The sequence below is a fragment of the Aedes albopictus genome, chromosome 2, assembly GCF_035046485.1.
Source record: "Aedes albopictus strain Foshan chromosome 2, AalbF5, whole genome shotgun sequence".
NCBI lineage: Eukaryota > Metazoa > Arthropoda > Insecta > Diptera > Culicidae > Aedes > Aedes albopictus.
In genome coordinates this window covers 428,273,719-428,345,807 of record NC_085137.1, presented here as the reverse complement: position 1 = coordinate 428,345,807, position 72,089 = coordinate 428,273,719, and the positions used below count along the sequence as shown (strand labels likewise).

General features: G+C 40.9%; 3 protein-coding genes and 1 long non-coding RNA gene across 8 annotated transcripts; 3 read left to right on the top strand and 1 right to left on the bottom strand.

Moving 5' to 3' along the window:
* Positions 1–1,813: 1,813 nt before the first annotated feature.
* Positions 1,814–3,260, top strand: LOC134287358 (nuclear migration protein nudC-like). The gene is made up of 4 exons (XM_062849088.1): positions 1,814–2,032; positions 2,104–2,396; positions 2,467–3,021; positions 3,086–3,260. Exons 1-4 carry the CDS (start codon positions 1,958–1,960, stop codon positions 3,135–3,137), a joined length of 975 nt encoding a protein of 324 aa, XP_062705072.1. The 5' UTR covers positions 1,814–1,957; the 3' UTR covers positions 3,138–3,260.
* An 11,832-nt stretch (positions 3,261–15,092) lies between these two features.
* On the bottom strand, positions 15,093–27,368 carry LOC134288523 (uncharacterized). The gene is made up of 3 exons (XM_062853612.1): positions 26,522–27,368; positions 18,499–19,060; positions 15,093–15,600 (listed from the first exon to the last, which is right to left on the bottom strand). Exons 1-3 carry the CDS (start codon positions 27,335–27,337, stop codon positions 15,575–15,577), a joined length of 1,404 nt encoding a protein of 467 aa, XP_062709596.1. The 5' UTR covers positions 27,338–27,368; the 3' UTR covers positions 15,093–15,574.
* A 4,963-nt stretch (positions 27,369–32,331) lies between these two features.
* On the top strand, positions 32,332–36,067 carry LOC115259199 (uncharacterized). 4 transcript variants are annotated; one of them, XM_062853610.1, is made up of 2 exons: positions 32,332–32,899; positions 32,988–36,067. In XM_062853610.1, the coding sequence occupies exon 2, from the start codon at positions 34,042–34,044 to the stop codon at positions 36,064–36,066; it is 2,025 nt and encodes a 674-aa protein (XP_062709594.1). In that variant the 5' UTR covers positions 32,332–32,899; positions 32,988–34,041; the 3' UTR covers position 36,067. The 4 variants fall into 4 exon arrangements, with proteins under 4 accessions (XP_062709594.1, XP_062709591.1, XP_062709593.1 ...); XM_062853607.1 differs by having other exon boundaries at positions 32,963–36,067; XM_062853609.1 differs by having other exon boundaries at positions 32,945–36,067.
* A 5,610-nt stretch (positions 36,068–41,677) lies between these two features.
* On the top strand, positions 41,678–42,094 carry LOC109401946 (uncharacterized). Of its 2 annotated transcripts, none has more exons than XR_009997994.1 (2): positions 41,678–41,707; positions 41,771–42,094. It is a non-coding gene; the product is annotated as an uncharacterized LOC109401946 (long non-coding RNA). The 2 variants fall into 2 exon arrangements; XR_009997995.1 differs by having other exon boundaries at positions 41,753–42,094.
* The last annotated feature ends 29,995 nt before the right edge of the window (positions 42,095–72,089 follow it).

The window sequence follows — 72,089 nt, the reverse complement described above, 5'->3', positions numbered from 1 at the left end:
ATTGTTAGTGTGTGTTGGCTAGCTTGAGAAATAAAACCGTTTCTATCCGCAGCACCTAGGTAGATATGTGTTTTTCCTATAATGGGGTACGTTCGGTGTAGTACTAGAATTGAAGTAATGAGCTGAATTTTTGTATGGTGAGAAGGTCAATTCTCTGTTTCTGCAAAGAAATGGTTCAAAAAGCGTGGGTATTGTGATTCTTTGTCTAATTTAATGCTGTTTGAGCAAAACTTTGGATAACTATGTTGTTTATGTTGCAAGAAATGGAGAAAACAACAACACGGTTACTCAAAGTTTTTCTCAAACAGCATTAAATTAGGCAAGAAATCATAATACCCACGCTTTTTGAACCATTTCATTGCAGAAACGGAGAATTGGCCTTCTCACCATACTAAAATTCAGCTCATTACTACAAATCTAGTACTTCACCGATCTGTCCTATTATCACCAAGGACGCCATATTCTAACTTTTATATTTACGGCGTAAAAGTGTTTTTTGATCGTTTAGTATGAGTAGGTGGTACTAGCTCTCTCACGCCGCATATATGAGATTTAGGATATGGTGTCCTTGGTGATAATTGTAGGAAAACCACTTATCTACAAGTTTGTCGAACATCTCATTTCAATATTATGCTTCTGAACTGAGTTATGGATAAATGAGTCAAATGATTGCCAGGTGATCGAAAGCATCCTTGGTTATTGACTCAAAATTGATGTTTCAACTTATTCACTTTTTTCTCTTTCCTTTCCTTTGCAGCAAAAAAGTCACAAACATTAACAAAACAAAGCACGGAAAAAATCTTAAACGAATATTAATAATTAAAAATTCACGGAAAAATAATGTTTCGGAAAAGTGAATGGTTCAAACGTAAGAAAAACAGTATGATATATTGTTACATAAAAATCCAATGTAAATGTATAGTATAGCGAACCATTTCATTACAATACTCTTTATTGTAGCTGGTACACTGTATGGTGCAGAAATGGTTTTCACCAAACACTCTATGGTTAGTTTTCATCCGGGTTTGCACGCAATTCTTACCAACTAACACCCTCGAAGCCATTGCAAATTGTCCGTTTTCTCGACGAAGTTTGTTTTACTGCACTGCCATAGTGCCGCCTGAAAGTGAGAGTGGGAGCATAGACTAATTTCAAGACCTCGATGTACCAAAGAAAACGATCAAAATTTCGGTGACCAGTCCGGTACCCAATAAATATTCATAACCGTGTATTTTTTTCCGTGTAAATTGCCTTTTGTGTAAATTTTATTTAGCGTGTTACACTGATCTGACAGCTCTGACAGTAAGGGACTAAACATAAATTACGTAAAGTGAGTACCGAGGATTGTTCACAATCTGCGAACTTGACTGCGGAAAAAATTGCGACCATGACGCCGCTGGTGGGAGTGTATGGTGTATGGTGAGAGTGCGCGTCCAAAGGATTTGTGTGGATTTGCTGTTGTTGATATTCTTCTTTACGACTTCGCACACGCGCACTCCCACTCTCACGCTTAACTATAACGGCGCCCTTAGACGAACTAAATATCTGACTACCGAGCGTGCCATGAGCAGCCAAATTTTGACCAATATTTGCTAAAATGGTGCCGTTATGCTCAAGTTTCTATAGCTTAAAATTGCCACGTGGGCATGGACTTTCCATATTCTGGCCGATGAGGCTGTACGGTACTAGAAACATATTTTGGCCGAACAGGTCACCGTGCCGCTTATGAGAAATAGTCGATACTTTTGACGGTTCTCGTTTGTTTTGGTTTTAAGTCGCGCAAGCCCAAGGAGAATACATTTGTATTCTCCTTGGCGCAAGCCGACGAAATCTCGAAGCATCTGGCAGAATCCAAACAACAATCACCGTGGTGATTTGATTTTCTCGTTTTTTGGTGCAAAAACTGTGAATAAAGTTCAAGTTTAGTGTAAATTTCAACCAACATCCGCTCCTCAACATGTCCACAGACGAAGGAAAGTTCGATCAGGTGTTGTTTACCCTGGCAGAGCAACATCCGGGCGGTGTTCCAGACGTAAGTACTTATCGATTGGTTAACCTCAATTACGCCTAGACGATTTGCTGAATCACAAAAATTGGTTCCAGCTTCTCGCAACAATCGCCGGGTTCCTGAACCGGAAGACAGACTTCTTTACCGGAGGGGACAAGGGCGACTGGGAAAAGCTAGTGCTGAAGATTTTCCGAAAGGAAGCGGAGATTGCCCAGGATGTGGCCCGTAAGAAGCGCGAAGAACGGGAAGCGGCCGAACGCCGACGGGCGGAGGCTCGCAGGAAGAAGGAAGAGGAAGAACGGCTTCAGCAGGAACAACAGTCGGCAGCCATCACGGAGCTCACCGATGCCGAGGCAGAGAAAATGCAGCAGGAAATCGCTGCCGAAAAGTAAGGGGGTGTTTGGTTTTGCGGTTTCCTTGGTAACAAAGCATATAACGGTTATTAATTTTGTATCTAGGAGCAACGAATCTAAACCGGAAACGGCGGCCACACCAGACGCAGAGGAGAAAAAGGACGATGATGAGGAACCAGAAGACAAGGGGAAATTGAAACCCAATCATGGAAACGGGTGCGATCTGGAAAAGTACTCCTGGACTCAGACGCTTCAGGAGCTGGAACTCCGCGTGCCGTTCGATGTCAAGTTCACTCTTAAAGCCAAGGACGTCGTCGTAAATATCCAACGGAAGTCGCTCAAGGTTGGCCTGAAGGGCCACCCGCCGGTCATCGACGGTGAACTGCATGCAGAAGTTAAAATGGAAGAATCCCTGTGGCATCTGGATAAAAACACCGTTGTGGTCACACTGGACAAGATCAATCAGATGAACTGGTGGAACAGGCTGGTGGAGACCGATCCCCAGATCAACACGCGTAAGATCAATCCGGAATCATCCAAGCTGTCCGATTTGGATGGACAGACGCGGGGCATGGTCGAGAAGATGATGTTCGATCAACGGCAGAAGGAGATGGGACTGCCAACCAGTGATGAACAGAAGAAGCAGGATGTGCTGAAAAAGTGAGTCAAACGATGTGAATAACCCACTAAAGGGCTGTATTTAATTTTCCAATTTTTTTTCCAGGTTCATGGAACAGCATCCGGAAATGGACTTCTCCAAATGTAAGTTTACTTAGGCTTAATTCTACGGATTCAGATTTGTACAGAAACAAACGTGTTCGATGTTAAGTTAGACTTTATTTCACTTGAAGTGGGAGAATTTGTACGCTTCGTCGCTTCAAATGATTTTCATTAAGGTATTTTATTCAATAATTCTTATTTGAATACATATTGCATTCTAACGATTTGAGAATAAAATACAATTTCAACATCATATATACAACATGCATTATTTATTGCTATTTTTTTTATCCGAAACAATCCAAATCATGAAATTGTTAGAAACTGAAATAGGTATTCTTAGTACAATCATATGGTGGTAAAATTTTTATAAATACCATTTTTTTGTTGGCCACCGGATGAGTACAAATCGTAGCAATATACCTACGAATGGAAAATGGTCAATTGGAAAATAAGCAATTAGTTGATAACTGTGGAGATGCTCATATAAAACAAGCTGACGCCAACATGAATATGAATTGTGTTACAATTGAACCGCATGTCAGTACCGTCTGTAGTTTCGACGATTTTTAATAAGTCTTTTTAGGGTAACTGGTTATTATCGGCAGTGTTGTTCTCTTCGTTATGCGGTGTTTTTCATCGGTCAAATTGTCTGAAACTTGGTCGTATAGCTCAGCTTGGTTGGGAAAGATTTGAGGCCAACGTTGAATTCAACAGGTTTCAAAAAGCCTTCCATAACGAAGAGAATAAAACTGCGTAGAGTACAAAAGTTCCCCTATATTAGTTATTCAGTGTTTCTCAAACTATGGGTCGCGACCCACTGGTGGGTCGCGGGCTGAGTTTTGGTGGGTCGCGAATGCTTCGGCGATAACTCTTAGTTAACTTATATTAAATAATATTATAAGCCATTTGTTAATTTACAAATACTCTCTTGGAGAACGGACTGAGTTATGTTTAGAAATCAGGATTCTCCTTAATTAACTTATACCAAGATTTACATTACAATTAACAGACTAACTGGAGTATATTCAATATTGAAACTGCTTTCTGAAATCGATTCTGAAATTATGAGATTTCAATAAGAAGGTGTAAGATTCAGGTAAGGTTTTTCTAGTGGTCTGGAAAATAATGAGTTTAAGTATTTGCTCGCAGTTTTTAATTTAAGAAAATCAGCAAAAAAATATCAATTACAGTGGCGTTTCGGTTTTATCACTAGTCGTTTTAATCACTACTCGCTCAAATTCACGGTTTTCTGTTCGATTTTATCACGATTTTCATTTCGTTTTTATCACACTTGTTTTAAAACATTCCGAAATCAATATAAAATCAATACTGCATTGTCGAGTCCACCAAAACAGTCAGAGCCGTAGCGTGGTCCCATGGCGCCTTTGGCAAGCATCCAGGTTGGCGCCCCGCGACATTATTAATTTGCTAAGTTTGTAGTTATTCTTTCTTTTTTTTTCAAAGTTTCTTTGAAAGTAACACTTAGTGTTTCTTAGGGTTTTCAGGAATCCTCAAATGATGTGATTTATAAATTTTGGGCGATTAGTTCAATAGGCTCCACCTAAATTTTCCAATAACTTTACCAAAAATGTGTTCTGAGGTTTTTTTTTCTCAAAAGATCTGTAAAAAAAGTTCAGTAATCATTAGACAAACCATGGACATGGTTGAATACCGGGTGGAATTTCTACATCAGTTTTGTTGAAATCTCCGGTAGAATTCCCGCTAGAATCACAGGAATAAATTATGCTAGAATCTCTGGAGGGATTCTTGCAGAAATTTCCGGAGGAATACTTGATAAAAATCCGGGAGAATTTTAGCAAGAATTTCAAATGGAATTCATGGACTAACTCTTGAAGGAATTGCAGGAGCTTGATGGAGTGTTTGAATTGGTAGAGAATCACTTTTGGATGAATTTCTGAAAGAAAACTTGGAAGGAATCCCTGAAAAGGTTTCTTGAGGAATCTTTGGGGAATTAAAAAAAAAACTAGAATATTTTATAAAGAAATTTCAGGAAGAAGCTCTGAAAAAATCCACGGAAGCCTTCTAAAATAAACCCTAAGAAAAATTTTGGATGGAATTAATGGCAGATTTTCCAACGAAATACCTGGAGAAATTCCTGAATGAATTCCAAATTTATGATTTCCTGGAATAGTTAATAAGGAAATTCATGGGAGGTTTTCTACCGGAATTCTACCAGAAATATATGGAGCAATCCCTAATGAGCATGGAATAATTTCGGAAGGTATCAATGGAGGTTTTTCTGATCGATTTTTTTTACAAAGGAATCTATAAATGACTTTCTGAAGGAAGCTTTGGTCGAATTTCTAAAGAATTTCATAGAAAACTGGAAGAATTTTCATTAAAAAAATCCTTATCCTAAATCCTTAAAGATATTTTTGCAGGAATCACTATACGAATACCAAAGAAAATTTTGGAACTCTGAAGAAACTATGGAAGATAATTCAATAAAATCCTTGGAAACATATCGGGAAGAATCCTTTGACTAATTCCTGAATAAAATTCTTGATAACTTCCTGAAAGACTCCCTGGAGGAATTTCTAAAGGATTTTAAAAACTTCTTAGAGATATTTCAAGGAAAATCTTCAGAAGACTTTATGATTTGAAATTTGTTTTATAGAATCCCTGAAGAAGTTTTTTAAAGAATTTCTAGATAAATTACTGATATGTTTTTTGAAAGATTTTCTGAAGAAAGAAATCCAAACAAATACCTGGTGGAATTTATGAAGGAATTCCTAGAATATTAAATTTGTCTTGGGGAATTGAAAACTAAAAAAAAATACTCACTGGTAGTTTTTTGGGTAAAAACAGCTTGAAAATATTCTGCTAGCTTTGCTAGTTTAAAAGTTTAAGCCCAAAGAAACATTTACTGGAAATAAAAATTGGATGAACTTGAAGAGCATTAGAAATTTTCAGAAAGAAACTAATGGATTTTGCTTTGCTCTTCAAAATACTAAAATAGCTTCTCAAAACAAAACAGCACATTCTTAAAATCGTCTAAAGAAATCTAAATTTTTGAGAATACGAAAGGACGTAAAACACATTGTACGAAGTAGTACAACCGTACGAATAAAACACGGAATTTAGCGGTTACACGAAGTAATTTATTTGTACAACCTTCTTGGCTTACTGCCTAGCACGAACTAACTAAAGCTCCAGAAGGGAGACTTCACCAGATGTGACAATGTTGCCAGTTATTCAATCTCGTTACACACATAATCAATCTTAGATATTGTAAATGATTAAATCTAATTGATAACATTCAAGAAAACAACAGCATCATCCTGTTTCCTTCTAGCCTTAGGCCTTTTCGGCGCCCCTCTGAAGATGACGCCCTTGGCGGGGGCCAACCTGGCCAACCGCACGCTACGGCTCTGAAAACAGTTCAAAACTATAAGCTACGACTTATATATTTTGCAGCTGAACGATTTTGGATAAAAAAAATATATTTATTTCTCGTTTCGCAAAATTCACGGTTTCGTTTATATCACGGTAAAATCACGAAAAACCACTGTATGGACAAAAACCAACGAACGTTTGATTATATTCATCTAACTATCCGTTTATTTCAACCGCATAAAGCACAATTTCGGTAAAATTCTGCCAGATTTCGTAAATCTGACCTTTACGGAATTTTGAAACCTTATCCGATTCATCTGACCATTAAATATACTTTTGACTTATCTTAATGGTCAGATAATAATTTAGAAAACTCCTCTCGCCGTAAATATAGAACAACATTTTCAACTCAAAAAGTTCTGCAAAAGCATACAATTAAAACTATTTTTACAAAGACTTTGTTTAAGATCTATGTTCTCTTTATTTCTAAAATGTGTGATAGAATACTCAAAATGTGTGGAGTTTAATAGTGTTACATGAAGCTAGACTGAATAAATTTCAATAAGAAACTTGCAAACATCTCTAAAAGACAAAGAGTTAACTAGAATCGATCACTAAGGCACCTGTTTTTGACCAAAAAAATGAATAAATACATAAATAAATACATAATACTTGAAAGAAAAACCCTTAAAATTGGCAAGATTAATTGCTACCGGAACGTCACCTCACGATCAATCACGATCACGATCAAGTCTGACTATACATGTCAATGGTTGCTACTCCGTGATTGATCTGAGCTGGTACCAATTGCACTGAGATCCAAATGAATAAGGGCTGGGACACTCCACTTATTCTCAAAGTGCAATTCTAGCAGCTCATACATTTTGAATCAATAAAGGCGCCGGCCACGTCCTTATAGTCAGTTGGGAAGGGAGAGGAATGTTAGAGTGTGCTGGTTGTTGCTACTAAAGACCGAGATCACCTCTGCATCCCCACAACCAGCACGGACTGGGGTATTTGTTAGACGGAAAGGATGGGAGATCTGGGAGTCACCGTTGGGTCGGTGATGCGATCCATGGATAGGGGGTTATTTATAGTGTTCGTAAGGTGATAAGATTGTGTGGTGAATGAGGTGAATAAGGTCAAGAGACACAGCACGCTTTGGTTGCATAACTTGTAGGCGTTATATACACTGTGCTGTGAGTGGAAATTGGAAGGGAGGGAAACGACTTTTTTTCCAATTCGTTTCTGGTCCAAGCGATGGCTATGAACATATGAATATACATGAGTTGTATATGTAGAGAAGAGAGAAAGAGAGAGGAAGTGGATAGAAAGATACAAATAGGATGAAAGGGACGGGCCAGGGATTGAACCCATGACCTTCTGCATACGAATCAGAAGCGGTAGCCACTGGCTTGGTGGTCACGTCACCTAATAAAAACCAACGTGGGCGATAAATTGTATTAAGAAAGTCAGTTCACATTTTCTAAAATGCTGTATGCTATTAAAAAACGTGCTGTTGGGTCGCCAAATTCTATAACAATCAATAGTGGGTCGCAAGCTGAAAAAGTTTGAGAACCCCTGATCTAGTTTACAGAGCCCCATTTTTTAACTTTTACAAAAAACATCAACAAAATTGTTATTATTTGCTTCATTAGAAAGTATACTATAAGAGCTAGAAGAAACTTTTTTGGATATTGTACTGAAATTGAAATGGCATCCAATCGTTAGTGTATTTATAATTTCTGAAACAGTCTATACTCAAAATTTTCTCACACTTCAGGTCCTTTGGCATAAAGTCATTTGGCATAATAGTCATTTGGCATTATAGCCAATTGGCATATTGTTCATTTGGCATAATTCTAAAGAAATGAAAGACTTAAAGACAAATGAAGTTGGATATGGCCAACCGAAGTAATTCGCGGTCATTCTACTGTCGAAGGTCACATATTTTATCTTCATAATTTTTTTTCGCGTGAAAAAGGATTCATTGTAGCTCAGTACCAAAATTCTGAATCCCGACATGTTTAATACAGTTTTGAAAATAACACAGATACATGTTTATCATACATGAAAATGATGAATGCCGTTTCATTTATTGTTATGCCAAACGGCCATTTTGTCAAACGAATGTTCTGCCAGATTATGAAATTTGATCATTATGCCAAAAGACTATGCCAAACCCGATAGAATTAATGTTGTAAATATTTTTCCAATCGAATGCCTTATTTTTTCAATGTCATCATTTTTTCTCGGGTAACGAGGGAAAGAGCTGAGAAGCCGAATGCGACTCAATTCGTTGCTCGATGTCATTTAATTTGAGTCCCGATGCCTTTGGCTCTGGGATGTAGTGAACATCTCCCACATTTGTTTTACTGCAGTGCATATAATCAGAAGGAAAAGCTGAAATGTAATTATACAAAAATATATTCCTTTAAGAGTTCATAGAAATTGCACTGGAAATACCAGAAGTTTCCTCCGATAATTCCTCTAGGAGTTCTTTCGGGAATTCTTCTGGGAGTTCTTCTGGCAAGTTCTGTAGCAGTTTCTCCTGGAATGCTTTTAGGAGTTTGTTTAAGAATTTCTTCTGGGAATTACTCTAGGATTTCTCCAGGAATTCCACCGGGAATTTCTCTACGAGTTGCTTCGGGGATTCTTTACCGATTTTTTTTCGGGAATCGCAATAAAAGTTTCACCGTGACTTTCTCTAAAGTTCTTCCGGGAATTCGAATATCTTCGGCCCGAAGACTTCGCCCAGCCAACAAATTGATTCACTTAACTCTGCTACAACTGTGCTAAGTGAACTCTTATCCGTCCAAACACATTGTATAAGATGCACCAAATATGCTCTATTCGCACAAATTTGGAGGCCATATACGTGCATTTTGAGAAAACCACTTTGAGTTAAACAATTTCAGGCGAGTTCATTTGGCATGTAATATAACTTCTTTTATAACTTTGCTTGGTAATATATACGATTTCATTTTCACATGTTAAAATATAAAAAAAAAGTTCACAAGCTTTGATTTTCTGACCTGCAGCTTATTAATCAGATACCCTACCACTGTGTCATTCAGTGAAAGTTTTGGGACGTGAAATTTAAGCAAATATAAATAATTAGAAGTCTGGTCTGAATGGCCACAAGTACCCGTGTTGGGTGATAAAACTGTCCACTCAAACCCAGCCAACAAATTGGTTGTCATTATTCTATTTCACTACTCAATTATGTGAATATTTATCCGTTCAAAAGGGATTGAATAAAATGCACAGATTTTCTCTATCCATATCAGTTTTGGATGCGAAAACGTGCGCATTGACAATATAATTTGATATACCGTCAAGGCGCCATTCACCGTGTGCCTTCGAATATTTTTTCATTATTTCCATATTATGATTGAATTATATGGCAATTTCCCTTCAATTTTACCAATACAACACTAATGTATTGTAACCATGTCAAAACGCTCATTAGAAACATTTAAAAGTATCATTTTGACACTAAAGTGCGTTTACATGAAGCGGGTTTCTGCTCGTTCACTGCGTTCATAGTGAAAAAACGAAAACTGCGCTAAGGTGATTTAAGCGATAAACTAAATGTAGTAACGTTTTTATTCCACCAAGAAGCAATTAAATTCACATATCAGGTATGTATTTTGCATTACCGAAATAAGTTTAACAAGAAAGTACGATTACTCGTATTTTTTAATTGAAACAAAAAGGCACGGTAAATGGGTACCCTAAAAATCAATGGTCTCCATTCACCGTGCCCCATATTGTTCCATATATCTAGAAAAAATCGAAAATTCGAACATTCGTTTTTCTAATAAAATCTTGCAAGTTATTACTTGAAATAAATTAAAACGAAGAAAATTCCCTTGGCTGTGTTGTTTTGATCATTTTTAAACAAAGTAGAATAAAATTTCTCATACACGGTGAATGGTGACCTACCACGGAATTAGGCGACCCTACTACCCTTTACTAATTGTACTATATCATCAAATTTTGTGAAAAAAATTCTACTTCTGTGGATATTGCTTTAATTTTAACCTATAATGAAGGCAATTAAAAGCGGCACCAACAATGTTTATAAGACTGGTGTCAAATGACAGCCCTTATTTGCCCCAAATCCTCTTAGATCCACGGTGAATGGTGCCTTGACGGTATGTACAATTCTAGACGAATTCATTAGGCGCATTATATAATTTCATATATAACTTGGATTGGCACTTTATATAATTCCTTTTTCACAAACAGCAAAATAACAACATGTTGTGCCAGTCTCTTTGTCAAAAGTGTGAATGTAAGCAAAACCGGTAGTGAAAATTGAAGCAAAGTGAAAAATAGGTTTAGGTGGTTTTGTAATAGTAGTTTACGCAACAAGGTGCAGAATGACGATTTTTACAGCACGAGTCGTACATTTATCCAACGAGGCTTGCCGAGTTGGATAATTACGACGAGTGCTGTAAAAATCGAGTTCTGCACCGAGTTGCGTACAACGTTTTTTGCAAGTTCATAAATTACTGCTTGAACAAAATTTTTCATCAAACTGCATACTGATGCTCATAGCCATGTTTAAGAAAATCTGATCATAGCTGGTTATACTGTGCAGTTGTCACAATTTTTCAAAACTGCATCCAGAAAGCATCAAGAAGTTGATCAAAACTGAAAACAGTGCTGTAATGATTCATTACGCGACGCAAATCAGTGCTGTAATGAACCATTACAGCACTGTTAATTTGGTGCAGGAAAGTAGGCCTTTTCCTGTCAGATTTGCATGAGGTAAAACAGCCTATTACGATGAGAAATTGCAAAAAATATTTATTTATGGTAATATCAGGCTGCAGGCTGTGAAGTTGAATGTATAAACCGTTCGGGAAGCGAGAGTAACATCACAGACAAACAGACGTCTCACTCTACTCACCTCCAATCGTTTCCCTTTTTAACGGTTAATTCAAATATTTTTTAGTTCGCAAATCGGTCGCCCACGGCGCTCGCATCGTTTTCGCTCCTGTTTGACGTTTGCTCACTACCGCCATCTATTCAGTGAGTTTGCGTAGCACAGCATATTTAGCATTGGACTATTATGTTTCGTTACGATGATTTTAACCGCATTTTGTTCCAAGTGATACGTCTGTTTGTCTGTGGTAACATCTACTAAGAAGAGCGCAGCTGCTGATCCGCGATACGGCTGGGTTGATACTTGAACACAGCTGCCCTTGGAGCTGCCAATAGGACAATCAGGTATGTGAATGTAATAACTCTTGCCTGCATCTTTAATTATTTGAATTAAACGATGCACCCAGTGAAATATTTCTAAAAATATTTAATTTCCATCATTCAATGGATCTCCAACCAGATCCGCACCATATAATTTTATTTTTACAGATATGGCCCCATATGTAATCTCACGTTTAAGATTACAATGGAGTGACAAGTGCATTTGAAGTTGTTGAAGAATGTCAACTTGAAATTGTATATTTGTAAACGCAAAGTTGAAATTATTAATATTGCCAAATGAAATCGGATGAAATTGTGGGCTTGGTATACGATTTCACCTAATCTGTTATTGCACCTTATATAATTGCAACTAAATGTGTTCATTAATACAACTTTAGACTAACATCCTTATATGACTTCTGGTTTGCTGGGCGGGAACACCTTTACGAATTTCACCGGGAAGAAGTTCCCCAAGCAATTTCACTACGAGTTGCTCTACATATAAGTTTTTTTTTCTAGAAGTTGCACAGGGTATGGCAAGAGTTTCCTCTGATAAATTACGTTAAGAATTCCCCCGGAAGTTCCTCTAGAAGTTCTTCCGGAAATTCCTCTAAAGTTTCGGGAAAAAATCCAGGAGCTTCCCCGAACGTTCTCCTGGGCGTTCTCCCAGGTATTGTGGATTTACCGACTACTTGTATTCTACCGGTCGCTTTAGTATGACCTCCAAAGTAGCCGTTTTATAAAAAGAGTAACTTAAAAATAATTTTAAACATTTTTATTGTATGCGCTATTCCTCATTACCACTAGCTACTCAGCGACATTCATTTTTTGACAATCAAGTTGATTTTTATATGAAAACGGCTACTTTGTAACGGCTACTTAAGTAACCGGTAGAATACAAGTAGCCGGTAAATCCACAATATTTCTCTACAAGTATTTGAGTTCATTCGGGAATTCCTCTACAAGTTCTTCCGGGAATTTATTCACGAATTTCTTGGGAATTCTTCAATTTGTCCAGAACTTCTCTCAGGAATTTATGTGAGAAATCATCCGGCAAACTCTTTAGGAGAACATCCGGAGTTCATCCGGAAACTTATCTAGGAATAAAAAAAAGACACTACACCGTCTTTAGCCAGAGGCTGCATAGACTGAACATTACTAACACGTGACAACGGACAACACACATAACACCGAGTGGCCCAATGGAGAATGTTCCGTTTGACAAAAAGTTTTCTCCAACTGGAGCGGGAATCGAACCCACACTCCGTGGCTTACGAAGCGCCTAGACGACTGACGCCGCTAACCGCACGGCCACGAAGCCCAAACACCTCTGGTAATTTCTGTACGAGTTCCTTCTTGAATTCCTTTCCGAATTTCTTCGGCAATTTCTCTAGGAGTTCCTCCAGAAATTTTTCCAATTACATTACTAGTTGCTATAAAAGTATTTATGGGAGTTGCACAACGAATGCCCGGAATTTATTCTGAGAATTCTTCTTTGAGTTCCTCCGGCAATTTCTCTAAGAGTTCTTCTAATATTTGTTTCCGGAATTATTCCAGGAGTTTTCCCAATGTTCCTCTAAGAGTTCATCAGGGAATATTTTTAATGTTTATTTTTTTTTTTTTTGAAATTCGTTTAGGACTTCATCCGGGAATTCCTCGAGGTGTACCTACAGGAATGCATCTACTAGTTCCTCCGGGAATTCCTTTAAGATTGATTGATTCAGCTATATTATAGAGACTTTCAGCCCTTGGCTGGTTCGTCTCTCAGATTCCTTTAGGAGTTTATTCGGAAATTCTTCTAGAAGTTCTACCGGAAATTCCTCTAGAATTTCTTCCGGGTATTTCTATTGGAGGTCATTCTGAATATTTTTTGGGCAGCTTATTGATGATTCACCATAACAATTATTTCAATAAATTAAATAAAAACATGTGAAAACATGTGAAACATGTCATTGCATCTTCAATATGATGAGTTACTAAAAAGTAAAACACTGATATTGATTAAGGTGAAACATCAAGAAACCCCATTGCAATTTTGCATACAAACTTCAGAGGCACAAATCTGACGAACGAAGCATCGAACCAAGCCGCACTTGTTTATCCTGGCTTTGCTCACTTGCAAAAAGAGGCAGCTTTTCCAAATCGAGCGCATTTGCTTACGAAGTTTTAAGATTGGTGCTCTTAAAAACGTGAGTAGGGGTCCAAGTCGGCCTTTGTGGCAGCCATATTTGTATTCTCTGAAGTTTCTCCTTAACGTAAGTATCAAAAATTTAAAAACTATGGCCACGCCGTTTCACGCCGCCGCCGCCGCCGCCGGCCAAAAAAGTGCAAAACGCCGCCGCCGATAGATTTCAAATCGGCGCACACCTCTAATTGGGCTGCCCAGGAAAAACATGTCGATCGTCCCTAGTGTTCATGAAATTATCAAGAAAAAAGTAATATTAAACTAATATCTCAGCATGTGTTTGGAATACTTGACACTGTGGCATTTCTTTCAATTGAATAAATAAAACCGTAACATTTTTTTCATTTTATTTATTTACACAATTCCTTGTGTTGATAATTTAAATAAGTTAATAAATATCACAGAAAATAATAATATAATAGGGTATGACGTTTGAGGAAAGAACAAAGGACAGCATGTAGTCAGTTAATTCCAAGTAGGAAGGTTCATTCATAGGCAAGACATGAACTCAAAGTTTCAAGTGAAAGGATTTGGGCTACTGGATACCAGAACTCCGGAACACCCAATAGGATTTCAAAAACTAATAATACTTCCTAAGGTAGGATTCTTTCGAGTCAACCTATTTGTGGTTGGCAATGTATACAACTGTAATTGTTTGCGTTGATTCTGAAGTACGATTAATGCAATGGGGGTTTGTGGTTCAATTTTCGGAATGTAAGAACCCAAATGAACATGAAATCTTTTATCTGAGCGTTTCGTGACTACTTGTTACAGTTACTAAGGTTTTAGAAGCAGGACTCAAAAATGCTAACATTTAGGTTATATGCATAACGGTCCCACGCAAGGATGGGAACACTCACTTGCAAAGAGTTACACTCACTTGAAATTTTCTCAGCTCAGAAGCGTTCAATCAAGAAACGATGTATGGACGACTTTTGCCTTGTGGTTTTGTCTCAAAGTTTGCTGAATAAGGTAGGGATCGCACACGTATACCGAAGTCGTAAGGGAGCTGCGAAGGCAACTCTCCACGAGGTGAATGTAAATTAAACTCAGCTCGTGGAGAGTCGCTTTCACAGCTTTGTCACGACTTTGGTATGCGTGTGCGACCCCTACTTTATTCGGCAAACTTTGAGACAAAACCACAAGGCAAAAGTCGTCCATACATCGTTTCTTGATTGAACGCTTCTGACCTGAAAAAATAGCAAGTGAGTGTAACTCTTTGCAAGTGAGTGTTCCCATCCCTGGTCCCACGTTATTTTTTTGTAATTCATGTTTTTAAATGTAAAGGTTGGATTAGAAGGACAATCATGCATAGAACGAAAATATGATTCATCAATCATTTTACGATCCCCTGTTGTAACACAGCTTCCGGCATTTTCAGATTGATGTTGTAATAAATAGTGTGATAATTGGGCCTAAGGTCCTCACATTGGCTCAGAAGATTGTTAGTTTTTTTTCTGTCTTCACTAGGAATGCTTATTAACTTAGAACAACTCTAGGTAAGGCATCGCACATTCGACCAAAGGTTGGATGCTTCGCTGATTTTTTGTTTGCTTAATTTTAAATTCAAATATGGCTACACGTGTGTCGGTTGTGGTTGTATTTGATTAAGGAGCCCTAATGATTCCTGAATACTACTCTCTATCTATAGGTATAGCGTTTTGTTTTGCGTTGGTCCGGTTTCGGTGATTAGTTTTAATGGCGTTGTTCTTCCTCGGAGCGTCGTCCGCTCTATCTGGGCATTTCTCTAGCACGCACTGTAAGTAGATGAAAAAGGGAAACTTTTAGGTTAATTGAATTTTAGCTAACGCTTTGCGGCTGTTTTATACATATTCAATGAGTTGTTTAGAAGCAAGTGTTAAAAGGCAATGTTTTTTTATGTATTCAAAGAGAATGTGAAAGAAACTGCCGATGTAAACGTGTGGTAAAATGATAGAAAATCGAAATAATCTCTGGAGAAGTTCTCAAAAAAATCTCTGGAAAAGATCCCGGAAAAATCATTATGGGAATTCTAAAAAAAAATCAATGGAGGAGTTTCAGATCGAAAACCTAAAGGAATTTCCGATCGGATATCTTGGATGAGTTCTCGAAGGAAACCCTGGAAGAAATTTCGAAGGAATCCCTGGAGAAATACCGGATGGAATCACTGGAGAAACTCACAAAGAAATCTCTGGAGGCGTTCCTGAAGAAATTCCTGGAGGCATTCCCAAAGGAATCTCTGGAGGAATACCTTAGCAATCCCTGTAGAAATTCCAGAAGGAATCTCAGGAGAAATTCCTCTAGGATTCCCTGGAGCAATTCGTGGATGAATCTTTGGAGGGATTCCTGAAGGAATCCCTGCAAGAATTCCCGAAGGAATCCCAACGGAATCTCTGAAGGAATTTTCAAAGCAATCCCTGGAGGAATTCCCGAAGGAATTCCTGGAGGAATTCCCGAAGGAATCCCTGGAGGAATTCCAGGTATCCCTGGAGGAATTCCCGAAGGAATCCCTGGAGGAATCCCTGGAGAAATTCCCGAAGGAATCCCTGGAGAAATTTCCGAAGGAATCCCTGGAGGAATTCCCGAAGGAATCCCTGGAGGGATTCCCGAAGTAATTGCTGGAGGGATTCCGAAGGAATCCCTGGAGGAATTCCCGAAGGAATCCCTGGAGGAATTCCCGAAGGAATTCCTGAAGGAATTGCCGAAGGAATCCCTGGAGGAATTCTCGAAGGAATCTTTGGAGGAATTCTCGAAGGAATCCCTGGAAGAATTCTCGGGGGAATCCTTGGAGGAATTCCCGAGGGAATCCCTGGAGGACTTCCTGAAGGAATCCCTGGAGGAATTCCTGAAGGAATCCCTGAAGGAATTTCCGAAGGAATGCCTAGAGGAATTTCCGAAGGAATACCTAGAGGAATTTTCGAAGGAATCCCTAGAGAAATTTCCGATGAAATCCCCAGAGGAATTTCCGAAGGAATCCCTGCCGGAATTTCCGAAGAAATCCCTGAACGAATTCCCAAAGGAATCCTTGAAGGAATTCCCGAAGAAATCCCTGGAGGAATTCCCGAAGAAATCCCTGGAGGAATTCCCGTAAGAATCCCTGGAGGAATTCCCGAACGAATCCCTAGAGGAATTCCCGAACGAATCCCTGGAGGAATTCCCGAGCGAATCCCTGGAGGAATTCACGAACGAATCCCACGAGGAAACCCTGGAGGAATTCCCGAAGGAATCCCTGGAGGAATTCCCGAAGGAATCCCTGGAGGAATTCCCGAAGGAATCCCTGGAGGAATTCCCGAAGGAATCCCTGGAGGAATTCCCGAAGGAATCCCTGGAGGAATTCCCGAAGGAATCCCTGGAGGAATTCCCGAAGGAATCCCTGGAGGAATTCCCGAAGGAATCCCTGGAGGAATTCCCAAAGGAATCCCTGGAGGAATTCCCGAAGGAATCCCTGGAGGAATTCCCGAAGGAATCCCTGGAGGAATTCCCGAAGGAATCCCTGGAGGAATTCCCGAAGGAATCCCTGGAGGAATTCCCGAAGGAATCCCTGGAGGAATTCCCGAAAGAATCCCTGGAGGAATTCCCGAAGGAATCCCTGGTGGAATTCCCAAAGGAATTCCTGGAGGAATTTCCGAAGGAATCCCTGGAGGAATTTCCGAAGAAATCCCTGGAGGAATTCCCGAAGGAATCCCTGGAGGAACTCTCTGAGGACTCTCTGGAGGAAACCTTAGATGAATTCCCGAAGGAATCCCTGTGGGAGCTCCCGAATGAATCCCTGGGGGAGTTCCCGAAGGGATCCCAGGAGGAATTCCCGAAGGAATCCCTTCACGAATTCCCGAAGGAATACCTACACGAATTCTCAAAGGAATTCCCGAAGGAATCCCAGGAGGAATTCCCGAAGGAGTCTCTGGAGAAATTGCCGAAGCAAATCATGCAGGTATTCTCGAAGAAATACTTGGAGGAGTTTCCGAAGAAATCTCTGGAATCATAGGAATTCTTGAAGGAGTCATTGGAGAAATTTCCGAAGGATTCCGTTAAGGAATTCTTGAAGAAGCACTTGGCGTAGTTCTCGAAGAAAACTCTAAAGGAGTGTTCGAAGAAATTTTTGGACCAACTATCGGAGAAATCCTTGGGGGAATTTTCAAAGTAATCCCTAGAGGGATTCCCGGAAGAACCCAAAAGGGATTCTGAAAGAACTCTTGAGGATATTCTTGGAAGAGTTCCCATTGGAATCTCTGAAGATTGGAGAAGTTCGGAGGAGATCCCAAAGAAATTCCAAAGGAGTTTCTGCAGGAATCTCTGGGGGAATTTCCCTGGAGCAATTCCCGAAGAAATTTTAGAAGGAATCCCTGGAATAATTTCCCGATGGAATCCCTGGAAAAATACTCGAAGAAATCCCTGGAGGAATTTCCGAAGGATTCTTGGTGAAGATTTCGAGTTCCAGGAGGAGTTCCAGAAGAAATAACTAAATGAATTTCCGAAGAGATCGTTGGAGGAGCTTCCAAAGGGATCTCTGAAGAAGTTCGAGAAGAAATCCCTTCTGGAATTCCAGAAGGAACTCCTTTTAAAAATATAATGGAAAAACGCACAACCGAAGCCAATTTTCGTAATCAAATAAGCCCCCAATAAAAAATAAAATCACTATAATAAATATACGATAATAATTTAGCACCAATACTCACTCTCAAGGAAGAACACCGCCGCGCAGATTCCAACCATGAAGACGATGCTCATCGTCACGATCAGTATGGTGATCTGGTGCCCTCGGGAGCAGATTCCACCCTTGGGCAGCCGCTGGGGTCCGCCGACCCCGTTGACCATGGTGAAATGCGTGGAACTGGCCATTGATACCGAATCCGGATCTTTGGTTTTCGCTGATCGATGGAACGATGGCAGCGAGTGGCGATGCGCTTGTTTCTGCTCATCCGATGCTGACTGTTGCTGCTGCTGGGGCGAGTCTGAGTCAACCTCCTCGATGGAGATTATGGCCGCGGCCGCGGAAGCTGCCGCTGCCGCTGCTGAGGTGGCCTCGTCCGCGCGGGCGCCGTACTTCATTGTGATATTGCTGTTGTACTTGCTGCCCACGGCGTCCATAATGGCGGCCGCCGGGACGATCCCCACCGTCGACGACAGGTACTCCTCCATGGCCTTGCTGGTGCCGTAGCTGGACTCCTGCTTCTTGTGGATTTTAGCAAAGTTTTCCAAGTTCGCTACCGTCAGCAGTAGCGAGCCGGATGAAGCGCTCTGAAAGAGTCACGAAAAAGACATTCTCAGCCAAAGGTGGCACTTGAACTGGATGAGGGAATGGGCAGAGACATGGTGGGCACTATCGGCGATCGGCGCTGGCCGCGCTGTGATCGTCGTCGTCGTCGTCGTTATACTTGGATGCGCAACAAGAGGGTCATGCTTGAGCTATTCTCTAGGGCAGTGGTTTTCAACGCACTCCTAAAAGGGAGTTTTGTCATTTTAGGAAAAAAAGAAGGCAACAGGCAAGCAGTAGTAGGGGGATTAGGAGCATAATGGACACCCGGGGCGAAATGGACACCCCTGTTTTTGGCGAAACCGTTGACTTTTATGTTAAACTTTTAATGCATAAGAGTAAAGGAACAAGTCATGGTGCTATTTTTGAAAAGTACCATTTATATTGCTCCAAAATAATCAAAATATCGTTGAAATTTAAATATGTTTTTCATATGGTGAAATTCTTATAATTTCGTAGCAGCAGCAAATAAAGTATTATGAGTGTTGGAGTGTGTCCACCATAAAAACAATTGATTTGTTACCTTATCTGCATGTATACGGAGATTTAGCAATGGATGAAGTATTTTATTTTTGATCAGAATTTACTAAAAATAGCAATTTTAATGTTGTAGTCGATTCGGGGCGAAATGAACACCGGCTATTACGAATGGATGTATGAGCATTGCATACTGTTAGGCGTTTTAGAGAGTTTGGAAAAAATCATTCCGATTATTTTTGCCTAAAATTTGTTTTATCCAATTTGATGATATGTTAACTCGTCTAAGATGGAGTATTATATCTCTGGCATTGATCTCCGTAGGCATATGACTTAACTGATCGATGTAATCAAAGAACTAGCATAAAATATGTAGGGGTGTCCATTTCGCCCCGTACCTTTCCTGCCAGCCCCAAAAAACACACGATTTAAAAATCGTTATTTCTTCACAATAAAGACATTCTACCTGCTATAAATGATTGAAATACGTAGGAAACAAGTAAAAGTTGTAAGCCAACTGATAATATGTTAAGTTTTTCTTCGTTATACAGGTCTAACGTACCCGTTTGCTTAGGGTGTCCATTATGCCCCTAATCCCCCTACATTATATTTGAAACAATTATCGAAATTCAGCTAGCAAATCTAGATCTTGGAAACATCTGGCACTCCTGGTAGTGCTGTATTATGGGTTGATCTCATATCAAGTATATGTTTTACAGGTCATGAATACTTCTCAGGTCTCTAAACTTTTTAGAACTTAGACCGTGCTTATCTATAAAAGTAGTCTTGATCTTCACAGTGTTGTTATCTATTGATGTTCTATTGAATCTATTGAAGATTCGTACAACGTAATGGGATGTTATTTTGAGTTCCACGGGTGTTATAGGTCGTTCAAAGGCTTCACTCCAGGTAACAGATTCTACAAGTGAAATTAGTTTACTGTGAATGATGACAAGAACAGAAGTATTCCCAAAGTGCCAAGTGTTGCGACTCGAACGGTCAAACGTACCACCCACCCACCATCTCAATCAGGGTGCTGGATGGTCCAATGCTACAAGTGCGGTGCTCAACCCTCATGAAAACGACAATCCTCCGTGTAATCAACATGATCTTCATAAGTTGGTTCATATCGAGCCCTGATGAAGATCCCAACCACAGGATCGAAACGTAGGCAATGATTTGAAATAATCAACGCTTTTTCTGTGACTGAAAGCCGAAAAAACCCCAAGTTTAACATTAAACATCGATTACTTGTTACAACTTAGTCCCGTTTTTTTTGTCTTGTGGCTTAATGCCAGGCAGAAAACAAGAAGCCCACACCCCCTATGACGACGGCATTAAACTATAAGACAAAAAACGGTAGACTGAGTAGGTACAAGTAATCGATGTTTAATGTTAAAGTATACTAAATGTGCAATGGTTTTAGTTTTTCTCTTGATAACGGCCAAATAAAGCCGGCCGAAACGTCGGGTAATCCAAAACTAGCCGTTTAGATTGACCCTAGACCGAGAAAGCCATCATTTGTATATTTGCATTTACAAGATATACAGTCCAAAACGACAATCTTATTAAATGAGTTTCTAAATGATAAGTTATAAACAAACCAGTACCTATTTTACGTTTTTAAGGCATATTTTTTAAAATGTTATAACACAAGTGATGTGAATAGGGTCGGGTTTACAAATGCGAAGGCTCCTTTTTTCTAAACGATGTTTTTGATAACATCAGGGCTGGTAGCAAGTCACTTTTTAGTGACTTAGTCACTTTTTTTGGGTTGGTCACTAAAAAGTCTCTTTTTTCAAGGTCAGGTCACTAAAGTCACTATTTTCACCTAAAAAGTCACTTTTTTCAACTATTTTCGGAAATTGAAAAAATACGGATTAAAAATATCCAAAATTGTTAAATTATTAAATGATGCCACATTAAGGATCCCTGGGAGACATTGAAAAAAATGACTACTACTAGCTGCTATCAATTCCAATCAAGTTGTCGGCGATGATTGGAATATTCCAATATAAAATCACCATATTGGCCATTAAAAACCTCTGAGAAAACATTTGGTCGTCATGATCGCTTTTCTCGGTAAATGTGGTCTCAGATTTCTTAGTGAAGCGTGGTTTTACGAATTGGAATCTATTTTGTTAATTGGAACAGGCATCTTCATACACAGATAAACGCCCAAAAGTATGTAATGCCCTTGTAATTTCATGGTGTTGAAATTGTTTATTTCAAATTTTAAAACACCTCAAATAATGAGAGCGAACCGTGCACGGAACAACCAAAAGACCTTGAATAATCTTAAAAGAGCAATACAGATCTTTGCAGATCTCTATATTCCTTTGCGGACACGGACCTTCAAAGACCTGCACAAGCACTGGTTGTTTGTGGACTGAACACATAGGCTTATATTCCATGGAGATCTTGTAAGATCTGTACCATCTATACAGATCAATACAATACTCCATTTACTTGTTAGAAGGGTCATTGGTCTGGGGCGTATAGAGTAGTCATTCGTATAATACTAGTTTCGCTTGTAGATCCTGTACCTACATTTCATGGAGCTTTGGAACGACCTAGATCATGTGTAAAACTGAAAGTAGTAAAACTGTTGCGGAAATCTAGTGACTATTTAGTGACTTGGTCACTATTTTAAGTCCCAAATTAAAATAAACAACTTCTCCTAGAATGCCTGTAACAACATATTATAAATTTCACCTGAAGCTATGAAACAATTCAAATAAATTAGTAAATAATAATATCAGACGTTTTAAGTAAATTAGGAATTCTATTACGTTTTCATATGTATTAAAAAAAACTTGTTTTCTGCTTGTTCTTCTTCTTTATGGCTCTACGTCCCCACTGGGTCTTGGCCTGCCTCGCTTCAACTTAGTGTTCTTTGAGGACTTCCACAGTTATTAATTGAAGGGCTTTCTTTGCCTGCAATTGCATGAATTTGTGTATTGTGAGGCAAGTACAATTATACACTATGCCCAGGGAGTCGAGAAAATTTTCCCGACTGGAACGGGAATCGAACCCGCCGTCTCCGGATTGGCGATCCATAGCCTTAACCACTAGGCAAACTGGAGTTTTCTTCTTGTAATTCTTCTGAAATTTTCCAAGGGGGTATGTAGAGAAATGTTAAAAGAATTCCATCAAAATTGTTTAATTACTTTCTGTTATTTGTTTCCACGAATTCATTTTTTTTTATTTTGAGAGAATTCTTGCAAACATATTCTAGAAATCATATTAGAGAACTTACTCAAATTTATTCACACATTTTTAAGCATTTCGACAATGATTTTTCTTAAGGGCCTAACTGACTTGATCGATTTCTCTTCGACTCTCTCTTTCGCTAATGATTTGATCAAAACAAACAAAATCATTTTTCTTTTTGTTTCTTTAGCAAGATGTAGTCGTCGTCTTCGCAATTCAACCAAAAAATCTTTGGAAAACTCAATACTTTTTCCGTAGTAACACAAAGAGAGGATCGATGAAGAGAAATCGAAAATGTCAATTAGGCCCTAATGAAGAATCAGTGTCGATTTGTCTATCTATTATTCCAACATGGTGAAATTCATGACATGGTGAAGTTCTCCAAGAGTTTCATAAGAAATTGCGCATTCGATGCACTGCCACAAAGTATGAAGTTTGTAATACTGTTATTTTTTTTTCTTGACAGAATTTTCTGTTGAAATTTTAGCAAATATCACTCAAAAATGTTCACCTTTAATCGGTCTACAAATATGCGAAGGAAATATCCGCAATTATGTTCACAGAAAACTGTTCAGGATCTTGTTGAATAAATTTCAGTGTGTGTCTTCTCTAATTCCTCAGATAAAATCGCCAAAATTTCTTTATCAACCTGGACATCTGTCATTTTTTTTTAACTTTATCAAGATTTTTTTCAGAAATTCCATCAATGATGCCTAATGGGTTTCTATCGGAATCGACTAAAGATCAATGTTGGCACATCCATTTACATTCATGCCAAGCTCATCTAGTTCTGCACAATATGTGCTAGAAAATTGTAGATACATGCAGCTTTGTACAAAAAGTTTGTCTTGATTTTTTTCATAATGCGGTACCCCAAGATTTTCTGAATCAAATTCGTCCTACAATGTTTCCTCACTAAGCAAATTTTTATGCCAAAAGTCACTATTTAGCCCCTTTTTTGGTATCTGCAAGTCACTATTTGGTCACTATTTTCGAGAATTTGGTCACTAAAATAACTATTTTGACCATCAGTTCTTGCTACCAGCCCTGTAATATAGAATGGAGTAAAAATTGTGAAAATAGGTATATTCATCATTCATACGAACAAGTTTTGACCTCATTGTGGAAGAATGTTAACTCGCGACATTAGCATAGCAACATAAGAAAGAAGGGTACCCATTATAATTTATTCCCAACGAAAATCCAGAATTGAATGTGAAACCGATCGTAAACAAAATATTCGTAGTGAAAAAGTTTCTAACAAATGAGGGTGTAGAAACAAAGGGGTGTAAGTGACAACAACCTACTTTCGAGTAAAAGAGGTTTAAAGTTTTTCACCCCATACAAAATGTATGGAGTTTGAAAATCGACCCAATTTTGAACGATTTATTGTAATTTTTCTAATCATCGTAAAATAATCTTAAAAAGCTTGGAATCTAAAGAACTTTGATATGCTCAGCTTAAAATCGACAAAATGGTCACTTACACCCCTTTGATTTTGGACCCCTCAAATACGATCATGACATTTAGTTGATTGGTTTTCATTGCAGAGTAGAGGGGGTGGGGGTGAGACGGACATGGTTAGTAAACACTCTATTTTGACAGTGTAAACAATGCGATTATTAAAATTTTATCTCCATACTATTTACTTCAACTAAGGTACTTTACAGTCTGCAAGCCGATTTTGCAATAAAATTTGATTTTCCATAACTTTTGAGATAATTAAAAAGCGATCTCCAAATGTACGTTTTTCAACAGTGTGGGTAAGACGGACCAGTAGGGTGGGTAAGATGGACACGTTTGGAAAATTTGCTAATAAGCCATTAAATTGTGTTAAATGATGTTTGTGGCCGTTTATATTCGGTAGATTAATCATAGTAGAATCTAACTTTAGCTTCGAATCTCTTAGCGAAACGCGTTTTTGCAATATAAAATCTATTTTGTAAATTGGAAGCCTCCATATACTGATAAACGCCTAACAGTATGCAATGCTCTGGTAATTTTACAAAGTTGAAACTGTTTCAACAACAAAAAATCTAATATAATGAATTTTTATACAAAAAAATCAATATAAAATTCTTTACACGGCTTCCACAATCATTTTTGTACTCCATAGATTTCAATCTGTGAATAATGTTTGGGTTTTAATGTGTTTCTCATGGCACAATCAAAGTAACTCCAACACTGTCCGTCTTACCCACCCACAAGGCGGACCGTCTTACCCACCCACAAGGCGGACCGTCTTACCCCCACACAACGCAAAATATTCATTCCACCACCGTTATCCATAATCCATGAAATTTACCTGAATTTCGTTGTGTATAGGACGGAACAGTTCAAAACAACTGGGAAACTCAAAATAAAATGCGAAAACTTAGCAGTTTAATGTTAAAAAAGCTTATTTATTGCCGCCTCAAAATTAGATCCCATCACAAAAGCGTGTATCCAGGTGAATGATTGTTTATTTTTTGCACTTTTGACATATGTATTCTCTCATGGAGTGGTTCAATAATCATCAGCTGATAAGAAGATAGAGTGAATCGTAAAAGAAAGCCAACTTTCAACTCTTTAAGTGACAAAACCAGTCGGTGGTCCGTCTTACCCACCCGGTCCATCTTACCACCACCCCCCCTACTTAGAGATGCTTCAAGAAGAATTTCTAGAAAAAAAAAAACGCAGCTTCGGAGAGATTGTAATGAACAATATTGACGAAGTTTAGTGGCAATCAATGATACATAGCTTCACTTCTGGAAAAAAATGAAATTTCTACATATAAATGATTTTTACATGTTTATAAACATGTTTATAAACTTCTGAAAACTTCGTAATAAAAAATTAAATCCGCCTAAACATTAATTTGAAAAAAAAATCCTAATATTGCAAAAGTTCTTCTATAACAATGCTTAAGCAATTATGGACTTCGACTTTAATAAGTCATACGTTTACTCAAAATCAAATCAAACCTCAGAACTTCAAAAAACTTATAAATTTCGCTGGAAATCCTTCTCATTTATCACCAAGTTCCATGCTTTAATGTTTTAATCTATTTTCAAGAATTCCTTATTTTTTCGAACAACAATACGAAGCAGGAACCATTGAACTCTTTATTCTACAGTGCGTTGGATTCCACGATGAATTCATTTAAGAGTTCCTTCAGTAGTATTCTGACGAAGATTTGTCGCAGGTTTTACTGTGAAATGTGGCAGCGCTAATGCTATTTTCGACAACTTTGATTCCTCCATCGTGGAGTGTTACCAAAAATCTGTTGAACTCAAAATTATCTATATAACTATTCCGAGACAACTTGGCTAACAAAATCCTTTATTACGAAGAGAACAAAAACAAAATCACCTCATATTTTTCAATTGTATAAATAAAACTGACTCTTTCAAACAAAAACTTGTGTTTCACATGTTAACTATAAGGTTTAACTTTCTAGAATATTGTACTCAAAATGAAATGGTATAGGCAATCGTTAGTGTATCTATAATTTCTGAGACAGTCTGTATCAATGTCCAATGTCCGTCTTTGACCATTTTAACTCTATCTGTTGTACCTCATAGAAAAGGTTGAACATCACTGGTCTAACAGAGGGCTGTTTAACTTACAGACATTTCCACACTTTCATGAATCCACTACGACTCAATCCTAACTGCCCATCAACCTAGTAATCTTCAAAATATTCACTTGAATCATACCTTATGATTATTCCTTATGCCCATCACGCAATGCACACACAACGAACATTCACTTACATGAGAACTATGACTACTGTCCGTCGATCCTTGCGACGACCTTGATCCACGTTTTGGTGTTTTCGCACTGGTTCCCTTCAGTCTGCTACCGCCGTTGCCGCCGCTGCCTGCGTTCTCAGTTGGTGACGTCCGTTCGTAGGTGTCCAAACTTTTGCTGCCGCTGTAGCCAAGCCTTCCCCCACTACTGGGCTGCTGTTGGCGCGGGCTCGAACGTCTACTTCTACCCACACCTCCACTGTTAGCAGCAACACCCTCGCCACCTCCGCCTCTGCCGACGGCCGCCGACGAACTGTACTCATCGAACCGTTGCTTCAAGTCGTCCATCTTCAACGCGCTCAGCTGGGCGATATGGTGCATGCTGTGGCGTCGTCGATCGTTCCTGCTGCGGTGGTCCGGCACTGGATCGACCGGGTAGTGCGATGATGGGAACACGAACCCACCCCCATATCCGGCGCCGCCCCGTGGAAATACTGTTGGCTGATGCTGGTGCTTCTCCTGGTACGGATACAGATCGTACTCGTTGTGATGCATAAAGCTACGGTTGGCATAGGCGGCCCGCTCCAACATCTTGTGGCGGCGGTTCCGGTGGTCCGCTGCTTTGGTGGCACTGGTGCTGGTGAATTTCTTATTGCTAGCAGCAGCGTAGGGGTACGGTTGATAGTGCTGCAGCTGCTGCTGGGTGGCACTGTCGAAATAATTGTACGCCGGGATGTGCTGGAGGCTGGAGTTTGGAGAACTGGATCGGCTACTACTGCCACCGCTACCGGCGAGGAAGTCTAGCGTTCTGCGCGAGGGCGTCTCCCATTCGTCGGCCATCTGCGGAATGAGGGAGAGAAAGAAAGGAGGATGTTAGTTTAAGTGCTCACAGACAATGCAAAATCACGCAACATTTTTCACATGAATTTTTCGAGTCTAAAGTACTGCAACTCAAAGATGGTCTTTTTACAACTAACTTATGTAATAATAATAATAATAAAAATAAAAAATAATAATAATAATAACAAACTTGTGAGTTTGAGTGAAAAAATATATCACAAAGAAATCGAGAATGATTTTTTAGGTCCTTACTAATTAAATTAGTAAGGACCTAAAAAATCATTCTCGATTTCTTTGTGATATATCTAGATTGAGTTTAAATAAGGGCGAAAGTAACATGAGAGAGTTCTCTTCATCGACTCTCTCTTCTGCAAATTAAAGTGACAAGATGCAAATTCAATCGAACTTTTTTACACTTAGACGCTAGATTGCATCGCAACCTAGCGATTTATGACCATAAAGTGCAACCATACTTGCATCTTGTCACTTTAATTTGAGGAAGAGAGAGTCGATGAAGAGAACTCTCTCATGTTACTTTCGCCCTTATTTAAACTCAATCTAGATTTGATAAATTTCACTTCATCGATTCTCTTGTTCCCAAAACTAGATCAAACCATCTAAATCATTCGACACTGATTTTTCATTTTGGCCTAACTGACATTTTCGAATTCTCTTCATCGATCCTCTCTTAGTGTTATTACAAAATGTTATTACAAAACGGAGAAAAACTAGGCTAGGTTGAAACAACAAATACATTGGTTGAATTCCAAACTATGAATTTTGTTGTTCTTATAGCTTGAAATAAATGGATTTCAAACAAACATTTTGTTTGCAATAAACACTTTGTTTTGGTTACTTAGATCTACGAAAACACTTTATAAACAACCAACATTTTGGTTGTTGCAAGCTGTCTAACTACGTATTTTCAACAAAACATTGGTTTGTTTATATTAATTTTCGGGTTGTTCGTTTTTTCTATGCAAGATTGAACACAAACTAAAATTCTAGGTAGATGTGACCAAATGCATATGTAAGATAAAGTGAAGTTTTGTTTGGCGAAATAACAACAAGAGAATTGGTTTTGAACAAACTAGATTTTCGAGTTGTTCCGTTTTGTTTACCTTGGTGATCGAACAGTAGCTTTTTCTTGTAAAAAAAGAAAGTTGTTGCAACGGTGAGAAATTAGGTTTTACAACATTTCTTTCGAAATTAGCTGCCGCCAACCGGGAAATATTTGGTAAGAAAGTGTATTTAAAGATGATAATTCGTACTTGTTAAAATATGTATTATTTCTCTTTCAAGTGTTTAGCGACGGCAAAGCCCATGCAGAAATAGCCCGATATGTGTGGAGCCCACCGAGTTCAAGCGACGTTCGATACCTTACAATTTACGAAACAACTCCAAAACATCCGGGGGAAAGAGATTCCATTCTGGACATGATTGCAAGCCAGGTGCAAGCTGGAAAAACAACGATGGTAGCAAATTCCAAATTAAAAAAAAAAACAATGAGTAGTTAGACTTCTCTTTGTTGTTTTCTAATAAAAACGTACGTATATTTCGTTATGTTTTTGTTTCCGTAATATTTTTATAAGAAAAATATAATAGTGAAGGGGAAGCGGGGTGGCAGAAAAACCATGGTTTGATTTCAAGAAAAAAATTGCTTGAATCATGCTACATTGTTTGTTGTTTGAACCTAAAGTTTGTTAAAAGCAAACTAATCGCATTGTTTTAATCAACCAAAACATTAGGTTGTTTCGCAAGCTGTCAAACGAAAGCAACCAATATTTTGGTTGTCCCGAACAAAAAATGGTTAAATCGACTTAATTGTCACTAGAACAAACAACATAGAATTTTAGTTTGGTTTTACCAGGGTGAGTGGTTCATAATGACCTAATTTTTGTTTGTGCAAAATTCAATATGGCATTTTGGTTGAAATTAAGACAGATTTGGTTGTTGTTACCAATATTTTTTCTCCGTGAATTGCTATAGAAACAAACAGAATAATGATTTCGACACTGATTCTTCATTAGGGCCTAACTGACATTTTCGGTTTCTCTTCATCGATCCTCTCTTTGTGTTATTACGGAAAGTGGATTAAGTTTTCCAAAGATTTTTGGTTGAAATGCGAAGACGACAGCTTGCTCTAGAAACAAAAAGAATAATGATTTTGTTTATTTTGATTAAGTTATTAGCGAAAGAGAGAGTCGACGAAGAGAAATCGATCACGCAAGTTAGGCCCTTATGAAAAATCATTGTCGCATTGTTCTTTTTTGTTCCTGGAGCAAGATGTAGCCATACGCCTCTGAAACCAGCTGAAAATTATCCGTAAATGCCTCTGAAAACCCCTGGAATCAGACCTCCCAAGTAACATTTTTTAGACAAATAAACTAGTAGAGGTTCTCAGAACCGTCATAAGATCAATTGAAAAGGTATAAGACACATTCTACCGCGATGTTACAACGTTTTGACGTCTTTTCTTTCAGATTTCCCACTATAACTTAATGGGAATTTAGAAGGAATCCAAACATGCAAAAATATTTGAGGGCTTACGATCGAATTTATGAGTTATAGTGAAAAATTAAAACGTTGTAACGTCACGGTAGAATGTGTCATAGGGGCTGTCCATAAACCACGTGGTCATTTTTTTTGGGACTTTTCACCCCCCCTCCCCTCCGCGTGGTCATTAGTTCATACAAAATTTTTTATTTGTCCATAAAAAATGGTCATTGGCCGAACCCCCCCCCCCCCCCCAATGACCACGTGGTTTATGGACAGCCCCATAAGGTATTATGACGGTTCTCAAAACCTCTACAAGACTAATTGGTAATCAAAATGTTATTTGGACTGTAATGCACTTGAGACTCTATGAAACCCCTGAAAACGCCCCTGAAGCATGTGAAACGCGATCCTAAACGTCATCAATCGCCTTGAAACGCCTCTGAAATACGCTGCAACACAGCGGAGAGCCTGTGAAGCCCCCTAAAACGCCTATGAAACCTCCGTGAAACTCGCTTGAAAGCTTTGAAGCCTCCACAAAACCCTCTGAAACCTGATGAAACGGCCAGAAATGGCTTGAAACGCGTCTGAAACCAACCTTCCTTACTTCATTGAAAGACCTCTGAAACTCCACATGAATCCCCCCAGAAAATTTCCTTGCCACTCGCCTATTTTAAACTTTTTTTTGTAAATAACTTTGAAAGCCATTTGGTCGGGGTTCTGCTAAACCGAACCAAAGACCATTTTTTGAAAAATTGAGTTTTCTTAACCATTGGATGAAGAAATTGATGATCCTCCTTCCATGTAAAAATACAGTAATTCTGACAGCTCTTCGTGGAGTAAATTCAAAATTTCTGTTTGGCAGAACATACAAAAAATAAAATTGCATCCAGCCAGAGTGAACTGTAAACCATTCCATAGAATCAGCGAAATGTTCCAGTTTTGGTCCAGATGAAGAACATTTCAAGTTCTGCTCATCGCTGTCAAATTTCTAACTTCTAACCGACTCATAGTAACAATCTGTGAGAGAATTGAACACGTTTGGATGGTGCTGATTGCCATTTTTCCAAATCACATTCAGCCAGACCGAACCAAATCTACTGCATTTTAGAATCTATTTATTCTCAACAATACAAAAAATCATCTGGCTTTAAATACCTGCGTTATGTCGACACACCTCATACTGATAATTTAACACAGAAGCCGTCATTGAACAACAAGGCTAATAAGAATAATAAAGCTTGAAAAAAATCAAACACTTGGTTCACTTTGGCTGATCGAAAAATGGCGTTTTCACGAAAACCATGCTAGAGAAAAATATTTAGAACTTGATTCAGACTTAACGGCAGAGCTAGGCAAAATGACCTAGAGGTAACGTACTTGGTTATCACTTCCAAGTTCCAAGTTCGAATCTCTTTAATTTCTTTGATTTTTTTTTTGTTTTAAGGACTGTATCGGAAATTAACTATAAACGTTCAAAATTGCCTGAAAAATAAGCTGTTCGAAAAAAACATAACTTTATTTTTGGAGATACTATATAAATCTCTTAAATAAAGAATGGCAGTTCTGATTTTCAAAAAATAATCATTTAACTTGGACTTTTATCTCAAAGATTGCACATATGTTTTTAAAATTTTGGACACCTCCTAAAAATTTAAAATTGCGAGAACTGTGGGAAAATATTCAATTTTTTCTCTCATTTTTCCGCAAATATATTCTTTTCCAGAATGCTCATGATACAGGAAAATTATTTTTATCAAGAAAAAATCCCTCCGCAGTTTAGGGCAATTCTTGAAAATGAAAAAAGGCCATTTTTCGAGGAACTCCTTTTTTATACGTCTTCAAAGAACGATTACGCAAATAAAAAAATACGTTAAGTTGAAAATTTGCATTTTTTTTTCGATTGGGTTTGTATTTAAATCTATTGAAGAGGTAGTTTTACCAGAGAACGGAATTTTATAACCTCTGAAGATATTTAAAACAGAGCGTCAAAGTTCGACCAAAAAGTAGGTGTTTTTGGGAAAGACCGTATTCTTAATGTTGGAGGTTTTTCTATCCAAAATAAGAATTTTAAAAGTCGGTTTTAAGTGATATGTTATGTGTACATAACTGCTAGTAATAATCATTATTTTTTAGATTTTTCCCCGTACAATTTTTTTTCGCTACAAATGATTGAAACGTTAAAAAAATTCCAAAAAAATGCAGTTTGTACAGATTGTTATTTTGTGTGGTATACTCATAGAGCCATATTTTCAATAATACTAAACATTTTCCAAATTTCTTCAAGCTGTTCTAAACTTAACTATATTCTGAAGATTTCATAGAAGAACCGGAATAAAAAGACCAACCGTGCTTCGAGATAGAGCATTTTGAATGTTTATAGTTAATTTCCGATACAGTCCTTAGTTCACTTTGGCAGATCATTTCCATGGTTTTCTTCGACCAGCATAAATTTAAAGTACACACATTGCTCCACTTTCACATCTCAGGACCTGTTACGTTAGATAAAGTATTAGTCTATTTTGAGCTTTTTTATTTCGTGTGCAAACCCCAAATTCAAATCCCAAACGTCGAGCACAAACTCACTGGGAACACTCGCTTGAAATCAAAGAACGGGTAGCAAATTTTCCTGTCAGCAGCCACTGAACGAGAACCAGCTGCATCCGCCTCTCCTCGCATCACAAAGGAATTTATTCACAAACTGGCAAGTGAACGAGTTGCCAAGCTCCTTGCCGGAGCCGTCACGAGTGTTGTGCGCGGGATTAACTCGGTCGGCAGGAAAGAACAAGTGCGGTGTATAAAAAAATCGAGCATAGAACCCCATCCGTAGCGTCGATATCATCGGTGCCGGGATTCGGCCAACAAATTCCTACTCGTAAAAACGCCAGCAAAGTAGGCGGGCGCAATTCGTTCGGAGACAGCGCGGTGGATATTAGATTCCACACGGCGGCGAAAAGAAATTCCACGACGGCGACGCTCGTTTCGCTTCATCGACGATCCGAATTGGGGCAACGAAGAAGGCGAGCAGAAACGAAACGCTAAGTGTGGATCATTCCTTGCTCTAAGGTGAGAAAAATCGTCAAGAAAAGACCGAAAACAATCAGTGAATAGATACGTTGCATTTTCCAGCTTGACCCAACGCATTGGGCCTCAGTGCGCGGAAAGTGATTGGCGAGTAGTCTCGCGTCTAGTGAATTTCAGAGCCTACATTATCACCGCATTGCGTGGCCACACATAACCTACTCCAATCGGGCGATCAGCGGAGCTCAACAGCACGGTCTCCAATAGTGCGGCAAGTAGCATGCGGACGAGTACGACCGGGAGCAACTCTGTTGGTGAGTTCTTATTGTTACTATGCTAGAAACGAGAATTAACAGTTGCGTTTCTCGCAGATCGTCCATGCGTCCAACAGAACGACCTCTACGATCGATAATCCGATTGTCTGTGGGAGCGGCGTGGAGCCAAAAAGCCTTCGAAAAGAAGTAGGTGCCCCATCCACGCGTTTTATGAAACTCGATACTAACTGGAGACATTGGTTAGGGCTTTTCTTCCACAGCCTAAAACTGCGTCAAAACGGCACGGCCGTGAGGATCGATTCACGCTGGTTCAGGGAAGGACGAGACACGATCGCGACTGCACATATCGAGGCCGGCAGCGTCGAGCGCAAAGCAGGAGAGGAGACTGCACAGTGACCGGGAACACGATTCCGGTTTCGCAGAACGGCCTGGAGGCGAGGCCAACGCAGCAGTGCGGAAGCGAGCTGGTGAGCACTTCGACAGAACCGCGATGATGCAGGTGCGTGAGGCGGAGCAAAGAAGAGCAGTTTCGGCGAAGAAGATGGGTGCACCCGAGAAGAAATCCGTGAGTACCGAAGAGAAATGAAACAGATGAGGAAGAAAGCAGATAGAAGTAGGGATTAGGAAGAAGGAAACAAATGTTTGAAGGCATGAGAAATAAACGGTTTGTACACTAAATTGCTAATTTGTGGCGTATGAATGTTGCTAGCCGGTCCGATCCTTGCCCATTTTCACTCAGCGAGATCGTATCACAACATTGGCGCCCAACAAAACGAACCATTTTAGTTTGTGGTTTGTAGATTTTAGAATTTGTGTTCTGTTTGTGGCACAATTCTGTTATTTTGTAGCACATTTGTAGAACCTACCACATTTTTAGTTTTGTCTAGTTGGCTAATTAAGACCTTTTGGATCATGGATCCAGCAAGCCTGTTAGAAGAGGAGATCAGTTACGAACTGGCCTTGCGCCACGTAAACAATCTCGGAGCACTTCCTCGCAGGGCTAGAGCCGTTCGCTTGCGTGCTCTTATGCAGGAAGATGAGATAAAAGGAATACTTTATGACAATTCCTCCCACGTTATGGATGTGGGGGACAATATCAGTCAATGTCAATCTCGCGTGCGCGAATTAATACCCGAAGTGGAAGCAGCTTTGAAGCGCGGTGATCTCCCAGCAGTTCGTTTACTACGGTCGCGGTTAGTGCACTATCGGGACAGACTATCCATCGTGGATCCACCGGTAGCTTTCCTCGACACACACGCAGCCGTGGCGCTTTTAGTGCAGTTTTCCCTGGAAGATGTGGACGATGCGCTAGGAAGAACGAAGAAAAGTGCCAGACCAGTGAACAGTGACAGTGCCAACAGAAGCAGTACCGGTGCAGTTCCAAAAGGGACCACACAATCTTCGACCGTGACTGAAGGAGACTTCCTAGGATTCGACGAGAATGGAAATCCAGTCAACCATTCGGGTACATCGAATCAAGCGTCCATCATTCACGCTGAGCGACAACAGCGACATACAGCATCTCCAGTGACCGATCCGATAGCAGCTAGACCTCAACGCGACAGCTCAACACTCCACGACAACGAGAGAGGCGCTGCATCATTGGAAGCCATGCGTACCACGCGAGGAAGAGGTTGGAGCGCGGTTGGTCAGCGAGTCGTCCCGAACAACAGGTTTGAAGCGCAGAAAAACTCCAGCTGGCGAGAACCAACAATGAGCAGCACCATTCCACCACCGCCATATGAACCGATAAGAACCGAAGCGGGCGAAGCTGATGCGAGAGGTGACTACAACCAACTGCGGACCGATCTACTGCGACAGCTGAACCACAGGCCACAAGAACACGTTCCAAGACCGCTGTTAGAAGAAAGAAGAACGCTGAAGGCCATCCATAACTGGCCGTTCAGATATAAGGGCGAGAAGGATGGGTCGTCGCTGAACACCTTTCTGCAACGTGTGGAAATTTTCGCTGCATCGGAAGGAGTAACGGAGGATGTGCTGCTAAGGAACGTCAAACATCTGCTTCTGGACGACGCGCTCAACTGGTACAGCAGTGTTTACGTATCGGGAGAGTTGGTATCCTGGGACGATTTCAAGCGGCTGATCAGGCAAGAATTCTTGCCGGCGAGCTACGCCTACATTCTGCGGGCCGAAGCATACCATCGCTTGCAGGGCGAAGAAGAGCCGTTCTCCAAATTCTACCAGGATGTATCCACTCTCTTCCAATACGTGGATCCACCGGTGACAGATCAAGAGAAACTGTTCATCATCAAGAAGAACATGAACTCAACGTACGCTCCGATTGCCGCATCACACCATTCCATACGTCTGCTGGTGAAGGCGTGCAAGGAACTAGACGAACTCCGGAAACTACAGCATCATCAGCGACGGATCTCGCTACCGTATGGGGCACTGATTGAACCAGCGCTGGCTACACCGAACTCTTCGCTACGTTCATCGAAGCCACAACAGCCGCTCCAAAGGTTTGGAAAGGTCCACGCTTTGGAAACGGAAAGCTTTCACAGCTATGGAGAGAGCAGTTCGCAAACAGCCTACGGTGCAGAAGCAGAACAAGTGTCGCAGGACGAAGAAAAGATGGATCAGCGGATGGAAGTCCTATTACAACAGGTGAACGCATTGAAGCTGAGATTCGACCGTCGAGAAGCAGTAGGAAGACAGTCGCCCAACCAACAGTTCCCACAAATGCCAGCGAACAATCCTAACAACCATCGCCAAGTTCCTGAAGCAAACAACGCTCGCGATCCACCGGCGGCGATGATTTGCTGGAACTGTGACGAAGGGGGACACCGGTTCATGGACTGCGCCAAACCCCAGGCAGTACTGTTCTGCTATCGCTGTGGACAAAAGGGATTCTCGTTGCGAAGTTGCCCGACCTGTCTTCAACGCTCGGGAAACGCGCAAGCGGGGAGCCAGTAACAGAGGGTAGGACATCCTCGCCTCAATTCGACGATCCCTCTACAATTCCTGACCTAGTTCAGATCAACTCACTGATCATCAACCCCGACAACGACAATCGTCCGCACGCAGTGGTAGACATACTCGGGAAACAAGTTACCGGATTACTCGACAGCGGTGCCAACTGTTCGATTCTAGGAGGCGACAACGTAAAGATGGCGCAGGAGCTAGGCTTGCAGCAAATAGCTCTGGTAGGAGGCATCAAGACGGCAGACGGAACTGAGCATCGCATACAATCGTACACCCGATTGCCGATAGCCTACAACAACAAAAATGAAGTCGTGTCGATGTTGCTCCTTCCCACGTTGCCGACCTGTGTGATCTTCGGGATGAACTTCTGGAACGCGTTTAGCATTAAACCTGTGTGCTGCACGATAAACCTGGAGGCTGAAAAGGAGGTCGCGCCGCAACAAGAATCCATGAAACCGTTGTCAGAAGAAGAGAAGCAGATACTGGACGAAGCCATAAGCCACTTCCCGAAGGCCGAACCCGGAAGACTCGGAAGAACAGACCGTTACGTACATCGAATCGACGTTGGAGAAGCGAAGCCACGTAAACAGCGCTACTATCCCATGTCCAAGTACGTTCTCGACGAAGTGAATAAGGAGATCGACCGGATGCTGGAGCTCGACGTGATAGAAGAGGCACTATTCTCGCCGTGGAACAATCCGCTGGTTGCCGTGAAGAAGAAGACCGGTCAGTACCGTGTCTGTCTAGATGCCCGTCACCTTAACTCGGTGATGGTTAACGAGGGGTATCCCATCCCACAGATATCGGCAATCATGAACAACCTCAGCGGATGCACCTACATCTCGGCGATCGACCTAAAAGATGCCTTCTGGCAAATGCCATTGGAAGAGAAATCCCGGCCGGTGACAGCTTTTACAGTCCCGCAAAGAGGTCACTTCCAGTTCAAGGTCGTCCCCTTCGGACTGTGTACAGCGAGTCAGGCTCTGGCACGGCTGATGACGCACATCTTCGCCGACCTGGAACCTCACGTATTCCACTACCTGGACGATATAATCATCTGCTCACGCACCTTTGACGAGCACATCAAGCTGATGAAAGAAGTGGCAAAGCGGCTAAGGGACGCTGGACTGACGATCTCCGCCGAAAAGTCGAAGTTCTGCCTGGAGGAGATGAAGTACCTGGGATATGTGCTGAATCAAAGCGGATGGAACGTAGATCAGGAGAAGATTGAGTGCATCGTGCGTTTCCCAGCTCCGCAATGCAGGAAGGAGGTACAGCGGTTTTTAGGAATGTGCAACTGGTACCGCAGGTTCATTGCGAACTTCTCCAGAATCGCAGTACCGCTGACAGAGCTGACGAAGACGAAAACCAAGTTCCGGTGGACGAAAGATGCAGATGACGCGTTCCTGAAACTCAAATCAGCCTTGGTAGCAGCACCAGTCCTAGCGATGCCAGATCACACGAAACCGTTTGCCATTGCATGCGATGCGAGCGATGTAGCGATTGGTGCGGTACTGACGCAGGAGACAGACGGGGAAGAACATCCTATTGCTTACTTCTCCCAGAAACTGTCCTCGTCAGAGCGAAAGTATTCTGTGACAGAACGTGAATGTTTGGCCGTCATCCGGGCAATAGAGAAGTTCAGAGGGTACGTAGAGGGCACGAAGTTCACGGTACACTGCGATCACTCTGCCTTGAGCTATCTGAGATCAATGAAGAACCCTACAGCACTCATGAGTCGCTGGATACTCAGATTGAACGCCTTCGACTTCGACATCAAATACCGGAAGGGAGAAATCAACACGGTACCGGATGCTTTATCCAGAATTGTCAGCACGATGGTCTTCGCTGCAGATGCTTCCGTCGATCAGTGGTACCAGAAGTTAACGGAACGAGTGCAGCAAGACGGGGCTAAGTTTCCGGACTTCCGTCTGGTGAATCAAGAGCTTTACAAGAACTGCAGCTGTAGGAATGAAGAAGGCGCGCTGACACACCGGTGGAGGAAGGTTGTCCCGCTCAATCAGCGAGCTGAAGTGATTGCGAAGTTCCACGATTCAACATCAGGAGCGCATCTCGGATTCCAGAAGACTTGGCAGAAGCTGCAGAACCACTTTTACTGGCCGAAGATGATGGAGGACGTCGCACGGTACGTGAGGGGATGCGAGACATGCAAAGCCAGCAAAGCGCCGAACAGAACAATGATGCCGAACATGGGTGGTCCCAAACCTGCCCGTGTACCTTGGGAATTGGTGTCGGTCGACTTCGTAGGTCCTTTCACTCGCTCTCGTGCCGGAAATACGGTGATGCTCGTCGTAGTGGACTGGGTGACGAAGTACGTCATCGTTCATCCGATGAGATCTGCGGACTCCGTCAAAATGGTGGAATTCCTAGAACAACACGTCTTCCTACGATACTCTCGACCACGGATCATTCTTTCGGACAACGGCAAGCAGTTTCTGTCGGCTGCCTTCAAAGCGTTGATCGCCAAGCACAACATCATTCACATGAAGACTGCGTTCTACTGTCCGATGGTGAACAATGCCGAGAGAGTGAACAGAGTCCTCATAACCTGCATACGAGCCCTATTGGATGAAGATCACCGAGGCTGGGACGAAAACCTGCAAGCGATCGTAGCAGCCATCAACGGAGCGAAGCACGAGGCGACCGGTGTCAGCCCGCACTATGCGAACTTCGGTAGGGAGCTGATACTGCACACTGATCTGTATACTCAGCAGGAGTTGAACACGCCCGACGATCCGAAAGTGGCGCAGGACGTACGGCTATCGGCGATTCGTCGTATCCACCAGTTCATCATCCGGCGCATAAAGAACAACCACGAAAAGACGAAGCAGCGATACAATCTGCGGACACGCGACATCGTTTTCAAGGTTGGTGATCTCGTCTGGCGTAGAACCTTCACGCAGTCTTCCAAGGTGGATCACATCAACCGCAAACTCGACTCCAAATTCGCTCCGGCGACGGTGGTGAAGATCCTGGGAAGCAATCTCTACGTGCTGGAAGACGTGAAGGATGGCAAGCGAGGACAGTATCATGCCAAGGACATAAAGCCAGACTAACGAAGTAATTCCACAAGCTATGTAAGCAGCAACAGCTGTCAACTACGAATTATCTTCGGAGAATCACCAAAATACGCGAAGCGGTCAAGATTCCATGGTGCAGAGCGAGAAACCAGACAACGCCCAAGGGTAGCAGAAGGAACGCAGTGAAGAAGAAAAACAACGCGCTCCGGAAACACGGAGGACCCTGACGGTGCTGCACCGCACAAGAATCATCTCTGCAGTGGAGTCTAGTTCGTTGTTCAGCGGCACTCATCAGACAACGGAGCCTAGGCAATCTCGGATTAGCTCCCAGTCGAGCTCCCAAACCAGGTCGAGCGTCCACAGTCAGGTGTGATGAGCAACAACTTTCATAAACTACCTCTCCACCTTGACCATTATACAGCTATGTACGCAAATTCGTTTGTCGACAAGAACTTCGCAAGAAGTAAAAACACGCTATGCGGTCAAGACAACGGTTCATCAGCAGCGAGAATCAGCGGCACTTCAACACTTCTATCGCGCCAAGAAGTGTACCGCGCGCCGTTCGCGATCGTGAGAAATCGCACCCTGCATCTTTGGAAACGGGGAGCAGGGATCTCTGCAGTACACCAGCTGGCTTCCGGATAGGAGGAGTGGAGAGTCGGAGATCGACGACCAACAATCGGTTCGACGCGGCTCGAAGCTTACGGCCACTATCGGGCGCAGCGGAATCGCACCTGGGAGTACTGGGAGAGGAGGAGTACGTAGCAGCGCCTACGGCAGGCGAGGGAGATTGGGACCCCGAAAACTATCCAGTGAGTAGGGAGGCTCCAAATACCGGAAATTGAGACAACGCGATAAGACTACAACCTACGGCAGGTTCGGGAGATTGGGACCCTGAAAGCAACTCAGCGAGTAGGGAGGCTCCAAATGCCATAAACAGCGACTGCATGAAGCCTACGGAGGGCTCGGGAGATTGGAACCCTGAAAGTTGGAGGATGGCCCCAAATACCAACAGAAGTGTCGGCACAGCGAAGGTAGGAGGACACAGCCGGCGAGGGAGATTGGGACTCCGAAAGCTAGTAAGGTGACGCCAAATGCCATACAACGGACAAGCTATGCAGACAGCGAGCAGGGAGCTGTTAACGACGAGCCTACGAGCCACCGAAACACGTCTTACGGCAGTGGCTAGAGGACCAAGATCTCAAGCGAAACCTCGCCGTTCCTTGCAGCACAGTGGACCAACACATCAGAATCATCTGTCGCACACGGTCTAAACCTCAAACACAACGAACCGCCAGACAGTGAGGGACCCTTGGCAGTCGACCACGGAGTTGAAGGACCTGTAGCTTCGCCGCCGATCATCCGATCGGGCACCAAAACTGCTGTGGAGAATCCCACCGAGTGACATTGACAAACTTCCAGGCACAGGTCTTGAACTAAGTGGTAGTCGGTTGCATGGGGGTCACTACGAAAAACTTCCATAAAAGCAACGCGACCGGGGGGCGCGGTAAAACCTCCTTTCTGGGCTCGTAGTGATTCAGGACGACCAAATCCGACCTTTACTCAATCGTGACTGACAACATCCACTGTAAACGTTCATATATTAGCCAACACTAGCCGTAATTTTCGTTACATGTTTTGATCTTTAGTTTTATTGTAGCTCTTAAAACTAGAATAGATCATACTGAGTGTTTTGCCACAGGAACGGCATAGCACAGAAGATGGGACAAGAACTAGCGCAGAGACATTTGCTCATTTGTGAGCGTTCAGATCACCTTTGGCAGGACTTGCTGCCGTTATGTTTGTTTTGATTATGTTTTGAGCTTTTGGATCTGGCGAACAACAAGGTTCGCGTTTGTTAGTTTTGGCTGTAGTTATCAACATCTTGAGGTCTGCTCGAGCGATAACCATCAGATCTGCTCAAGTCTCTCTGCGACTTCTTGAGGAAGTGAGTCTGAGAGTTTTTTGTGAGCTGCCTGTCAGCGCTCACAAAAAACTCTGCGCCTGTGGTAAGGTTGTGTTACGTTAGATAAAGTATTAGTCTATTTTGAGCTTTTTTATTTCGTGTGCAAACCCCAAATTCAAATCCCAAACGTCGAGCACAAACTCACTGGGAACACTCGCTTGAAATCAAAGAACGGGTAGCAAATTTTCCTGTCAGCAGCCACTGAACGAGAACCAGCTGCATCCGCCTCTCCTCGCATCACAAAGGAATTTATTCACAAACTGGCAAGTGAACGAGTTGCCAAGCTCCTTGCCGGAGCCGTCACGAGTGTTGTGCGCGGGATTAACTCGGTCGGCAGGAAAGAACAAGTGCGGTGTATAAAAAAATCGAGCATAGAACCCCATCCGTAGCGTCGATATCATCGGTGCCGGGATTCGGCCAACAAATTCCTACTCGTAAAAACGCCAGCAAAGTAGGCGGGCGCAATTCGTTCGGAGACAGCGCGGTGGATATTAGATTCCACACGGCGGCGAAAAGAAATTCCACGACGGCGACGCTCGTTTCGCTTCATCGACGATCCGAATTGGGGCAACGAAGAAGGCGAGCAGAAACGATACGCTAAGTGTGGATCATTCCTTGCTCTAAGGTGAGAAAAATCGTCAAGAAAAGACCGAAAACAATCAGTGAATAGATACGTTGCATTTTCCAGCTTGACCCAACGCATTGGGCCTCAGTGCGCGGAAAGTGATTGGCGAGTAGTCTCGCGTCTAGTGAATTTCAGAGCCTACATTATCACCGCATTGCGTGGCCACACATAACCTACTCCAATCGGGCGATCAGCGGAGCTCAACAGCACGGTCTCCAATAGTGCGGCAAGTAGCATGCGGACGAGTACGACCGGGAGCAACTCTGTTGGTGAGTTCTTATTGTTACTATGCTAGAAACGAGAATTAACAGTTGCGTTTCTCGCAGATCGTCCATGCGTCCAACAGAACGACCTCTACGATCGATAATCCGATTGTCTGTGGGAGCGGCGTGGAGCCAAAAAGCCTTCGAAAAGAAGTAGGTGCCCCATCCACGCGTTTTATGAAACTCGATACTAACTGGAGACATTGGTTAGGGCTTTTCTTCCACAGCCTAAAACTGCGTCAAAACGGCACGGCCGTGAGGATCGATTCACGCTGGTTCAGGGAAGGACGAGACACGATCGCGACTGCACATATCGAGGCCGGCAGCGTCGAGCGCAAAGCAGGAGAGGAGACTGCACAGTGACCGGGAACACGATTCCGGTTTCGCAGAACGGCCTGGAGGCGAGGCCAACGCAGCAGTGCGGAAGCGAGCTGGTGAGCACTTCGACAGAACCGCGATGATGCAGGTGCGTGAGGCGGAGCAAAGAAGAGCAGTTTCGGCGAAGAAGATGGGTGCACCCGAGAAGAAATCCGTGAGTACCGAAGAGAAATGAAACAGATGAGGAAGAAAGCAGATAGAAGTAGGGATTAGGAAGAAGGAAACAAATGTTTGAAGGCATGAGAAATAAACGGTTTGTACACTAAATTGCTAATTTGTGGCGTATGAATGTTGCTAGCCGGTCCGATCCTTGCCCATTTTCACTCAGCGAGATCGTATCACAACAGACCTCAGGACATGCAAGGACATCATTTTACATAGTCACTCTTGCTCTTTGCCTGCACAATGCACATGCACCGCCCATAAAAAAAACATAGGTGGGAAGGGCTGAGCTGGGAGGAATTCTGCCGTTCATATTTCAAACTATTTTGAGACCTCCGCGGTACCATACTATACGCGCCCTCTCTGACTCATGTAAAGGATTGTGAGTGATATCGATTTCAACTTTATAGACGATGAAGGGCCCATATAGCCGAGGCGGTAAACGCACGGGTATTCAGCATGACCATGCTGAGGGTGACGGGTTCGATTCCCGGTCGGTCCAGGATCTTTTCGTAAAGGAAATTTCCTTGACTTCCTTGGGCATAGAGTATGCCTGCCACACGATATACAGGGGTTACTCAAAATAACTGGGACAGGTAAAATTTTCACTTTCCTAAAAATGTTCAACTCGCTGTAACTTTTCGAAAAGTGCATCAAATATTCTCATACTGTATCATACTGTAAGTTCATCAACTAGTTGTGTATCAGTAGTCCAATTTTGGAGAAGATCGGACCATTGTCCACGGAGTTATAAAGATTCTAGAAAAAGGTAAAATTATTCGATAGCCAACTTTGAGCTGTTATATCTCCGGATTCAATGAACCGAATGCAATGAAATTTTGACCATTCATGACTTGTACAATGAGCTATGAAAAACCTTTGACTTAACTTAAAATTCTTAACACGGAAGAAAATTATAACGATTAGATTATTTTTCTAATAAAACACCAAATTATCCAAAACTTCAACATCGTTTCAAAATTCAAGATGCAAATTATAGTTCAATTAATTTCCCTCTAAATGACTTATATATAAATGTGTTTTGAAGGAAAGTTACAACATAGCCGCTAATAAATTGAGAAAGTAATGGGATGCATATTAGAAATTGATAAATTTACTAAAAAATCGTGAAATGAATGAAATCGTTATAACTTTTTCTCTTGTTAAAAAATTAAAGGTAAGTTAAACGTTTTTAAGAGTTCATCATATAAGTCATGAATGGTCAAAATTTCATTGCAATCAGTTCATTGAATCCGGAGATATAAAAGCTCAAAGATGGCTATCGAAAAATTATACCCTTTTCAAGAATCTTTATATCTTCGTGAAGAATAGCCCGATCTTTTCCAAATTTGAACCACTGATACACAACTAGTCGATGAACTTACAGTAAAAATTTGAGAATATTTGATGCCCTTTTCAAAAAGTTACAGAGAGTTGAACATTTTTTGAAAAGTGATAATTTTACCTGTCCCAGTTATTTTGAGTATCCCCTGTACGTGTTGCGGCGGCAATTTGGTGTTTGGTGAAACTGGTAACGCTGTTATCTAATAGGAATCAATTAAATGTACTGGGATCGCTAGAAGATTTAGTAGTAAGATACACGTCGAGTTGGCGAGTTCGTTCCTCTACCGTAAAAAGTTGCTTTCAATATGTGTTTCGATCCGGAGAAAACTCGCGCCAACAATACGCATGCAAAATGGTCATTGGCAGAGGAAGCTCACAGTTAATATCTGTGGAAGTGCTCATAGAACACTAATCTGAGAAGCAGGCTTTGTTCCAATGAGGATGTTACGCCAAGAAGAGAGAGAGCGAGAGACGATGAAAAATCGAGTTTTTTTTACAATCTGAATGGTTTTCTATGAAACAAAGAAACACAATCAGCCACACTGAACTATAAACCATATTCCAATATTTTTGTTCAGCCAGAGTGAACTGAGCGCGAAGTACTGAAAAATTAAATGTAATTATATCAATGATTTCAAATAATTTACATGTATTCTTCGTCACTGATGGTTAATAAAGGCTTATAAGTTACATGTGTGTGGAAATGTTTCAAATAATCTTAGCTGTTGTTTATTTGTGAGTGGTTGAACCTTAAGCTTAGTTTTCTCGGAATAAAGTTTTTGTCGCTTAGTTCGGTTTAGCAGAACCCCGGCCATTTAGAAAAAAGACCACTTGAGGGATCGTTTTTCAATGATACATACCAGGTTAGCTTACATGAGGGCCAATCAACGACATACTATCGTCGTTGGTTCAAGTAGCCTATGATTCAGTTGAAAGAAATCAGCTTTGGTAGGCAATGTCACTACGAAATTTTCCGGCAAAACTTATTAGTCAGATATGTGCAAGGCTGGATATGTCAAAATCAAGTATTGGGACTGCAGACGAAGTGTCTACTTGTTTTGCGACCTAGGATGTGACCTTTCAAATTTACAGTTTTATATTGCACTCAAAGAAGCTATTAGCAGGTCTGGTGAACATGTTTTTTCATCAGCTTAGATTGTAGGGTAGTTGAGGAAGCGTTTTCTTTTCTGAAGACAGCGACGATATGCTTGACGATTAACTCGACCAAGACGAAGTAAATACATGATTGCGGGTAAAGGCAGAGGCAGGTCTAGTGATGATAGTAAGGGTAGTGATTGATAAGAATGTTTTTGAAGTTGTTGAAGTGTTTATGTGTATTGGAATTGGAACACGTGTAACACCCTTCACGTGGTGCCTCGTAAATTGAAAAGGAATATTACAGCTATGACTAGGATCTTTTACGAACTGCGTTAGCCACTTAGGCTTTGTAACTTGCAAACGCAAATGAAATTCGCTCTGTATAGAACATTGATTTTTCCACCGTAGAGGCTGGTGTTCATTGATTACGAAGAAGCTCAGGGTGTCCCTGAGAAAATCACTGGCCTCATTGAAGCGCAGTACACGGCATTTTCGTGCAGAGTACTGCACAACGGTGTCTTGTTTGAACCCATCCGGGTCGTTGATGGACTGAGGCAAGGGTGTATACTATCACCGCTACTGTTCCTCATCGAAATCGACGAGATCTTGGTAGGAGCGATTGATCGTTGACCAAATCGTGGGTTGCTGTGACAGCCCTTTACCATGGAGCACCTAAATCACTTCGAACTGATTAGACTGATTAGATAGTAAGCTCGACGATCTTGCCGATCGCTCAAAAAAAAAAAAACAAATCATTGGAACATCAGAACATCACAACAGAGGCAGGCCTAGGGGCGCATGGTGGCGCAGCTCAATAAGGGAATAAAGGAAGTTGACAGTAGTTTGACCTGGCCACAGGAGCCTGGAGGAGATCTTTCAATTCGGTCTTCTGCACCACCACGGGTGCTCAGGACTAAAAGTAAAATTAGTTATGGCAGCCGTGTTGGGCAAGTTGTGAACAATGTTGATAGCTTTCAGTATATTGGTAGCCAAATGGCGTGCGATGGTGACACCTAGATGTAGGTACCAATTAAAACAAACGTGAAGTCTGTGCGGTTGTACGCCAGTGAAACCTGATGTGTATCAGTGGAGAACACTCAACGGGTGCAAGTTTTCATGAATAGATTACTGCGTTATACATTTCGTGGCTTACAACTGGATCTCCAACATGGAGCTCCATTTTTTGATGTGATATCATCCAAAGTCGTCAACGACAGCCATTCTGGAGCGAATGTAGGAGTGGGTCTACCCAGGGATGGCAATGGGATCTGCATGCAGGCATTATACTGGAGTCCAGCATCGCAGCAGAAGCAATCCGAGAAGCTCATGGCGGTGCAACTTCGAGAAGAAATATTGTGGAAGGAATCAAGAAGGAATGTGACCTTGGCCACTGTTTAATCTAATACAAAATATAAACATCTTTGCTCATACCCCTTTTATTGACTTTATAATTTTCCAATCATTTACAGATTACATTTTTTAGAACAACGCTCTGAAATCAATCACTGCGAGAAGTATGTAGTTCTCATCACCCCAGTGATGCAACGACGTCATTACATGATGCAACCATATATTCGCTACGACTACGTTCGTTTTCGCACGTAATCCGATCTCGCAAAAAGATCACTGTCCGACGGAGGGACACTCAACAAAGGACACCACGTAGCTTATTTACAGTATGGATCTGAAGCTGATGCATATACCTATAGAAATAAGCAGCACAGTATTTGTAAATTGTATACAAACAACACACCCTCTCCGTCACTGATGGGGAACAGCAGTCAGCCGGACAGGCGAATGCGAACCAGAACGGCGAGCGGGAACTTAATAAAGTAATTTAAAACTGAATGTGATCCAGCCAATTCACCACCAATGCAAGTGGTCTGCTTGACCGGATTGCAATTATCTTTGCGAAAACAGAATCTTATACCCAGGTGGGTACGTACATACTGCCTATGATCGCATATCAGTCCCATATTTGCTGGGTTTCCTATTCATATGGGACAGTTATGCGATCATAGGCAGCATACCTCTGTACCATCCAGATCAAGTGGTATCCTGATTGGTTTGATATCCACTTGTAGTCTGGCATTGGCTGACTCACCTGGTTATGTAATGGAGAGGCTCGTTCGGATTAGGTACTTGCATTCAGAGTTCTGGTTTTGATTGAAATATTTGCTTGAGTTTTCGCTCTGTATCTTTTGGTACCGTAAACCGAGGATAAATTGATCGCCGGGTCAAAATTGATCAGTGATTGGTGATTTCTGTTAGGTTTCTGATTGGTGTTTTTCTGTTAGATAAAGAATACTTTAAATAGTTTCCTTACATATATCGTATCGTATCTGATTTCAACAGAACGATGCTTATAAGGAAACTCTTTAAAGTATGCTTTACCTAACGGAAAAAGTCTGGTCAATTGGGTTGTTTAGTGAATAACATATTGCTATTTTCTATAGCCTAATCTGAAGAGCTCATTTTTTTGAGTATAACGTGATTTTATTGGATTCCAATACCTTTGTTTTGATGGTTTGATTACCAAAACAGTTTTAATGTTCGTGGATAGAATGACAGTTTAATCGATAAAGTGACAGTTCGACCCGAACAAAAAAATCTCCCCATACAAACTTTAACTGCATTTTAAAAATAGTTCCCGAACTCCAAAAATTATGAAATTTTGGATTTGAAATAATTTTTGGGCGGAGAGTCCGATTATGAAATAATCCGGATACCCCTAAAGAACCCAATTTCGACCCGAAGATTAATTTGACTCTGGTTTACGGCACTTGATTTATCGTCGTCCAGATGTCTGTGTAGGTGTAGAACGGAAAGTAACAAACGATCCAACCGGTTGCTCCACCCTCACCTTCCAGTTGGTCATTCTCCTTTTACTCCACTACTGAGATACACATGTGAGAGGTATCAGCACTACCTTGGGTCTATAACTTATTGCTCATATGGACAGATTGTCTACTTGGATTGAGTTATTTGCGATATGACATTCCTTAACCAAAACTTTTCATTCCTTTACTATACAGGGTGCGGCAGGAAAAAATGCGAAAAGTTCAAGGCACTATTACACGCTAAATATGGGATATATATGACTATTTTTTCATGACAGTGTATCAGTCAATGTCTATATTCTAGCACTGAAAAATAAAAATAAACATATTTGATGTTTAACATGTTATAATGTAGGCCTAATAAGCGGATATCAATAAACTGCGCGCCCAATGGTCATTAAACAAAATTACTATAACAGTAACAAAATTAGCTCAAATTCGATGAACAACCACACCACACTGATCCAGAGCCATGTAGTTTCACATACCAGATGAAATAAGTACATATATTTGATGATATTGTAGAGAAAATCGAAAATTTTGTTTTATCTTATGCGAAATTTAGCGATCTGTGTGATTTTCTGCGGGTTGAAAATTCTGGTTGTCTTCATCTTCAGGCGCCGCCCTGTAAAGGTTAGTGACCAAATTGGGAATTTTTTAATAAACTTTTCAGAAAACTAGCCTATTATAGATCATGGAACGTTGAAACATAGATTGGTTAATGTCAAATGGACGAAAATGAGGTTTGAAGTTGAAGAACACTTTCGCATTTTTTCCTGCCGCATACTGTAAGTTGGAAGCACCTATCTCATTATACAATGCGATAATTGGTATTATAGCTTAGATAAGTTTAGGAAGTTTAGACAATCGATCAACTCTTTGTGTAGTCTTCAGTAGTTCATGATTTCTCAAATACTCAATGAATATCCAAGAATTCCCTTGAATTCTTGAGCTATACAAGGTATTCCATCATAATCATTACCCTAGTTCTGGTATAGCTCAAACTTGAAACCAGTTTAATATTGCTGAAAGATGAATCTGTTTCAATATGTCACGGCTATCAGCAGTGGAAAAGATATGGTTCCGAGCTCCAGAAGAGAAATATCTGACTGACGCCACGCAGTGCTCGTGGTTCATCAATTTCCACAGAAGCGTCCAAGTCTTCAGCTCCAGTAGTGAATGAACGACCTTGGTCCATCGCACAAACCTGTCCAACGTACCCCAACAAATAATAAATTAGTCCGTGTGCAGAGCGTGAAAGGCATTTTTCGGGGCGTTTTGATTTACATTAGATTTTTTAACGAGCTTTGATGAACTGTGTAGGGAGGCTACAAGCACGAGAGGCGTATATCGGAGACGTATATGCTCGAAATTTGCATCAGGAAGCGATAGTGTGAGCAAGTTGGCTTGACTATGACTACTAATACTACAGCTGACGACCAGCTTATTTGGAACTGCGTTAAATGGGATGATATGGCAAATTGGCGTGGAATATTAAATATGTATAAGCTGATGTGTTATTCGCTCAGGAAAAAAAATGTTTTGTTTGGCATAGGGTGACGTATATTTTATATTTGCGGAAGGTCATCAATCGGGTTGGTGACCGCGTTTCTAAATCCGACTATATTAGTTTTGGGTGAGAATGAAATATTGTATGCAGAACTACTCAAGGTGAGAGCAGACATGGCCCAGCTTAGGGCTCTATAAACTGCACCGGTCGCTGTTAAACAGGACACCATAATGAAGCCCTTGCCTCGGGTGAGTACCAGGGCTCGAAACTAAGAGGGACGCTATCAACGCAACGGATCTTAACATGTACACAGCATAGAGCGAAACGGATGAGAGTGGGCAGCATCTTCTGAGGAAGAAAAAAAACTTCGACTAGAAGAAGGCTTCTTGCGTCGAAATTGCAAAGATAGAGACGGGAGCTTCCTCGTGGATGAACCTGAAGATAAGATTGAAAGGTGGAAGCAGTATTCATACAAACACTTGAACGGCGTGTAGAACATGAGCATGGATGGCCAAATCAAAGACAATCAATAGATTGACGAGAAGTATGTTTGTTATAAGTAGTAAATTGTATTGATTTTTTTTTTTTTTTTTTTTTAAAGATTTAGTTTATTTATTATCGTGCATTAAAATACTATTTACAATAACTGGTTTATACTTCGCAATTCAAAGCAAACACTAATTCATTTACATCGATTCTAACATGAATATTTATATAGCATATGTAGCAAACGAATAGTTTTAAGACTTTTGTTCTAATATTCAGTCCCACACCGTACAGAGTAGGCCGCAAAAGATCTTCGAACGATATTCTTCGCCAGTTGTTCAGGATCGCCATCAACTTCCTCTGAAACGCATTCCAAGCTGTCACCACACGTGGACACCTGCTGTACTTGTGTTGAAGTGTTTCAGGTACTGCACCACAATGCACACAATTTTCTCCATCCGCGCGCCCTATTCTGTGCATTAGCTGCCGATGCTCTTGCTTTTGGTTCACCATCAGATACAGTTCACTGCGAGTCGATGCTGGAAGCCGTTTCGATGCAATGTTTCGCCACACTCGAGTCCAGTTCATGTTCGGGATATTCTGCACTACCTTTGGGAGGTCCGTTTGATCCAAATAGAACCGATGAATGAGATCGGCGGAGGGATTATCTCGGATTTGAGGTGGCAAATTTGGATAATTGAGAATAATTAACTTCAAACAAGGATAGTCTGGTAGAGGATTAGCTGGAGTAGGATTATCTGGGAAAATGAAGGATTTGTAGTATGCCATGGAATCGATCTCTCGTATGCACCTGTTGATGAGCAACGCTTTGCATTTCAGCAACGGGATATGCAATTTTAGTCCACCTTGCTCTACATTTCGAGCCAGTTGGTGCATCGGTACACGTGCCGGAATGCCGCTCCACAGAAAACTGCCCATTTTTGCCGTGATTTTACTCGTATGTACAGCATACGGAGGAAGAATTGATGAGATGTACCACATTTTGGAACTGATGAAAGTGTTCAGGACTGTTACTTTCTGGTGCAATGGGAGCCTACGCAAACTGTGCAACCATACATGTTGCGAAAATTTCGTCACCAAGCTGTCCCAGTTTAGTTTAATCATAAGCCTGATGGAATTGGCAAAGAACACTCCGAGAATTTTTAACTTGTATTCGGTAGACACCCACGGTATTCTCATTGGGTTACCATCAATCAACCCAACGTCGATGGCTTTCGTCTTCCCCCAGTTGAGTTTTGCTCCGGCAGTTTGTTCGAATTGGAAAAACAGCTCTCGGATTCTCTCAAGCTTGGCTGGTGACGTCACTATAACGGTGATGTCATCTGCGTAACCGACCACCAAATCGTTTCCACACACTTGTTCCAGTTGTTTCATCAGTGGATGCAGGTACAATACAAATAGATGCATCGACAGCGGATCACCCTGCCTGACCGAGCGCTGTATCGGTATAGGTGCTGATAGGTGACCATTTACAAGTAGGCGTGATGAGGACAGTTCACCTATTCGCGCCAGTAGTTGCACGAGACGAGAGTTGAAACCCAGTGAAGTCATGGTAGTGTGCAGAAAAGTTCTCCTCACCCGATCAAACGCACTTTCGAGGTCGAATGAGACCAGCTTGCCTCTCTGTTTTCGACCGATCAGCATGGCAATTCTATCCTTCAGTGAGAGAACTGCCTGAAAGATATTACGATCAGAATTTGAGCATTTCTGACTGTCGGTGAGTATACGATTGTTTTGCATCACGTTCTCGAGCCTACCCTTCAGGACACGCGAGAGGATTTTATAGTCCACATTTAGTAGCGAGATCGGTCGATACGAACGAACAGAGTTATCAGTTCCTTTCTTTTTCACCATGACTATCACCCCGTTGACAAATTCCGGAGGAAAGTTTTGTGATATTGCCTCATTCAATACGAGATTGATTTCTCGATGGATGGTGTCAAATGTGCGAAGGTAGAACTCCTTCGGGATGCCATCAGGTCCTGGTGATTTTCTGTTTGCGCTTGTTTTGATGGCCGAAAATATCTCGGCCGTAGTAATTTCGCTCATACAGGCTTGATTGTGGATATCATTGCAAGGAATCACTCTCTCACAACGAAACGCGACGTTCTCAGCCTGCTCATCTCCTCGCTCTGAATACAGACTTTGGAAATGTGTAAACAGATGTTGCATAATAGAATCCGGTTGCTCGATCACCTCATCGTTTTCACCACGCAGTTGAGTGATAACGGTCCTCTTTCGTCTCCTCTCTCCTAGCTGGAACGTTGACAGTGGCTCCCCAGCAACGTAAGTTTCATTGATGCGCACAAAGTTTTCCGTGAAATTACGCTGAAGGGCCAGCATTTGCGCCTTTATGCGGTTGATTGTGGCCAACATGCATCGGTTTTGAAAATATCGGTCGTACGCTAATCTTAGCTCGGCGTAAAGCCGTTGATGTTCGTGGTGGAAACCTTCGAAAGATTCTTTCGATTTCCATCGAAAAAAAGCTTTTATTTTAGGTTTAGCGTACGATATCCACCATGTTATCCACGAAGGATAATTCCGGCGTTCTCGAGTCCAAAACTGCCATCGAGTTTCGAATTCGCGAATATTGCTTGCGGTTAGCAAGTGGGGGCGCAGGGACCAAAAGCCGGTGCCATGGGGACGGCCGAGGGAGGGTAGGCATAGACGGACTGTCACGGCTAAATGATCAGAGAAAGAGCAGAAGTGTCGTTCGGTATCTCTCAGCTGCTCACAAAGTCCACCACTAACGTAAACGCGATCCAGCCGGGATGCCGAATTGTGTGTGATGTAGGTAGGACCTGGAGTGCGAGATCGAAGCTTCACCCATACATCGTGGAGCTGAGCTTGTTGAACGGTGGCTTGCAGTGCTGGGCTAAAGTTGTTACTCGTTGAATCACACTGTCGTAGGACGCTGTTGAAATCTCCTGCCAATATTACGTGTTCGGTACCATGACGAAGATAGTACGCGATAGTGTTGTTGAAGAAGCGCTCTCTTTCCGCACGCATTGCTGTCCCGGATGGGGCGTACACGTTGCAAAGTGTTGTGTTGTTTATCTGAAGAGCTATCAGTCTACCGTCGAGACTTTTCTCCACCGTGGAGAAGCGCATATGCTCTTTCAGTGCGATCGCCGTCCCTCTCCTCATGTGGTCTACGTTGCAGATGACATTGTAGCCCGGCAAACAGAACTGCTCATTTTCAACCTCTTGGAAAAAAATGATGTCAAGATCCATCGAGCGAACAAAGTTGCGGAGAGCGTTGATTTTGGTAGTATTAGTTATCGTGTTTATATTTATTGTGGCAAAGTTGTACGATGTGAAATCTATAATACTGTGACATCACCATCGTTCGTGTTTTCGCTGAGGTCGTTTCTGGGTTTCTTTCCAGGAGGTCGTCTGCGAGATCTTCTGCTGCTCGCCGAAGTGGACGACTCATCAGTCTCATTTTCGATGCCATCTGGAGAAGCTGGTCTGCGTGTACTGACGCATAAGAGGGAGTTCTCGGCTGGGACGTCCAAAGACTTGAGTGGAGGGAGTGGAGGGAAGTCTGTTTCCGAATGCAGTTGCTTTCGGGTTTTGCTTGTATTTGCCGTTGCCGGCGGGGGCATAGCCAATGATTCTGGTGTCGATTCTGCTAGCGATTGAGCGTTTTGCGACTTCGGATCCTTCGTGGTGTTAGTAGGGCCTCGTACGGTTGATACTTTCGGTTCTGTTGGCTTTGGACCGGACTGTTTTTGTCGCCCTGGTTTGGATAAAGTCTGCTTCGTTACGTTTGCGTACGATTTTTGGACAAGCAGCTTTTTGTTCTGCACACAAGTAATCCCGTTGTGCACAAATTCACTGCAATGTTTGCAGGTTTGTTGCTGTCCGAAGTAAAACAGACTAGTCGTTTCTCCGTCAATTGTGACGAAGGATGGAATGTTTTCGTGTACCATCATTCGTACGACTCGAACGCCCGTCGGGATACCGCCAAACAGATATTTGTCGTCCCACATCAGCTCGTGTATGGAGAGCACTTCACCGTATCCAGATAGGAAATCGATGATGCACTCGTTCGTTACGTCCTCCGATAGGTCCGTAAGTTTTACCTCCACAGCTCCATCTTCCAATAGGATTCGTAGCGGGTAGGCCTTTCCATCAACCTCCGTCGAATGCTTGTTGTCGTGTTCGGCAACTATTCGTTGAGCCACTTCTAGCTGCCTCACCTTCACGAACGCACAACCTAGGCTTCGACTTGTCTGGATTCTCGCGACATCTTCGCGAGTTAATCCGAGTACAGACCCCACAAAATGGTGGAGCTCTTGATAACTTGGTTTTCTTGGGACCTTCGAATAGTCGATTCGAAAGGTATTTTCGCGCCGACTCATCGCGGAACCTGATACGCGGCGACGTGGAACGCGACGCGAAGTGGCTCGGCGACGATCAACGATGAAAAAATAGATATTTTCGTATACTCCGTAGACTAACTTCGGAAAGCACGACTGCTTCGCTCGGAAATTGAGCGTCAACTGTTTGATTGTAGAATAAGTTGTCTATATCCGACCAGCGTTCTATTTATAACAATACTTTTGAAGTATATATCTGGAGAATTTTACAATATTTCAGCATATTATCTCCGGAGAAGTTGTACAGAAGATCCATACTTCGTACATGGTGAACAGTTAACTTCAGAATTGGTACACTAGGTGGAGCAAATGTTGCTGCAATAGTTACAGTTTATGAGTCCAATATCAAATATGAAGAAAATTTGAATTCCTGATATCTTAACCACCAACCAGAAGCTTGTGCCTTTCGAGGAGTTGATCACTTCTCATAAGTTATAATTAATAAGTTCTAATCAAATGATTTCTTGTTAGAAATTTGTATGCTGTCGTATAATTTATTCGATTTGATTTGATTATATCTCAATCAAACTAAGAGATTTAATATAGGCGTTTTCTGCATAATAATGATGATGTAGTTTTCCCGGGAACCCTTCAAGTATTGTTCAAGTATACGTTTCTCCAGGAATTCCTCCTGAGATTCTTTTGGAGGTTCCTCTCGGTATTCCAAAGTGGATTCCACTCGAGATTTTTTCAAGAATTCCTCCAGAATTCTTTTAGGAGTCTCACCAGAGATTTATCCCGAGATTCCTTCGGAAATTCTTCCAGGCGGGGGTTCACTTGGGATCCCGCCGTTTTCTCGCGGGATTTCTTCTGGGATTTCTTTAAAAATATCCTCAGGGCAGGGTTATCGCTAATGACTCCTCCAAAGATTCCACAAGAGATTACTCGCGGAAATCCTTTGAAGAATCCTGAATCTTGATCTAGATTGATTTCTCCCGGGATTCCTTTCGGTGTTCTTTCCAGGGTTTCCCAATGGTTCCTTACCGGGATTTCTTTCATTTTAGTAACAAATTTTGAAAACGACGTATAATCAATGCTACACCATTGATTATACCTCGTTTTCAAAATTTGTTACTGATTTTTTCTTCCATTTTCGGATTCTGTAATGATTTTTTTGCAATTTCTCATCGTAATAGGCTGTTTTACCTCACCCAAATCTGACAGGAAAAGGCCTACTTTCCCACACCAAATTAACAGTGCGGTAATGGTTCATTACAGCACTGATTTGCGTTGCGTAATGAACCATTACAGCACTGGTTTCAGTTTTGGTCAACTTATTGATGCATTCTGGACGCAGTTTTGAAAAATTGTGACAACTGCACAGCATAACCTGTTATGATCAGATTTTCTTGAACATCGCTATGAACATCAGTGTGCAGTTTGATAAAAAAGTTTTGTTTAAAACTATCCTCAAGGGTAATTTATGAAATTGCAAAAAACGTTGTACGCAACTTGGCGCAGAACTCGATTTTTCCAGCACTCGTCGTAATTATCCAACGCGGCAAGCCTCGTTGGATAAATGTACGACTCGTGCTGTAAAAATCGTCATTCTGCACCTTGTTGCGTAAACTACTATTTTGAGTTTCGAGAACAGTAGGCTGTTGGCGTAAGGTCCGCTGTCCACTGTGGTCCCCTACCCAGACAACTAGTAATCGTATAAGATGTTGCATAAGATGATAAAGTGGAGGCCATATGCGTGCATGCCTCCATTTTGGCGCATGTAAAATGTATGCATATCTTGATGCATATCGCCTCCATTTTAACATCCTATTCAACATCTTATACGATCACTGGTTGACTGGGTATCCATCCGCTGCCAGCTTAGGTAGCTTAGCTTAGAAGCATTTAGATGTCAGAAAAGACACTGTTTGAGCCGTATCTTCTCAATTTAGCTGAAGTCAGATGGACAACAGTCCCAAGCAACACACATCTTTTATAAGAGTTACGGCAGCGCAAGTTTTGGTTGTACAGAAGTAAATATGACGTTATTTCAACCATAACGTCACAATAACTTCTATACAACCAAAACTTGCGCTGCCCTAACTCTTATATGACATGCGTGTGGCTTGGGGTTCCCAGGCTGCACTACCAGCTAAGCACACAACTCTTAGCTGGAAGTCTTTGTCATCGATTGATCCGTAGATGTATGAGGTAGGGATTTGTGAGGACCAAAGTTATGTTGGACGCTCTCCTTATCGACTCACCATTTTGCAGCCCATTCCTTTGGACATTTCTTATTACTTATTCCGGGATTGCTTGAGGTTCTGTCAAGGGATTCTACAGTTTTTTTTTCTGGAATTCCTTCCTATTCCTGCATTGATTCCTTTCGGGATTCCTTCAGGGATATTTTTCGGTATTCTACAAGGGATCCTTCCATTGATTTTTCTCGGGAGTTCTTCCATGTTCTTTTACGGATAATTTCCGTAAAGGACTCCTCCAGGATTCTTCCGGTTTTTTTTCTCGGAATTCCTTTTGGAAATTTATTCTATGCTTTCTGGAACTTTCAGAATTCCTTCAGGAATTCATCCCAGGATACCTTCATTGATTTTCACGGGTTTCTCTTAGGGACTGAGAAAAGGGATTTATTTGCGGGATTTCCACTGGATTTTTTTCAAGGAGCCTTCAGAGATTTCTACTGAATTTTTTTAAAGGATTTCTGTAAAAAATGCTCCTTGGTGTCAAGGATTCCCTTAAGGATCCTTCCTGGATTTCTTCAGAAATTCTTCCTGGGATTTTCTAATAGTTTTCCATCGAATTTTTTTTCCAAGATTCTTTCAGTAATTTTGGGATTCTTTCCGGGATATCTTCATTGATCCTTCCTGAGTTTTCCTTCAGTATTCTCCAGTAGATCCTTTCATTCGGCGTCTTTTCAGGTATTTCTCCAGAGATTTATATAGAGATTTTTTCTGCATCCTTTCCGGGATTAAAAAAAATCGTGGTTCCTTCATTTATAATTTCCGGATTTCCTGTAATTGTTTATTTCGATATTTCTTCGGGATTCTTTTATTGATTCCTCCAGCCGGGATTTCTCTCTGAGAGACTTCAGGAATTCCTCTCGAGATTTCATCTGGAATTCATCCTAGTATTCATGCATTGGTTTCTTTTGGGATTCTTCCAGTGACTGACTCCTTTACGGATTTCTCCAGATTTTTTTCAGAGGTCTTCGCTGGCATTTTTCGAAAGATTCCTCTAGGATATTTTTATCAAGTCTTTTTTGATAACCTTGTAATTGGAAGGCATAAAATGATGCTGATTGACAAATTGCGAGATGAATTTGTTAATTAACAACAAGTTGCTTTCTTATTACAAGATTTTCCAGCATGTTTCAGACACACCAGCAAATCTGGTAAAATGCCAGTAAAGGGCAATATGTACCAGTGTACCCTTACTTGTATCGCAATGGCGCAGTTGGTCATCAGAGCGTGCGACAGTAAGTCTCGGCTTCATAAAAACACTTCACTCTCCCTTGTAGTTAGTGGGCCCGAGTGTGTTATGGATTGGCAAAAAGAAGTGTTCACGGTGTGTGTTCGGAGTCTGTTCTGTGGCTTAGTTGGTTAAAGCACCGACCTAGCGAATATGGAGTCGTGGGTTCGAATCCGACCGGAACTTCACAAATTTCGTTTCTCGATTTGTCAATTGGCAACATTTCGTGCCTTCTAATTACCAGTTTTTCCAGTATGTTTCAGACAAATCAGAAGGTCTGGTAAAATTCTTAGTTAAGGACAATATGTAATATTGTACCTTTTAAGATTCTTTCAGGAATTACTGCAAGATTCATTTAGGAATTCCTTATCGATTCCATCAGAATTCTTCCTGGGTTTTCTCTTGGAATTCCTTTGAAGCATTTTCTTGGACTTCTGTCATTGGTTCCTTTCGGAATTTCTTTCTTAGAATTCTTCTCGAGTCGCCTTTAGAGATTCCTCTTTCCAATCAAGGATGGGAATACTCACTTGCAAAGAGTGGCACTCACTTGTTATTATCTAATATCAGAAGCATGCTACCAAAAACCGTGTATGGAGGACTTTTACGTTGTAGTTTTATAGTTTAACCCGAGATTCATACAGGGAATTCTTCCGTTTCTCCATGGGAAAACCTCTGGATTTTTTGCTTGATTTCTCCTGGGATTCCTATCAGGATTTCCTCTAGGATTTCTCCAAGATTCTCTCAGGAATTCCTGAGATTACTTCTTCGATATAGAGTCGTTAGATGTTGAGGACTTATTTTGAAGCATTGTTTTGAGACTACACCATAAACTTCCATTTTTTCATGAATTAATTTTATTGGAGCTTGACTATTGATAACAAATTCATTTGAGGGTTAAAATTGTGGGACACCTTGCCCGAGTAAGGTACAGCAAACCGAAAACATGATTTGTATTCAGCAACAAATTGATATCAGTTTATCTTTTGTTTTCGGTTTGTACTGCAATTTTAAATATGTACTATATATATGTTGTACTGCATATATATATATATATGTTTGTACTGCAATTTTAAATATGTACATGTAAATATTCAGTGTTAGATAGCAGGCATTATTTTCAGTTTGCTGTCACAGGAACATTTTTCTGCTCTCATTTTGGATGTTTTAACCAAAACGGCAACAACCTGAGTTATCAAAATTTGCAATATCACAACATAAAAATTAGTTTTTGATATGCTATCAGACTTTGCTCGGGCTTTGTGGGCTTTGATGGGTTCCGACAGTAAACATTAGATTGAAGTAAAGACAAATGCATGGAATCATAGAAACCATTTGTAGCAGTTCTTAAGTTACCTTCAAGTCTTCCAAATTTAAATTTTTAAAATGCCATCATCTAAATTCATTTTTTCTCCTCATGAACAATCGTAGAACATGTTATTTACGTGTCGAAATTCACTGAGAATTTCATAGTATCTTTCGAAAAATTCGAAGAAAAAAAACTTGGTGAATTCCAACCAAAAATTCCATTTGGGAATTCCAGTGAAATATCCAAAAATATGATCTTCTACCGACTTTTCGAACCCCCTAAGCAGAATACCCTCTTCGAACGAGTGTAATCAGTTTTGTACCCTTAAATTTCGCCCTGATTTGCTTATCCTTTGACAGATACGCGTATTTCGACTACCACTTGTAATCTTCCTCTGTGTCAGTTATCCACTGAAGAAGTCATCACATTCACTCAGGACTCTGAGGAACTATGAAGAACTGTAATCAACACTTGAAACGCAGATTTTTTTCTCGTGCATTCTATTTATCGCATAGTTTGAATATTTTTAGGGATATTATAGTGACATTCTTGACAGTATTTCTTATGGAATCCAAACTGAATTTTCTAATTACTTCTTGACTTTTTGATAGTCTAGTTAGACTTGATTCTAGTTAAGTCTACACATACACAGTCATTCATTGAAAGAATCCTTGCAAATGATATAATCGACTATTTATATCATACTTCTTATCATCATTTATGTTTGCAGTCGGATACGAACCAGCCTCGGGCTAAAAGTCTTGATAATAAAGATAAAAACTGTTTGGAGTGCATAGGAAATGCATTACAAGCATTAAAGCGGCCAGGCCTACTGGGCAGCATTATTGAATTTAAAATAATACCATTGAGTTGGGAATAAAGTGAAAAATCGGTGGGAGTGACGTAGCTCAGAAGGTTAATGTCACTCCTTGAAATGAAACAGAATAGGTACGGTAATCTGGAAGTGGGGAAGTTGGGATGTTACAAAAAATGTAATGTTTTGTGAACGTCGTCATAAGTAATAGGGCAGAAAAAAACACGAAGCTAATCCTCCTCAACGTAACAACAGCTTTCTTCATGTTATTCGTGGTTAACTTTGCTTTGCCGTCAAGATGAGCTTCTTAGGTCCCTGGATTTTTGTCTCATTCTCCCGGATATTTCAAAAAGCATAGCACTTTGAAGTGCATTCTTCTGGCTCCGGCACAGCAGGGATTTCTACAGCGCAAGCTTGCAACATCGCCATTTTCTCTTCTTTTTGGCTTTTGATATTATTTCTGATTTGTTTTAAAAGTAATTTCAGAAACAATACTAGAGAATCCAGGTAGGAAAGACGGGAGAAAACGATCAATATATTGAGAACGGATCGGTATAGCAACAATCTCTTTACATAAAAATGCGCGTTGCCGGGGCCCGTGGCGTAGTGGCTACACGTTTGCCTCTAAAGCAGATGGTCATGGGTTCGATCCCAGCCCCGGCACTTTCGTCAGTTGCTCTTTCCCCCTGAGAGCAGCTGACACTGACCCTCTTCTGAGCCCATGGCTCAAATGAACCCGGATACTTGGACATCGGCGAACGGCAACCCATAATGGACCCCCAATCGGACTAGAAACAGGAACAACCAACAGCCACACATCAACATTCTCGAGCTCATCATTCTACCATGATAGGGTAGAAAGTGAATGCAGCGCAACGGCCACCAGCTCGATGTACACTGAACGACGGCTTGCGGTGAAAATTACTATTCTGAGGGTCAATTTAAATACACAACGCCACTAAATTTGTGCAGACTGAGTTTCGTTTTAATTCAACAGAATTGTGCTTACAAATTTACCATGGGCTCGATTTTCAATTAAAAAAAGTTACTGTTGGCAACCGGATTCGAACCAAGAAACCTTGACATCACCAGGCTCGCACGCTACAACACGGCTATCGAACCGGTTGATGTGAGAAGAAACAAAACGCACACAAGAAGCATTGGTGGGTCGATGATCACGTTTTGCCATGGTAAATTTAAAAACATTTTTATGCTTGTCATTACTGCAAGCCGCCTTTCAGTGTAGTGCAATTAGAAATAGTATACATTTGGGCGCTGTACAAAGTGTATGTACAGCTTCCAATTGGAATCGCTCACGCAGGGCCCTAGTGGACAATAGAACTGTAAATTAGGTTAAGTGATTGAAGAATAAAAAAAAAGTGCGTTTAATAAAGCTCTAAAAGTGGTCTTTTGACGACTTTGTTAAATCATTACGTTATGTTATGTTACTACCCAGCAAGGTTTGATATCCAGTTTTTAGGAAAATATTGAACAAATCTACTTTTTTAATTGGTTCACGTTCTATCCAACGGACCAACCATTTCTATTTACCCTAGAAGACAAAATTGACCGAATTCTAAAAAAAATGACTCTGGTTAACAAAGTCGGTACAATCGATATTCGCTAAACTCGTTAACTTATTTTGAGAATGTCAGCAAGAAAAATCCAACCTTTTGAGGCTTTTGAGAACTTAGTAAAAATATTGAAGAGATTTTTACTTATTTGATTATTGATTCAGTTTTTTTAATTCAATACATTTTGAAGTTACTTGCGAGACCCTATCTGAACTTTTAAAGTTCAAGGTTTTGTCTGGCTCTACTCTCTCTACACTTCTAATTTGAAAATGGAATCATTAGATATGCCCTTTATAATATCTACACGTGAAAAAAGCAGCCAAATGTAAATATTAATTAAGTCTATTTTACAACACAAATTGCCCCGATTGTATCATAATGCGAACTTCGAAACCCCACTGGTGCCTTCAACTTCGATTCAGCAGTAAATTTTCCGGCACTAATTGGCTCCAAATTTGCCTCGGCGAAAAGGGAATCAATCCCTTTGTCGGAGCCGTGTAACAAATTTGGCACGGGAGAGCTCCCACCATCAAGTTGTATGTACATACGCACAAACAAGTGATCTCAACGCTCTCCCCCCTATCTAGGCAACGAACCCGGATTCTGCTGGTCGCGGCACCGATTTTTCATGTTTTTGTACCCAACTAAATTGTTTTACCGTTTGGCGGCGACAACGGCAGCAAAAACAACGAAATCATCCCACGGTAGAAATCGGACGGAACGGTACCTATAGCCCAGGAACGGGACAGGTTGTCGTCTGGATTTGCTGGTGGATGGGAAGAAGATGTCAGGTTGTTGGCAATAGGGTGGTTGGATACAGTCTTGTCAGAATATGTTTTATTTTCAGTTTAAAAGTTCACAAGCAAAACTGTTATAAGTATAATAATTAATTTGTAAAGGGGAACACTTCAAAGTTTTATCTAATTAATTCAACCTCATAGTCTAAAATTGAATCCATGTTAGAAACTGATGCCACACCCTATTCGCCTTACGAACCCCATTCGGTGGAACTTTCTGGATCAAGAAAAATCGACATGTCATCGTCTGAGTCGTTAGTCCAGAGGACGACGATCGTAAAGTTGCAACTTGTTGGTGTGCACCAGCACCATCCTACTCCATAGAATGCCACAAAAACAACCCATCAGCAAATCCTTCTCGTCTGCCCATAATGATATGCGACTTATTTGCCTTGCGGGCCTACGCAGCACGGTGCTTTGTGGTGGCGCTTTGGTCTGGGGAACTCGCGCGACAAGATCCGGTTTGACGAGATTCAAATTTGGGTTCTTTTGGTGGAAATGACCAGACGAAAGTCATACCTATTCTGCTTTAATGGGTTGGTGGTTCTTGTTATGGGCAAAAAAAAACCAAAACAACGTTGGGTATGAGTTTCTAGCATCGATCACGTATGATAAAATTAGAGGCAGTGACCTTGTTGAAAATTTGTCATTATCGCACAGGTATGCTAGAGGAAAAAAGTGGCAATTTCCTTTGTTATGGCGAGGAACCAATTAATCACGTAAGGAATTGAGCACCATGGGTAAGATGAGCTTTTATAATTCTAATTAACATTTTTATACAAGATGTTTTTCGATAACTCAAACAGAGGAAGTACTCACAGACGGGCTTGATGGTCTAGTGGCTACTGCTTCTAATTCGTATGCAGAAGGTCCTGAGTTAAATCCCTGGCCCGTCCCTTTCCTCCTACTTTGTATCATTATATATACACATTCTTAATCCTCTCTACATTATAAAACATGTTCACAGCCATCACTAGAACAGAAACGGGTTGAAAAAGCCGTTTCCCTTCCTTCCAAACTTTCACAGCACAGTGTCAATATATCATATAACGCCTAAGAGTTATGCAATCATGCCCGCACAGATTCAGAATAATAAATCACACAATTCTGTCACCTTATGCCTGGCATCTACGCACCAATGTTTGAACCGTCTGTCAACCATATCCCACCAACACTCCGATATCCCATCCGCATGAATTTGTGCAGACGCAGAGGTGTATTCGGTCTGCTGTGGATACAAAAGAATGCAATCATAACTTCCTTCACCTTACTCAAATTTACCAGCAACCTCACGTGGCAGGCGCCATTGTCGCCTAAAAATAGAATACCAACAACGCTCACACACTGAAGATGCCTGCTAGTCCCGAGCAGATATCTCATTGGTTCCTTGTGCTAGTGTATCACCGACGAACCGACGTGACAGCTAGAACAAATAAATTCAAATTTGTTGTCCCCGACGCCATGATGAAAAATAGCCGAACAATATCGCCTCCTCTATAACGGTTCGCGTTGTTTTGATAGCATGTGTTGGCGAATTCACACCACCGCGCCTTTACTGCCTTCTTTGAACCACCCTAATGTCTGACGGCACCGAACTACAATCGAGACGGTCATCTGCACTGGGTGGTATTGAACACAACACGGAGTGACAGTCTTCACTGTCACGCGGTGAGTCAACGAAAAACGTACCTAAATGATATGTCAATTGTCATATAGTGTAGAAATGCTAAGACTCGCCAAGATTAAGTGCAGTTATTTTGTGCAAATTTACTACAGATTATTGCTTAAACAAAGTGAATTCCTTATTATTCTTACAAGGTAAACTACGCTCTAGAACTGTTTCGAATTTGTATAAACTTATAGATATTATTTACGTAGATACGTTGAAATCCAACACCAATAGTTCTATAACCTAAAAGTCGCATACACAGAAATTACATCTGCTACTACTGCAAAGGTAAATTTAGCATTATCTAAAATTCATGCAAACTTAAATCTAGTTCTACTAACTATAGTACGGCAGGTTAAACAGTCGACTGTTGAGACTAAGTACGGAACGTGTTTTGCACAAAACAATCGATGCCCAGGACACAATACGAGTAGATTTGACTTGACTTGACACGGAGGGAAACGATACAGCAAATTGGGACTAAACGTAAGTTTATTTACAAAAAAACCCAGATTAATCCACCTAGTGGTGATAGTGCCTTTCTCGTCGAATATGTACTCAAGAGCCACAAGCCGAAGTGTTCCTGTATTTTGAGAATACTCTAGAACGGAACAAATCTCATTTTCTTTTTTGTCACAAGGCTCGTTGACTTATCAATGGGGGAGTAGAGTTGAAAAATAATTAATGTATTTGATGAAAAAAATACCCAAACAATTGAGCAAATCCGCCTAAATCATCGTTCTGGAGGACTCTAATTTCACTTTAAAATTTAAAAAAATATTGGTAAAGGTATTTATTTGTGCCCTTCCTCTAAATGATGAATACCGAATAAAATTTTCAAGGAGGGCCCCTCTTGACTTAAGAGAATATCGAAATTTATGTCAGCCTTTTTTTTCCTCCCCTGTTGGGGAATTTAAGCCACTGCGTCCAATAAGCTGAACTTTTGTGGCATGCCTTATTCAGAAAAGCAACAATTATATCAAAGCCATAATCGAATTTGAAAACTTATTGATGGCTCATATTCCGAAGTTATGTATTATGTTAAACGTATCCACTTATCCGCAACCGGTAATGACGGCGGCGGGCATGACTAACCGGTTCGGATGTTGACGTTTCTTGGGGGAAAGTCAAAACAGTTCCATTCTCCTCCTCACTCCTTCACCAAGAAACGTCAAAATTCGAATCGGTTGGTTATGCCCGCCGCCGCCATTACCGTTCGCGGATAAGTGGATAAGCAGAGCTGAAAAATATCAAACCTCTCATTTGATTGCTAGACCACCTTCACTAGCACTGGATGCCGATCATTATCAAGGTATTTCGGCAATTTTTTTTCTGCACACTTTAGCCTTTATTTTATTATCATTGGTTATAAGATTAATGTAAAATTTGACAAAAAAAAGTGTAATCTAGTGAAATTTCTCATAATAAAACCCATTCAAATTTCAATCGTGTTACAGAGCGCGAGGGCTCAACCAGTTGCATCAAAATTGTGCGTAGTAATTTCAACCGCAAAAGGGGATTGATGCTGTAAAATTAAAATTTCCCCATACAACGTTGATTCATCCTTCTGTATAATTACGTCTCAAGAATCCAAAATGGTGTGATTTGACAAGATCGCTTTAATTTTTATTAAGATTTTGTTTTTTTACGCATATTTATCGCTTTCATTGTTTTTGTTCACATTCGTAATTTCAGCGATGCATCCAATCCTGATTCTGCAACACTGCTGGTAATCTTAGGTGTGGTCAGAGACCTTTTTGTTTGTTCCCTTTTTATCTGGTTATCAAACATTTTTGATGATTTGATGTTTCATATGCATGGGTTTGGTTCACTTTTTTAACTGGCCACTTTCGGCGGGACACCTGGAACCGGTTCCGGGACACAACCGGTTCAGATATGTTATTTGTGGACTGATTGGTAATTATCGGTGACAAATATCGGAAACAGCATGTTAGGCGTTACGCGTTTCGGCCTAATATTCTTTGGTCATCGTCAGACGCATTCAGTTGGATTCACCCCTTCAACTTCGTCTGTTTAATAAGCGGTTCAGATATGGTCTGAAACTATTTTATTGCTTACCGTTCATCTGGTTATCGATAAAGCCGCTATTTGGTGTGCCACATGCATAGGTTTGGTTCAGTTTTTTAACTGGCCACTTCCGACGAGATACCTGGGACCTGTTCCGGAACACAACCTGTTCAAATACGGTATGAAACTATTTTTCTGCTAACCATTCATCTGGTTATCGAAAAAGCCGATCTTTGATGTGTCGCATGCATGGGTTTAGTTCACTTTTTTAAATGGCCACTTCCGGCGGGACACATGGAACCGGTTTCGGAACACAACCGGTTCAGATAAGGTATGAAACTATTTTTCTGCTAACCATTTCACTTTTTTAATTGGCCACTTCCGGCAGGACACCTGGAACCGGTTTCAGAACACAGCCGGTTAAGATAAGGTATGAAACTATTTTTCTGCCTACCGTTCATCTGGTTATCGAAAAAGCCGCTCATTGATGCGTCGCATGCATGGGTTTGGTTCGTTTTTTTATTGGCCTCTTCCGGCAGGACACCCGGAACCGGTTCCGGAGCACTACCGGTTCAAATATGGTCTGAAACTACTTTCCTGCTTACCATTCAACTGGTTATCGAAAAAGCCGCTTTTTGATGTGTCGCATGCATGGGTTATATTCACTTTTATATTTGGCCACTTCCGGCAGGACTCCCGGAACCGGTTCCGGAACACTACCGGTTCAGATATAGTCTGAGACTATTTTCCTACTTCCCGTTCATCAGATAATCGAAAATGCCGTGGTTTGATGGGTCGCATGCATGGGTTTGTTGCATTTTCATATCTGGCCCCTTCCCGGGGTACTGATCCGGAACACCTAAATGGTCATAACTCCGGAACGGTTGGACCGATCCGAACCATTTTCAATAGGAAACAATGGGACCAGATTCCGCGTCGAATGAACCCTCGGTCGTTAAAATCGGTTGATGTTTACTATCTAAAAGTTAGATGACCTTTTTTGTACACACACACACACACACATACGCACACACATACATACACACACACACACACACACATACACACACACAGACATCATCTCAACTCGTCGAGCTGAGTCGATTGGTATATAACACTTGACCCCTCCGGAGGCTCTATCAAATTTTCGTTTTTGGAGTGAACATATAGCCTTTCGGTACACCTTGGTGTACGAGAAAGGCAAAAACATGAAACAAGTACTTATAACTATTATTATCTACACACACATGAATTCACACGTTAAAATTGTATAATTTCTCAGGATAATAATAATTCATCCGGATTGTAACAACCCGGGAGCTACTTGACAGCTGCCGAACAACGTCAGCGTACCTAAAAATTTTGGTCCGGGTGGTACTGTCAGATTCAAAGGGGCAAGCGCTACTTTTGAAAAGGACGAAAACCGACAATAACAAAATATATTAAAACATTAAACAGAAACCTTAATTTATTGTTTCCGCTTTTTTGTGGTAGATAAATGCAAATTGAGTGCGGCATGATGAATTTTGTTTATTAGAAGCGGAAATTATATTTATAAAACGAGTAAAGGCAAAACAGTCGGCTTTCATAAAATTTATAAGAAACTCATGTTTTCTTCTAATGCGGTTATTAAGCACCAGCAAGTAATAAATTAGGTTAGTTATGTTAACATGTACTAACATTTTACAGCTACATATCTGGTGGCAAAGCCAAAATGGATGTTATAAATAATCATTTGTTGATGTTTTTTTCGAGGTTGATCTTCGGTTTGGTCTAGTATGCGCAGTCACCAATTAATATGGAAGTCCGTTTAAACATGTGCTTTTATTACATTTCTTACAACAAATATAAAAGAAAAATCAAAATAATTTCAATTTAATGAACATTAGTTTTTGCGCTTCTGTTGAATACGTCCTTTTGATACGAAACGCTAGCCTCTTCTTGGCTTCCACTCCCCACGAAACAAAAAGATGTTTTCGCATGGACAAAAATTGTTGCGTCAGTGAAGGATGGACCCGTTGTTTACGTACACTAGCGACATCTGCGATTTGCAAGTAGGTACGCGAAACTGAGCTCATCTGTCAAGTTACGGGGGGGTTGGATTGTAACCAAACCATAAGCTGCGGTTGTTTCATTTCCGGTATTATTATTGCGGAACCTCCTGAATCTGTTGGCAATTTCCAACAGCATGACTCCAAACCCCCGTGTATTCATATAGGAAAAGGTACGCGCCTGAGCTGATTTGACAGAAGCGTTCGCTCGCTTTGCTGGTCGACCGTTAAATTTAGGGGGGACACTTTTGAAACACCACTGTCACGTCGGTTCGTCGGTGAGTGTATCTGGTCTGGCGATACTGGAGTAGCATCCACGGGCGGTCAATAAAGCTGAAGCTCAAGTTCAACTCAAACAGAGGAAGTACTTACTTTCTTCAAAGCGTAAGAATGTCTATCCTTACTTGAAATTTCTATATTCAAAGCGTTAGCGGTAGCACCACCAATGACGTTATGGACTAGATGTGCAGTAAATTCATTACTAAAATACAATAAATTTCTCAAGGATACAAAATTTTTGAAGGGGATGCAATTGAAGATACCAAAATACATCAGAACCTAGTCCATTTTGCCCCGCATTTCACAATCACAAAACAAAAAACATCAACAAAACTTGCTTCGGGATCATTTCCATTCCAGATTCCGGTTGTCTCAACAAATGGCACTCATCCAATCCACAAGATGAACTAATGTTTCCCTAAGGCGGCCCCGGCGCGGCATTCCTATCGTTTTCGTCAGTTTTTGTTGTTATTTCAGCATCGCATCGCTCGTTGATGCGAATGTTTCGGCGGCCAATCGACGACAGCCAATAATGTGGCAAAGATGGAGTCAAAACACAAAAAAAAGTTCAATGGATTTTAAATGGCTTATTTTGTGGCTGTGAGTTATTTTGCGAAAGCCGTGTTTGTAGGTTTGGTTCTTCTTATAGGTATACGGTGGTTGGTGATAAACTTGACGCTGATGCTGATGCTGTTTGGGGACCAAGGATGGGAACACTCACTTTCAAAGAGTTACACTCACTTGATATTTTCTCAGCTCAGAAGCGTGCAATCAAGAAACGATGTATGGACGACTTTTGCATTGTGGTTTTGTCTAAAACTTTCCCGAATAGAGTAGGGGTCGCTTACGCTTACCGAAGTCGTGAGGGAGCTGCGAAGGCAACTCTCCACGAGGTGAATGTAAATTACACTCACCTCGTGGAGAGTTGCTTTCACAACTCTGTCATGGCTTTGGTACGCGTGTGCGACCCTTACTTTATTCGGCAAAGTTTTAGACAAAACCACAATGCAAAAGTCGTCCATACATCGTTTATTGATTGCATGCTTCTGAGCTGAGAAAATAGCAAGTGAGTGTAATTCTTTGAAAGTGAGTGTTCCCATCCCTGTTGGGGACCATGAAATTGGTGCTTTGTAGTAAAATGAGTTTGCCGACGACGACGACGCGATGACGCCTCACGATGATGGAGCCGGTTTAGAGAATGAGGAAGGTCGTTGGTGTTTTCTTTTTTCGGATGATTGAATAAATTTTGCAAATGTTTTCTAGCAGTTTCAGCAAACAAGGCTTTTCAAAGAACAATGTTTTACAACATAGGTTTGGCTAAAGAAGTGAGAGTACTAAGTGTAAATTAATTTAGGCTCAGTATACCAGTTATGCCTATAGTACCTCAAATTGGCCATAGTTGATTTGAAGCCTTAAACGATGTATAATATACTAATCAATAGAAAACATTTGGTGAATACTTCATGAGGAATGTATGCAAATGCGGAGGAATGCGGAGTGGAACCGAAATGAAAAAAAAAATATGCCCATAATTGGTACAAGGTTCCTCCTTCCTACACCGATAAAAATAATGAGGTTTACACGTCTTGTAAACTTTTTTTAGTCGTGTTAATGTTATGATGATTTACATGATATATCATGTAAATTTGTGATATATGTCATGTAAACACTCAGAGTCATGCTGAATTACATGACATATAATGGAAGTTTACATGATATTTCATGACTTTTACATTATATGTCATGTAAACTTCTGCGATATCCCATGCTCCAATCATGTGCATCATATGTCACAGAATATTACACTCTTTTTCGATCTGTGTAAGCTAATCAGTTGATGAAGTTCGTAGGCCTTCTTGTTATACTTAATAGTTTTCCTTAGCTAGTGTCATTACTGGTACAGGTACCCTACCTTGATATTGGATCTTTGTAACTTTTACGTCCTCATAAGTAAAATAGAGCTATACGCAAGGGCAAATGAGTCAAAGATGTTTTTGAATAAAACTATTGAAAAGTTTTGATTTTTTGATCATTCATGTTATCATGATACCAAGAACAAGAGAAAGCTATAAGTATTCGTTTTAAGAATTATGGTGATTGACGGAATGGATTGGTAAGGATTTGCCTCAAGTGGAATTTAATAGTAATTCTTATTTAAATTTAACAGTTCAAAAATTTCTTTAAAGTTCGCGAATAATTGAACTGTTAAATTATTGCACAGTTCACAGTTGCACAGTATTCTTATACCACTTAACTTAATTTACAGCTCTTCTGTCCACTAGGGCACTGCGTGAGCGATTCCAATTGGCAGCTGCACTTACACTTTGTACAGAATACATTTCTATTCTAATTCTACTATATCGATCGAACTGGTTGCCTTTGCGCTGCTGTCACTTTTCTACCCTGTCCATGGTAGAATGATTAGCACGAGGATGTTCATGTGTGGCTCTCGTCCCCTTTTTCAGTCCGATTGGGGGTGCATTATGAGTTGCCGTTAGCCGATGTCCTAGTAGCCGGAAAGAGCAACTGACGAAAGTGCCGGGGCTGGGATCGAACTCACGATCATCTGCTTATGAAGCAAACGTGTGATGCTTACGCCACGGGCCCCGGCAACTCTCAGATGTCTTGCTAGTGGAATCCTCAGGGTACGGAATCCCAGAATTCCTCGTGAAGCAGTATTCAAAGGAATTTTTAGGAAAAATACTGTAGAAATTTATGGAAGAATCCTCGGTGGAGTTTCTAGATAAGGATTTGAAGAATTCTTACCCAAGCAACACACATGTCATATAAGCGGCCCAGATGCATAGGGGTGTAAGTGACTATTTTGTTGATTTTGAGCTGGACATATAAAAACATACAAAAATTACAATAAATAGGAGAACATTAGGCCGATTTTGAAATTTCATACACACTCAATCCTGAATTGCCTGTTCGGTACTTTTTTGACGAAAATATAACAGCAGAACTATTTCGGTAGTTTCGGTAATCGATTTTACTGCGGCTCACCAACTGTCAAAAACTGGAACAAAATGTAAACATTCCTTTATTGCTGTATTCAGCTGTTCTATTTTCGTCACCGAACACGGTATTCGAAATTAAGTGTGTACACTTTGTGTGGAATGAAAAATTGGTGAAAAACTTTGAATCTCATTTACTCGAATGAGGGTTTTTGTCACTTACACCACTTTGCTCCAAACCTCCTCAAATAAGAGTTGCGGCAGTGTAAGCATAGACTTGTAAGTTTTGTATAGAAATTAACTTCACGTAATTCTAATATTGTATTAGAAATACTTCAAATAAACATCTATACAACCAAAATCTGCACTGCCGTAATTCTTATACATATGGAGTATTGTGTTGTTCTTTGCTGAGTATTGTGTTGTTGTTTACAGAGAAGAACATTAATAAAGACAATTAGATGATCGGCATTGAACCACAAAAACCTAACAATTGGTGAGATCTTTCCAATGTTATTTATAAATTTATAAATAATTCTACTTCAGTATATTTATTTTATAACTGCATATAAGTTGAAAATTCGCTATTTTCAACATCCTTTCATCTATTGGAAGATGCTTCAGTTCTGGGCTCTTTCTAAGCTAATGAAGGGATTTATAAATGCTTGCAAGGACTTGGCCAGGTGTGTGGAGCTGAGTGAATCAATGACATTGTAGATAGTAACGACATCAGCAATGTCAATGGAAATTCAACTTTGCAACTCCATCCAAGATTTGTGCAAGTATTCATGCTATGCTATGCTATGCTATGCCGTAATTCTTATACATATGACATGAGTGTTGTTTGGGTAGAAGAACATCTTTGAGCAAAAAAAAAAATCTTAGAATGATATTAAGTAAGAATTCTTATAGGAATTTCATCATTATAATTTTTAGTGGAGTCACCGAAGAAATTGCATGTGGTGGAATTCTACGAAAATTTTAGAAAAAAAATCCT

Coding starts and splice junctions, on each gene's coding strand:
- LOC134287358 (XM_062849088.1), top strand. CDS start 1,958: ATGTCCACAGACGAAGGAAAGTTCGATCAGGTGTTGTTTACCCTGGCA. Junction 2,033..2,103: donor ATCCGGGCGGTGTTCCAGAC/GTAAGTACTTAT, acceptor AATTGGTTCCAG/CTTCTCGCAACAATCGCCGG. Junction 3,022..3,085: donor AAGCAGGATGTGCTGAAAAA/GTGAGTCAAACG, acceptor TTTTTTTTCCAG/GTTCATGGAACAGCATCCGG.
- LOC134288523 (XM_062853612.1), bottom strand. CDS start 27,337: ATGGCCGACGAATGGGAGACGCCCTCGCGCAGAACGCTAGACTTCCTC. Junction 19,061..26,521: donor ACAGTAGTCATAGTTCTCAT/GTAAGTGAATGT, acceptor TGACTCTTTCAG/AGCGCTTCATCCGGCTCGCT. Junction 15,601..18,498: donor GGCGGTGTTCTTCCTTGAGA/GTGAGTATTGGT, acceptor ATCTACTTACAG/TGCGTGCTAGAGAAATGCCC.
- LOC115259199 (XM_062853610.1), top strand. CDS start 34,042: ATGGATCCAGCAAGCCTGTTAGAAGAGGAGATCAGTTACGAACTGGCC.